Genomic DNA, 70,557 nt, shown 5'->3' with positions numbered 1-70,557 from the left:
ATCTTGCAATAAACCAAAAAAAAAAAAAAAATTCTTAGAAAAATACCGGGGAATATCTTCACATACCGGAAACATGTAAAAAATATGAATAAAATCTAGAAAACACAGAAGCTTGAAAAATCTATATTATCGTAACAAGATTGTAGTATTTCCATATTCTAAAATAGGTGATGTTTCTAAAAATGTGCATGTTTTTTTTATTCTACCGGTTTATGAAAGTATCACATAATGATTTAATTTGCGGTATTTTCAAACCGTCTTCAATATTTGTGAGTTGCAGCAACTTATAAGTTACTATGCACGGAAGCATGTGGACTTGTACTGAGCCGACGGTTTCCAACTTAGTTGGTACACCTAACAAGCTGCTACCATGATGGTCATACTTCTTCCTTCACATGAAATATTTCTGAATTTCAGCCAAAATGACCTGGAGCAACGGCGAGCGTTGGTCACAATGGACGGGACGTAAGGTGCCATTTGGTGTGCCCTGAGAATCACACACACACACAGACACGATGGCCCCACCTTAGGCACCAGCCCGTGAACGCGGATGCTCCAAGAAAGGGCAGTGAATTGCAAGAAAAAATGGAATAGAGAATCCCCAGAGAACGTACGCACTTCCCAGGCTAGGGAGTAGGAAATGGAGGGTAGTTAGTTGCACACTTGTGTTGGTCATGTGGGAGCCGTTCATGGAGGTATGAATATAATAAGACTTGCCCGCTTCACGTGAATTGGTTGGGTGTGGGCCGTCTGGTTCTTCCAGGCCTTTACAAATTAGATATTGGACGGTCCAGACCTACCCTCTTTTCATCATGTCTGGTCCCACGGCATGCCCCGTGGCTTTTCCACTGTGGGCACAGAAAATTTGTATCATGGTAGGGTCGTCTAATTAAGAGCACAGGCTTTATTCCCAAAAAGAAGTTTACTCAACGGTCAAAGTATCATCAGGATAGACCTGCTTTGAGGGCGATGGCCAGTCTAGCGACCGGTCGAGGGTTGAAAGTCCAACAGGTGGTAGGCGTTCAAGGCTTCAAGCGACGTGTAAAGATAAGACCCAACTCTCTACCATCCCTCAGAGGTAGGTGAGGTAGCATCGGTCGAATTTGAACCTTGGACCGCTGGGTCTACCCCCATAAGGTCCTATACCAACTAAAAGAATTAGATCCCACGAGGTCCGAAGGCAACCTATATCTTATATTAACGTCCCTCCAATAGCCGAAAGAGCCAGGTGCCTTCTTCTGAGGGTATTGGACTTGATGATCCCTTAATCACATGGTAAGAGTCGTAGATAGGCCTTCTCAGGAAGCCAAACGTCACACCCTACAACACTAGGGAAAAGCTGAACCATTTCTTTTCGTTTTGTTTTTTCTTGTTCTGCTGCTTATGCTGCTGCGCTTACTATTTACTTGAGATCAATACAAATAAATGGCTGCCCTAGTGCTACTAGCTACAGAGAGGCCTAGAAATCACTCCAAATTATTGTCCCAAAGGAGCTTGAATTGACAGATGGCAAAAAATGAAAATGGGAGATGCCCAAAGATCGAGTCCAAAATAGATGGTGCATTTAGCCACGGAACTAGGCCTTCAAGCTCGACAGAAACATCCCAATTAAAAACGGCATATGTTCCTTTAAAATGTTGTCAGCTGACTTAAATTAGATTAACAAAGCGATTGCTAATTTGAAGGGACAGATTTTTCTCTTGGGGATAATATCAGCCACATGATAGCCCCACTTCTTTGTAAGCATGCGGAATTGAGGGCACTAGTCAACATCCATATATTCTAACCATCAGCTACCACATTTCAGAACCCAGAAAAACAGCCCCCCCCCTTTTTTTTTTAAAGAGTGGGGGCGTCGTTCCAAGATTAGCATTGCATTTATTCTTATAAGGAGAGCTACATCAAGCCAACCAGACGCTCTAAAGTTGCTATGTCTTTACTTTCAGTAAGTTGTGATGGAAAACCAAAAATTAGGTTAAAAAACTGGCTTGTAGGGCTGGACAATTGAGACATGCCGCTTGTGTTCAGTTTGTAAAGAGCTCGTATTGCTAACAGTTTTGAAATGATGTATTTATTTTCCAAACGAGCCATTTTGAGCTTGGCTCAATAGATTCATAGTCCAATTTATATTATTTGATATATAAAAATGTAATTTTCTGTTCATTTAACTCGGGCTCGTCATGAACTTGAACTTGGCCCAACTCACTACAAGAATAAGCTGAATTTCAACACCCTCCAATATTGGGTTTGTTTGGCTTGTTTACCAGCCCTGTTTGCTTGCCATAAATATGGGCCAAGCATCATTAACGATTTAGAGGAAGGGCTCCCACTACCAAAGGAGATCTGAACTCTGGGTACGGGACAGGAGCACCCCTCAACTTGAATAAGACGACACTGTCAACCTGCTATCGCTTTATATGTATGCCCAAAATTACCAGTGCTCATAGATCATTTATGACCCTCACACCAAAACCAACGGCTCCAGCATAAAAATATAAAAAAATCAAAGGCAGCCATCTTTTTTCAGATTGATGGTATCTCTTATATATGCGGGGGCAAGAATCCAGGGACATTTATGTCAATTCACCAAATATCACACAGTTTTACATACTGGGTTGTCGTCTCAACATGCATGTCACCACAGCCACTGCAGTTAAACCACTATTTTTGCTCTATCAGGGAGTGAGTGTAGGACAAACCTTCTCCGGATAAGCCAGAGCATGAGCGGTCTCAACTCAATAGCTGGAATGACACCCTCCAGTCGAGATAGCCATTGAAAAGCTGCAATTAATGGTCTATAATGAATCGTCTATTAAAATGATTAAAAAATAATTAATGAAACATCTACTTGTATTGTGTTCACATGGGAAGCCCGAAACATTTCATCCATAAAAGAGCAATACAGCCAGAGTGGCTCACACCATTTCGGTGGCTGTGAATGTGCAAACGGACTAGCACTGTTTTTTTTAACGAACATAACAAGAACGTGTGCATCCCATTGAGATCCAGCCAAGCACGAGTGGAGAATGCCAAACTTTGAGGGAGACCACTAGTTGATACAGCCAGACTAGTATCATGACGTTGGAACAACTTCACTCCTTCAGAAGCTGTTCCTTTCTTATGTTGGCCATCGATTTGGACTTCCAGTTGATTCTATCTATGATGAAATTAGTTGCCTTCAATTTGAGCTATGTGTGATATCTAATTGCTTCAATATGAAAATGCCTTACAATCAACAATTGAATCCTGCATGTTTTATTTAGCAGTGGGATATCAAGTCTACAATGGGATTCTTGTACACATTGAAAACTGCAGTGTGGGTATTAGGTGTTCTGAAAATAGCTCAATGTATGACAACCGAGCTTGAACCAGGTATGCTCAAAGCCACGCGTTATCTTTAATGTGATAGTTGCCCCACTTAAGTCCACGTTCTTGGTGCAATAAATATTCGTGCAACCTCGCTCCTAGTATACAAGTGAACTTTAGCCTACTCGCGAATTCAGCCTACGCCCTATACCAGACCACCTTGAATAGCTTTGGCCATGTCTAAGAACATATCGACTCGAACCAAGAATCAGTACATCTAGGTTTAAGCTTATATTGAGAAAGAGCAAGAGAGCATAAACTAGAAGACTCAAATACTAAAGAGCTCGTGGGAGCTAAAAACAAAGAGAGGAGAGGAGAGATCTCAAGGTGGATGGAGAGAATGGGTGAGGGTATGGGTTTATATAGGCACAAGCCAAATGACTAAAAATAAATCTATAAAGGTTAGTAATAAATCAACAATTGCTAGCAATAAAAGTACAAAGATTAGCAATAAGTGGCCTTAAATGAGCTTAATGACTAGTCAATAAAAGTAAATGGGGTCACTGGAACAAAAGAACAATTATAAGGTCCAAAAAAGACCTTAAAAGGACTAAAAAATCCACCAAAAGAGTAGGTTAACGATCAACTTCAAGGTCAAACACTAGGACAAATTTTGCATCATTATGACCATTAAAGGGTGCATGCAAGGATGTTGAATAAGTTATGACTAGGTCAAATAACCAAAGTTCTAAAAAAGTCAATCAAGAACTTAAGTCAAAATCATTCTAAGCCAACTAAGACTATGTTCTTATAATATTGAAACAATTACCTAACAATCTTTCATTTGGAGCAAAATTATGAAAAGACTTAAGAGGCTATTTACGAAGATCCAATGCATAAATAAAAGTACCTTTCGGGTTTGAACCTCCACATTAATGTTACTTAGTCATAGTCAGTTTGAGACCATAATAGTATTAGCTTTGAAATCGGGAATCTGTTATGGTTCATAATTGACCTTAATTTACTTTTATATTATTTTGATTTTAGTTAGATTTGATGTTTCAATTTTTAGCTACAATGGAGCAGGTGAAGCGAGTCTTTGGGTTTGAATGTTAGTATTTGATCTATTTAATTTCATAAAAGTGGTAAGGTCTGTACGAATCAAGGTCTAACAGTTGTTCTTGACCCAAATCCAACTAGAGCTTCAAACCCAAGAGGAGATTCATATTCAGCCAACGATCCAGATCCAAATGGTACCAAAAATCTAGTGTTGAGGTAGACAACTAGTTAGTGTGAGACCCACACATGCTGATATGGCATCTTGGGTGGTGGGTTAGGAGTGGGCCGTACTCAAGACAAGTGTCAACGTCCTACAGAGTTTTGAGAATTAAGATACATCTCCAACACATGACATGTGTCAACAACAGAACAAAGGAGGGCAAATCAGTCTCTAGAAGGATACATAGAGTCTAATTATGCTTATCTAATTGTCTTTTATGATTTTAGAAAACTACGCTTGTGAAGAGTTCATCTAGGATAGGACTCAAAACTTCTTTTTCTAGTTTAGTTCTTGTTGCCACTTAGGACTCATTTTTTGTCAATTAAAGGGTGTTTTGGTTTTATGAGTTAGCTTAATTTTAGAAATTAAAATTAGACTCTACTCTAAGCCAAAAATCTATAATTAGAGAGTTGAGATCCCCTTATTGATAATTGAATGAATGCAATGTTTGCAATTATGTGTCTCTTCCTCGCTCTAGATGTCTCTCTCTTATCTTCTTCCTCTTTCTCTCTTCTCCCTTTCAGCTTTCTCACATTTCACTCTATTCTCTCTATGATACTTGTGAGCCCAAGCTCTCATGGGAAGGCAGATTGAATCATTGCAAGTGCCCAAGCCGTTTTTGGACCCTAGACGCCATCTAGAGGTGTCGTTTATACCAGTAATCCTACTTGGTGCTACTCCCTAGGTGTGGTTCTAATGGTCCAACCTCTTGTTGGTATTCTCATAGGTATATCCAAGGTATACTTAATTGGACATAACTTTTAGAGCCTCGTTGAACCATCCAACTACCCGAATCTATCTGAACGCCCAAAACTGCACCTACCGAGTGAGTGTTGTTTATGTACTAGGATAATTTTAACTTTTGGAACTGACCTGCACCTATCCCAACGTCCCAACCTCTCTTTAGACCTCCTTTCATGTCCGTAGAACCTCTTATAACTCAACAAATTTCTGGTTAAGTCTTTGACTTGATCTTTTAGTAGTAAAACTCAACTACCCAAAACATGCCTACCTGATTTAGCTATTTGGTCTTATTTGAACAATGTTACTGTTCCACACCCTTTTCAGCCTTATGACATATTTCAATCCATGACCAATTGTCCTAGGCCTATGCACATATCTTTAGGTAGGTCATAGAGCATTTGGTTCAGACCAAACACATCAGATCTTGGTTCATGAAGATCCAAACCACCGATTTTTGCCTACAACTTGCGGTCAGCTTGTGTATGCCAACTTTAGAATGCCATATCTCCTCAATCACTCGCTCGATTTGGGAAATTCTTGGTGAGTTGGAAGCTATTGAGGAGAAGCATTTTCTAAGCCAAATTGCATCCAGAGAAGTGGTCTGCACCAGGGTCTGAATTTCATTGAAGATAGCTATACCGCTATTTCAAGGTTAGGCGCAACCCATAACCTATAGGTCTCGACGTCTTGCGTGATTAAAATTCTTGATGGCAATGATGAACTATGTGGCCAAGGTGTTTCGCAAAAACCAACTTTACATATTTGATACAGGTAGAGTGGCCAATCAGTTGAGCCATGGTCTCTCCCACTTTGGGGGCAAAGTGACATGCAGTGTGGTGGTATGTTACAATCCAAAATCGGCCCCAATTTACTTTCGTATTTTTTTTAGTTTTAGCTAGTTTTAATGTTTCAATTTTTAGCTCTAATAGAGTAGGTGAAGTGGGTCTCTGAGTTTGAATGTCAGTATTTGATCCATTTAATTTTAACGAAGTGGGTTGGGTCTGTATTGATAAAGGTCTAATAGTTGTCCTTGACCCAAATCCAGCTAGAGCTTTAGACCCAAGAGAAGATCCATATTCAGCCAACAATCCAGATCCAAATTCAGCCAACCGAGTCAATGTGAGACCCCACATATGATGATATGACAACTTAGATGGCGGGTCAACAGTGAGCCCTAATCATGACAAGTGTCAACATCCTACAAAGTTTCGATAATTGAGATGACATCTCCAACACACGACATATGTAAACGTCATAATGAAGGAGAGAAAACCAGTGGGGCCTATAAGGAGGGCATCTCCCCCTCTCTATAAGTATCAACCTCCTTCTAGGAAGAAAAGGTTACATAGAGTCTAATTATGCTTGTCTAATTATCTTTTATGATTTTAAGAAACAAGGCATGCGAAGTGTCCATCCAGGATAGGACTTTAGACTAATCTTTTTAGTTTAGTTCTTGTTGTTATTTATGACTCGTTTTTGTCAACTAGCGAGTGTTTTGGTTTTATGATTTTACTTAATTTTAGGATTTAGAATTAGATTCTACCCCATACCCCAAATCTATAAATAGAGGCCTAGAATCCCCTTATTGATAATTGAATGAATAGAATTTATGAAATTCTGAGTCTCTTTCTCTCTACATACGTCTCACTCTTCTCTTCTTCTTCTTTCAATCTTCTCTCTCTTCTTCCTCTCACCTCTCTCACATTTCTCTCTCTTTTCTGTCATACATGTGAGCCTAAGCACTCACAGGAAGGCAGGTCAAATCATTGAAAGGACCCAAGCCTTTCTAGCCTGTAGACACTATCTAGAGGTGTCGTCCATCTCGATAATCCAACTTGGTGTTTCTCCCAGCTATGGTTCTGCTGGTCCAACCTCTTGCTGGTATTCTCATAGGTATACCTAACTATACATAACTTTTGGAGCTGCGCTGAACCATCCCACAATCCAAATCTACTCGAATGCCCAAAATCGCACCTACCGAGTGAGTGATGTCCACGTACTAGAACAGTTCTGACTTTCGAAACCAACCTGAACGTATCGGAACCTTTATTTATACCTCCTTCCATGTTCCTAGAACCTCTCCTTAATCAACTAAGTCATGGTTAAACCTTTGACCAAGCTTTTCACCTGTAGGACCCAACTACCCAAAACAGACTTACTCGATTAGCTGTTTGGTCTTATTTGGAATGTATGACCATTCTATACCTTTTTCAGGCTTTAAACGTGTTCCAGACCATAACCAATTATCCTAGGACTCTATACACATCCTTAGGTAGTCTATAGAACCATTGGTTCAGACCCAAACCTATCGAATTTTTGTTCATAAAGATCCAAACAACCGGTTTTCACCTACAACTTGCGGCCAACTTGCAAGCCAACGTTAAAAGCCCATATCTCCTTAATTACTCATTCGATTTTGGCAAATCTTAGTCTATTGGAAAGCTATTAATGAGAAGCATCATCCAGGGTTTAAATTTTGTTGAAGGTAGTTGTACCACTATCTCAAGGCTAGGCACAACCCATAACCCAAGGTCCCGTCATTGAAATTGTATACATGAAATTCTCAACTCTCAACTGTAATGATGAAATATGTGACCAAGGTGTTTGACAAAAACCAAGTTGACATATTTGATCCACGTGGAGTAGCTTATCAGTTGAGTCATAGTCTATCCCACTTTGGGGGCAAAGTGGTGCATAGTGTAGCGTTACTGTCCAGAATTGGCCCCAATTTACTTTTGTGTTCTTTTGAATTTAGTTAGATTTGATGTTTGGATATCTAACTCTAAAGAAACAGGTGAAGCAAGTCTTTCAGTTTGGATGCTAGTATTTGATCCATTTACTTTTAAAGAAGTGGGCATGTACAAATCAAGGTCCAACAATTATCCCTAGCCCAAATCAAGCTATAGCTTGAAACCCAAGAGGAGATCAAGATCCAGTTGGCACTCCAAATCCAATGCTAAGGTGGACAACTGAGTCCACGTGAGACACACACATGTTGATATGGTAGCTTAGGTGGTTAGTCAAGAGTGGACCCTATTCAAGGCAAGTGTCAATGTCCTACAAAGTTTTGGGAATTGAGATGACATCCTCAGCATATGACACGTGTTAACACCAAAATGAAAGAGAGCAAACCAGCGGGTCCCATGAGGAGACATCTCTCCCTATCTAGATGCATCTATCTTCTTATAGGAAGGAGATCATAAGTAAAGCCCAAATTATGCTTGTCTAATTGTCTTTTATGGTTTTTAGAAGACAAGGCTTGTGAAGAGTTCATCCTCAATATGACTCTGGACTCATTTTTTAAGTTTAGTTCTTATTACTACTTAGGACTCATTTTTTGTCAACTAGAGGGTGTTTTGGTTTTATGGGTTAGCGTAATTTTAGGAATTAGAATTGAACTATACCCTAGGCCCCAAATCTATAAATAAAGGCTTGGGATCCCCTTACTGATAATTAAATGATTGCAATTTATGGAATTTTGAGTCTATTTCTCTCACTTATCATCTTCTTATTTCTCTCTCTCTTTTCCCCATCACATCTCTCATGTTTCTATGTCTTTTTTTTGTGATACATGAGAGTCCAAGCTTTTACAAGAAAGCAAATCGAATCATTGAAAGGGCCCAAGCCCTTCTAGCTCCTAAACGCCACCTAGAGGTGCCATCCATCCTGACAATCCGACTTGGTGTTGTTCCCCACCCACGGTTCTATTGGTCTAGACTCTTGCTGGTATTCTCAGAGATATACCTAACTAGACAACTTTTGGAGCCTCACTTAACCATCCCACAACTTTTCACCCATAGAACTAAACTACCCAAAACAGGCCTATTCGATCTAGCTATTTGATTCTATTTGGATAGTGTGACCATTCCACACCTTTTTCGGCCTTTTCATATATTCCATACCATAACCAATTGTCCTAGGCCCATGCACACATCTCTAAGTAGATTATAGAGCCTCTGGTTTATACCCAAATTCATCATATCTTGATTCACGAAGATCCAAACTGTTGGTTCCCGCCTATAGCTTGTGGCCAGTGTAGACCAACTTTGGAAGGCCATATCGCTTCAACCACTAGCTCAATTTGGCGATTCTTGGTGCATTGGAAAGGTATTGACGAGAAGTATCCTCTAAGCCTAATTGCATTTAGAGAAGTAGTTTGCACTAGGGTCTGAATTTCGTTGAAGATAGTTGTACCACTATCTCAAGGCTAGGAGCAACCCATAACTCACAGGTCTTGGCATTGAAATTGCATGCATGAAATTTGTGATGTAATAAAAACCTAATTGACTTTTCAGACACAATAACACATAATTTTACTTCAGGTGATCATATTGTGTCTACCAATATATAGAAGTCGTAGATTAAGGGGCCTTTTGTTATATCCCAAATTCATGAGTGCTCTGGAGACAAAACCCAAGTCCTATAGAAGGCGACCCACACCTTTATACTCACATAGGTGAGTCCATCAATAGTATAAACCTATTTGAAATACCCTAACCATAAGGTCTATGGATCTCATTAAGAGTTCAATTTGAACTCAACCTTCATACACATGTTTCGAGCACTTGACATCAAGAATGAGAAAATTATAAGTGCTCAAACCAATCACTTAATAACTTGTCCATCCCATTTAACCACTAGACTTGGTTTGACCCATATCATATGGTTGGTTTTCCATCACCGGTGATTGTTTTTATAGGCTTTATCTCCATTTCCCTCTATGTCTTAAAGAATAATTTCTTGAAAAATTCCTTTTGCCAACAGATCCGCTAAGTTTGGGCAAGATTTCACATTTTTTATATTACTCCTTGCTCGAGTAATCCATTACATATAAATGTGTTTTAGACTTTACAAGTCTTCTTCTGTGTTTGCATAGAGCTTGCTTAAGTAACAATCACATGTTTATAACTTATTGGGGTCTCTTTCAAGAGATTCTTAGCCATTTGGCTTCAGGTTTAGATGAAACTAGTGCTATCAACTTGGTATCCATTTTTGAATGAGTTATCACAATTTGCTTCTTGGATATCAAAGCAGTTACTTTTGATTCAAAGATAAACATACATTCTTTTGTACATAATGATTCATTAAAATTAAATTTCTAGTTTACATCACTGTATCTATCATGAACAATAGATTTTTCTCATATTCTTGAGTTTCTTTTAAGTACTCTAAGACTTGATATGTATCGTTATAATGCTTTTGTTTTGAGTTCTCAATGTATTGGCTCAACTTATGCAACATGCTATTTTTTGCACATAAAGTGTACATAGGTTTAACCCTCCCAACCAATACTATACATAGCATACATGAGACAACCAATAATAACCATATAAAATATGCTTTTTTCAGTGTTAATAGTTATCTTAATACTAGGGTCAAACAAAGTTATAAAAAGCTTAGATTCATAATTATTTTATTTTCTCAATGTAGTGAGATTGTGTAAATGCATGACTACCCTTATGTCTAAATAATTTAATACCAGCTATCACATCAACTAAGCTCATATATTTCATGAAAGAAAACAATTGGTATTATCTATGCATTTACAATATTGATCATGATTAACATGTTATCCGCATACAAGTAAATGAAATTAACATCGCTATGCTCTACTTGAAATATATTTCTGCAATGAAATAATATCATAATCTTGCTTAATAGCAATGAGTTTATGGTTAGAGAATCAAACATTTTTTCAATTTTTTTTAATGTATTGAGACTTTCACAAAACATATCATTTCTCAAGATTTTAATTGGAATCTTAAGTCAACCTCTTCCTCAATTTTCATAAAACTTTGAGAATAACTTTGAAAATTATGCCAAAGCTATAAAAACTTCATCAAGTCAAACATTCTTTTAAAAATCTGCATATAAAAGAATCAAACTTGATTTTTCATCACTATGCAAGAATAGTGGATCTCTTAAAAAAATATTTTTCTTTAATATTAAAATTTATTGCCTTGAATTTTCACAATTCACTAACTCATTACTATCATAGGATTCACTTTTCAATATGGTAAATTTCAAAATTCATGGTTGCCCCCACAAGTTTTAGCATTTTCGAATTATTATTATGTCATGAAAGATTATTTGGAACAAATTTCTATCATCTACACTGATAAACAAATTTCAAGCTCAACAAAATATTTTAACAATGTTTTATTTCAACTTACTTTCAAAATTAATTGGGTTCTGATGATTAAATATGATAAAGTCATTATTTGGTCCAAAATAGAATTTGACAAAATAACTAAACTCATCACAAACATCTATCCATCCATTGTCTTGGTATAAGGTGTCTCAACTTATGCATTTTAGGAAAGAAGTTTTAACTTAGATTAAATATAGATCATAAACTTTTAATCGCAGTTTGTTCTATAATTAGAATACAATGTTAACAAGTCACATTTGCTATTAAAAATAATCCAAGAAAGCTGACTCACATACCAACCAAAGGCATATTCAGACCAAAATGTTGAATCAGATCCATACATTGTATAACTGCCTTGGTACCAACCCACCTCTTCCATCTTGAATGCTTCTTTGCTTTCTATGACAAAGAATTCCCTCCCTTTTCTGCCAATTAAAAAAAAACAAATAAAATGCAATCTTGGATGTTGCAAACTAGCTCTTCCTACTCTTTGTAGGGTCTAAGCCAATGAAAATGTGGCCTAACCGTCCCCTAACTCCGTCCTTGGTTCCATAGAGGTCATCGCGGTCCTCTCCTCATTTGGACTTGCTCCAGAGGTGGACGAAGCATGTCGTGATGGCTCCGACGACGATCTTTATGGAGCCGAGGGAAGCAAGCTTCCTCTGGCCGCGGTCCTAGATACAGGTCAGGTCAGGAAAGCTCGAGCCTCTGGAGATCTTGGAGCCGAGGGACGTTTTGGAGTGCCTATCAAATATGCCTAAAAAATAGTCATATTTACGAAGCATACAAGCTTATATTGGTGTTTCATTCGTTAACCATCTTTCGGTTTTAGAGTGCCTACCAAGCACACCTAAAGACAGAAACGTCTATCAGTAAATGGTCCTATTTAGCAGTTGTTTGCATTAAGTGCCTTAACATAATGTAGATTCATTAATGCACCCAAATAACCATTTAAAAAATGTGTTACTAGACAATAATAATATCTGATATATATATATATATATATATTACCATTTTAGGTTCATTAATTTAAAATGTTACTTTTACTTTTATTATTTCAAATGCTAATTAAATAACCATTTAATACTACACTTTTCAAAGACTAAGTAAACACTTGTTTAGCTTTAGCATAAATGTAATTGAACAATTAATTTTCGTTTATGGCAAATCTAAAACCTAAGGGCCTGTTTGGAATCACAGCGCTGGGATGGGCATTCACACATTTGGTGTTCCCAAGGCAAAATCTTGGTCAAACGCCCACGGTGGTCCCGTTTGGAATCTGGGTGCTAGGATGGGGGCATTTATACATTTGGGATGGGAAGTGAGACCCTTTCTCCTTTGTACTTATACTAAAGGATGGATTTGGCAGAGCTATAGCTGGCAAAGCAGCTGACACTTCTTCCTCAAATGCATAAAACTTCGTAAACGCCCATCCCCAAACAGGCCCTAAAAGTATTTGTAATTTCATATTAAAAATTGTTGCTCTATTTACTACTAAACACAACTATTTTATTTAGTACTAGAAATCGTTTTCATTTAGAACTGAATATTGTTGTTTTAATATAAAGTGAAGTATTAAAAAAACTGAAATAAATATCAGCTGGATATGACCAATTAAAACAACAATATTCAGTTCTAAATGAAAATGATTTTTAGTACTAAATAAAATAGTGATGTTTCTTTTTTTTTTGAAAGGCAAGCTGGGATTAGGCAGACCCCCACCAGTTATTATTCAAGGTACCACTGGGTTTTGAACCTGCAACGTCCCACCACAAGGAGACGTGCACTGACAGCTCCTACCAACCACGCAGAGCCCCCCTGTTGGTAAATAAAATAGTGATGTTTAGTAGTAAATAGAGCAACAATTTTTAATATATGAAATAGCGATTTTCAGTAGTAAATAGATCAATGATTTTCAATAGTACTGAACGTAATTTGCTGATATTTATATGGACCAAAGATTGTTACCTTAACAATAAAATATCAGTGGACAATTTTTGCTTTCACAATACAAACAATCTTTGCCATCTAAAATAAACTGTTGAGACTGATGATATCGATATTGCAAATCTCAACTTTGAACTCCACCAAGATGCCATTGGAGAGGAGCAGGGGGGAGCTAAGAATCTAAATTACGGTGGGCACAACTAAACAACCAAATGTTTTATTGGTGCAGCATGCTCTACAGACTGAACAACCAAATGACATTGAAAAGCTAATGTCTCGATCTGTCTTTTTTCTTTTCTTATTTTTCTCGATTTTCAGTGCAGGTGAAAATAGCATAGAACAAATAAAAAATATACAACCTTGTCTGTTCCAATTTGCAGAGCATACTTCTATTTCGATTTTAGATCTCAAAAACGAGAATCTTAGAAGAGTTTTCAGTTCTAACTCAACAAAAAAATTGCATGCTTGTGTCTTAGATTTTCAATGACTATAGAAACACAAGTTTTGACGTCGAATAAGAGAGATACAAATATAAGAATAAAGATTGTTTTGCATAAAATAATAAGATATTTGAGAGAAAATTTGCATACATTTTGGAACTTTGAATGTGTGAAAAGTAAAAAGTCTTTTTAAAACCAAATATTTACAATTTTGGACATGGGAAGAATAGCAAAAATTATGAGGCATTTCGAAAAATGTGTCATTTTTGCCTTGCAGTAGAGTCCTTTTCAGTTAATCAAATGGGTGTTTAGATAGGAGAAAATGAAGATTTGAAAGAAGGCACACATGACTTAAAATGTCTGAGCCTTGTTGAAAATTGGATGTCCCGATATTGTGTATGTGCCTCCCAATTAAAGTTGGGGATCAATGTCACAAATCTTGGTGCATATATTTGAACAACATAGTACTTTTGGATCAATGAGCCACCTAAATAGATATTCATTTCTTCCACTTTAGCAGTAGCTACACACTTCAGCAGTTATAGGACAGTACTCCATCAATTCATGGAATATCAGGCCTGTAATTACAAGATCTACATGCATGGATATATGACATTTAATAACTTCTGTGAGTAAAGGTAATATCCATCTGGGTAGAACCAAACTTAACAAAGAAATCCTAGTATACCACCGGGGATCATCACAATCTTATGAGGCCATGTCACTATTTTTCCATCTTCATTCTCTGATCTCAGTATATCTTTAACATAACCTTGGCTGCTTCACTTGATGCATAAAGTCTGCTCAAAGGACAGGAAGCCGAATAATTGCAAACTCGCATTCTCCTTTTGCACTGGCGTAGGCAGGATTGCATGTGGGCAACTCAGAGTTGTACCTTAAGCAGGAGATGAGGACGGATGATTAAAGCTATGGCTACAAGAACTTGAACCTTCTTGTTGCTTGTCACCTGGTTTTCTTTTGATTTTCTTTGAGACCTCCTCTTCTTTCACATCTAAGAACCCAACAAAGTCCCTGATGCTAGATGTTTTCCTCACAGTTCGTGCACTTGAGTCAGGTGAACCAAGCTCACTGTTGTTGCCACCGTACTTTTTGTACTGACCAGCAGCAGAGACAAAGAAAATTGCAAGTGCAAGAAGGGATGCTACCCCGCAAAATAAGAAGAGGCCCCAGAAACTCTGAAGGCCAAGTTGGTTAGAAGATGCATCATTGCTCTGTTTGGCACACCCGGTCAGTGGTAACCACTCATCATGTATCCTCTGAAGATCTCCATTTTCAGAAAGCGCAAGGATGGCAGTTGACATGTCAACTGCTAGGGGAGAATCTCTCTGAAAAGCCTGCAGGGAGAACAGGGAACCACACTAACTTGTAAATACTTTTTGTTGTTATTATAATGAACGGTAGACTAATGGAAAAGAACTTCAAGTAGGCCCTTGCACATTGGCAAGGAGGTGTTAAAGCATGATTGGCAAACTAACACTAAACTACCTTCTGTATCCTCAATGACTCGGGTACCCCTCATTTTATAGAAACAGTAGCAAATTCAGAGACAATTCACCAGAATGATAGATAAATCTAGACCACCCGGAGACAACTTACAAGAAGAAAATTTATCATTGTTTCACTGTTCCAAAGAATGGGGTAGCAGGTCAGGACCAATTTCAAATCATTTGGCTAAAATAATGGGAGGGTTTGTTTGTTGCTGTTTAGCTTCTTAGCTCCATGGAGGTAGTAAGAAATGGGGACAAAAAAATTCTTTCTTGGATCTGTGAATATCAAATTAGACAAGGGTATACAAGTAATAGACCAAGTAATTTTTGGTCATAAAGGCAAAACTTTTAGCAAATACAGGTGCAATAGAAGTAAAATACAAAACCAATTTGTGAAAATGATTAGTGTAAATATACTCACAAATCCCCATCCACTTTTAGTGAACTCCCGTCCCACAATCTTGAACTTGCAGTTGTCTGACAAGAAAAGTTCTACATATGGAAGCTCATCAACAATGGCAGAAACTCCACCATTGCTTGGCCCAAGCAAAAGAGCATCCATATATTCTTTAGGGCCTCCCAAAGCTTTGAGCCTTGAACTTGCAATGTTCAGTTCTTCCATCATATAGTTTCTAGCAAAAGAACCAACTTGGTATCCTATAGGTTCATTGCTTGAGATCAAGCTGTCTATTCCTTCGATCCGAGATGAAAGCTGCTGCACTGTCAGAATTGATGTCAAACTTGCTGTGTAGCTCGAGTTGATAATCAAGACCACAAACATCCATATGATCAGCACAAAACGTCCAAGTGTGCTAACCGTGTTCTCTCCTGTAATATGTCCAGGTATGTGATATCAGTTTGAACACTACACTCAATTACTTCAATAATAAAAGGTTGAAAAATCATTTGAATTAGAAAGAAGCTGGAAATCCAAAGCTAAAGTTTCAGCAATGCAGGTGATTTAAGAGTACTTACTATGTGCAAAGAACATTGTTGAAAAGCTAAACCTGCACAATGGAAGTACATGTCCCATTAGATGGGAATTCAAAAAATTGAAGCAAGCACTAAAATTTGTGCACCAAAATGCAATCAGCTAGCTAACACACAAACTTTGACATTAAATTATGCAAGAAATATGATACGAACAATATGGGGAGTTCATACAATTTTCCATTATTATGCTTACAATGGGACTTGTAAGGGCACCTTTATTCTTTTGTTAGACCAAGTCATTACCAACATGCATGTCTTGTATCATGGGCACAGGATTGGCAACCTGCCAATGAACTGTGAACTAGTTCATACAAATGATAAGGAATACACAAACACATGTATGTATCTAAAATGAAGCTACTTTTGAGTACTAGGATGATGAAGTACCCAGCAATCCATTGACTCTGGTTACTCTGTCTTGATACTATAAATATATTATTGATGTGAAAAACAATTAATTACATCCTAGTTTTGGCTTCTGAACTTTCCTCTCATAACCATTATAGAACCCATTGCAATTGACAAATCCGTATATCATAGAAGAGTAACTGAATGGAAACAATAATTTACTGCCGAATATATTTCTTAAAACTTTGAACTTGTCAGACATGAAAAAGATATTCATTAAGAGGTCGGATATCAATCACTAGATTCACTACAAATAATTTTAAATCCTTTTTTCTTTCCATATGGAGTTGGATAAATAAAAAAATGGACACCAATTGTTTTGAACTGATCATACTAGAACTTTCATCCTCATTCATTTTTCTTCTCGTATGATTGTTTCAGCTGACATTACTATTTTACTGTGCTCCCATGATAAGGGATGGCACATAAATGAGGTATGCAGTAAACCTCTTGGATGTAGAGCTGTGTGTGTGTGTGTGTGTTTGTTTTTATATGTATATCTCTCTGTGTCTGTGCATGCACATATATGCAACATCCGGTCCTGACATAACTCATAAAGACTGAATGCCTAGTACATGGGTTTTCACCAGCTCCACCCATTAATCATATTTAGGTCATTGGATGATGCACAATGCGGAGTAACCCAGCAGCACTTGTAAACATAATAGTAGTGCAAAATGATTTTATGTCCTGAAAAGGGGTATGTAATCTTTAAGCCAAAAATCAATGTGTAACCTGCAATAAGAGTTGAGATTTTCATGCATTTCTATATTGTCTTTGGTTCTATGTCAGCATCTAACCTACTTATTGTAACACTTCCATCCTCAGTTACACATAAACCTTGAGATGTAATTGAAAAAGGGAAATAAGATCACCACTTCTTTACATATCTACCAAACACAAAAGGATTTCACGAGTTATCTAACTGGTGACAGTTACCTATTCATAACTTCATAAGCCTTATCTGCTCTCCCTTAGAAACACATTTTTCATATACCTATTCATAACTTCATAAGTCTTAGCTGATTTAAGCATATGCTATGTAATGTTTCATATAATTTTTCAATGAATAGCATGTCATGTGATTTTCCTGTACTGTTCTTTAGTTTGTTAGACTCAGTGGAATTATTATTACATAAGGTATGTGTTTTTTGTCTTCGACAGATTCCTGTTTCGTTGAGGTATAAACATTTTCTATTTCATTTCTCGAAGCTTCTGTATGACAAAAGTACAATCTCATCATGTCACACAATGTTAAGGGATAGGAGGAAATTATTCAACATTTATTGCTCACAAAGAAATAAAGTAGTCTTTAGCACTGAAGCACATTATTTATTCAATGATCACTAAAGACAACAAGACAAGAGAACATAACAGAACTGTTTGAAATTAGTCCAAACATAAAAGAGAAAAAGCAGAACATATGAACTAACAGTAGCTCATAGTATGCCAAAACGTTTATACTTATTTAACAGAAAGGAACAAAATTAGATGCCTACTCCAAATCGGATATCTGGAGAAAAAAAGGGACTTGAGATAATGACATTACCAAAATACTGTAACAATCTGCTGCCTTGGTGGTCCACGGAATTCCTGATTTGTTCGATGCTCAAGTACCCAAACAACAGCCCCTACTGTTAGAAAAAAGGCTCCTGTCACTAACCACATTTGCCATGTAAATGGCTTTAGGAAAGACCAAGGACTTGAGTTAATCTCCTTCACTGGAGCAACTATTACAAGACCAGATTCGATAAAAGGCTGAGTAAAATCAACAATCCTTGTCCTGTTTGTTACAATAGCTATGTCCCCAACAACAGCATCAAAGTTCTGAAGATGAAAACACACGCAAAGAGGCTTAAGAGATAGAAAATTCATAAAGCTACAGAAAAATGATGGACAATTCATAGAGAACTGGGAAAAAGCTCATAATGAATACTAACATTTAATGCAACCATACTGACAAGATCATTGTAGATTGGGTTTGATTTTCCATCACCATACAATATATATTGGTGAGGTACGGCATAAGGTAGCTGCTTGATTGCAGCCTCAAAAACATCTATACAAAAGCCTCTGGCTGTGTCAGGGCCACTTCCCTTGGTTACCATCTGTGTGTAACTTGCTCTGTAAGGAACACCAATTCTCAATGGCTTGCCATTGTTTGGGAACACCCAACCACGTGGTTTTATTGCTGTGTCACCAGGCCATATAACACTATGAAGTTGTTGGCTACTGCTGGAAGTATTTGGTGGCTTGTCATATAATGTTTCAGGGGGGTCAACTGACAAACCAGAATAATTAGACCAGTATCCAATCCTCCTAAACCCGGTTCCCCCGATATTAATGATATCATACGCTGGATGAATCAAGTCTTTATTTGAATTAAGCTGGATCTGACCGGTGAGACCTGCAAAGTTTGTCTGCAGCAATCTCTGAAGTAACTGCTGGCCTCCATCGAATACCTTGAGTATTGACAAGTTAAGTATGCTTCCATTCAAATTATGTAATCTTGGATCATAAGAGAAAGAAACATTCCCTCCTCCAATCAAAAAATCATTAATAGCATGAGCAATCATCCAAACAGTATCATATGCATAAAGCCCATATCTGTTCAAACCGGAATCAGCTTTCCCCTGTTTAACAAGAGAGTTCCATCTAGAAGTAAAAGCTCTCGTAAGGTTTGAATCTGGTATATGATGGCGAAATGCCATAACTCCTTGAAGAAGGTCTATCGTGCTACCATTGAGAGGCACAGATGAATCTAAAACAGAAGTTAGCCAATCTGTTGCTACCCATACATAGCCATTGCTCATCATCCCAAGGCTTTTTGCTATAGAAAAGATTTGAAGGCCTGAGTCTGGATTCACATGTACAACATACACCCTGGATTCCATCATATTTATTGAGGCTAACACATCCTTAACTGAATTTGCATCAGCACCAGGAAGTAATGAAGCTTTGTAGGAAATTTTAGAACGTTTCTTTGCAAGTGCATCCCCCAATGTGGATATCCCATTTCTCCCATAGTCATCATCCACAAATATGGCTACAACCTCTCTCCATCCATAGTATTCGATCAGATCAGCGACTCCCTTCATCTGGAAATAGTCACTCTGTGTTGTGCGGAGGAAAAAAGGATATTGCAGTGCAGAAAGTGTTGGGTCAGTGGCTGCAAATGACAGCAGAGGCACATGAAGCTCATTAACAACATGGGAGATCACATGGCCAATTACTGAGGATTGAGGACCAATTATTGCCACCAAATCTTTCTCCATGAGCTGCAAAGCTGCAAACACAAGGCAGTCAATTTCAAGAACTACAAGTTACATGATACTCCATCATTGTTAACATGGCCATTATGAAAAGCCATTAAAGTTTCCATAATAATTTTATAAGAAATCTCATTTTTTCTTGCAAAAGCATCAGTTTTCGTCATTTGCCGTGAGGCTTCATGAGGATTCCTCCTTGATGCTTTGTGTGCTAATCTAATTTTCATGAGAAGTGGGCGTTGTGGGGGATTATTTCCTTTCAAAGACGCATGCTAAAACACTCCTTCACACAACCGTGAGACACATAAATAAGTTGGAAAAAAATATAATAAATTCACTATGAACAATAGTTCCACCTTGGCGGCTAGGTCTCTGTTCATGGGGACGGTTTCTCCGTGTAAATATCAAAAACAACAACAGTTGCACCTTTAAACGCAGGAAAAGTTCAAGAAAAATTACCAAAACTTGGAATCCAAAGGAAGACGGTGACAGAAGAAAATAAGTACATGCTTACCTTCTACAGTTCCAAGAAAACCGTTGCACTTAGTATCCTGCAGAATTATGTTGAGCCGCGTGCCTGGTAGAATGTTAGGATTTGCATTCACATCATCGACTGCTGCCTGTATAGTTCCCTTTGCTGCTCTCCCGATGATGGAGTCGAAGGTGAACAGGGCACCAACGTTCACAACGCTCGGCCTCGAAGCAACAACGGTTCTGTTTTGCCCCATGACTTTCGTTGTAAACCAAGACAAAAGGACAATCATGGAAGCAAGCACAACACACTTCATGGTGAAAGACCAGGTGAACTCAAAGAATTCTCCCAAAACCAAATTCAAACGAGGAATTTGTTTGGATACCCAAAGAACAACCACAGGCACCAAAAATTGAGACTACCCACATAGAAAGACCACCATAATACTAAGAAACAACCTACGGTAAGCACTAACCAGACCAACTAAGAGACCGCTCTGAGATCCCTCTTCGGCTAATCCATTGACGTAGTTTTCAATATGTCAAAAAGAAAAATCACGACCATCAATCCCGGCCGACAAATCAACGAAGGGCCCAACTTCAAACGGCTTCAAAAATGAAGAGAGAAGAAGAAAAGAAAGCTCAATTCATATGGTGTGGAAGGGAAGCAAACCATAAAAACTTGGGAAAAAAATCGATCTAAAAATGAGAATTGGGAAACCAGTATAGAGTTGACCACTAGCCGGCTCAAGCAACCATGAAACTGAGACCCTATCAACTAAAATACAAGGCAGAATCTCGTCTCGTTAACAAGTCAAGATTGGAAAATACCCAACAACAAAAAATTCATTAATCACTCGGAATTTAATGCAGCAGTTTCATTAGAGGACGAGGTTCAGAATCTGTAATAGTTATACAACATGATTTATTTATTTTTTCTTTTTTTGAAGCTTTAGTTTTACTTACCCACGGTAAAAAAAGGGAGCATAACAAACAAGTCTCGACCACCCTCATCCTTTCCAGCAGTGGGATGCTTTTTTTTTTCTGACACAAGTACCCTGGTAAAACTCCGCCTGTGTAGTTATACACTGCCGGTCCCAAGCCCGGATAAAGGAGGAGGGTTGCGGTAGGCTTGTGACAGCCAGCATAAAAACTTTGTCATATCCTATGAAAATGAACCAATATGAGAATTTCGTTGGGGCGTTCCCTACTGAGCGACGCGCTGTACTCTCTAGGCCCGAAGGCAGTGATAAATGTGCAAGGGTTGCTAGGTCGTCGCCCAGAAGCGACGCGTCACACCGGCGCCCGGGTGTGGTGTCAAATAGGCAAGGGTTCCCTCACTTTGTTGGACGGGTGGGGGTAAAGAAGTTAGTCCAAGACCGTAAAATTAGGTTAGCCACTTGGAACATAGGGTCTTTAACTGGTAAGTTGGTAGAGTTAGTAGATGTTATGTGTAGGAGAAAGATTGATATTTTATGTCTTCAAGAGACCAAATGGGTAGGTGAGAAAGCTAAAGTGATAGAACCTTGGGGATATAAGATTTGGTATACAGGAATAAATAGGAATAGGAATAGAGTAGGGATTGTTATGAGTCGTCAGTTTATAGATAATGTAGTTGAGGTCCGTAGGAAGGGTGATAGAATTTTACTTATTAAATTAGTATTAGGTACGGATATTATTAATATTATTAGTGTTTATGCACCTCAAGTAGGTTTAGATGATTCCATTAAGCATCAATTTTGGGAAGATTTAGATGGAGTAGTACAAGAGACATCTTATGGAGAAAAGCTTTTCATCGGCGGTGACCTTAATGGACATGTAGGCATTAGTAGGGATGGATTTGAGAATATCCATGGAGGCTATGGTATAGGAGAAAGAAATGAAAGTGGAGAAAGGATTTTAGATTTTTGTTTGTCCTATGATATGATCTTAGCAAACATTTGGTTTAGGAAGAGGGAGTCTCACCTAGTAACATTTAAAAGTGGGGTTAATACGAGTCAGATAGATTTTTTCCTACTTAGAAAGAGAGATAGGGGTTGTTGCATCGATTGTAAGGTTATACCAGGAGAAAGTGTAGCTACACAACATAGAGTCTTAATTTTAGATCTTAGAATTAGACAATGCCGCAAAAGGGATAGACATAGGATAGATCCTAGAATTAAGTGGTGGGCACTGAAAGGAGCTAAACAAGGAATGTTTGTAGAGCAGGTAGTTAAGGAAGTTGATTGGTGTCTCGAGGAGGATTCAGAATCAATGTGGAATAAGATAGCGGGTGGTATGAGAAAAGTAGCTAAGGAGGTATTGGGTGAGTCTAAAGGCGGTGCACCACTAGGTAAGGATACATCATGGTGGAACGAGGATGTCAAATTAGCTATTAAGGTTAAAAGAGAGTGTTATAGAAATCTAAGTAAGAGTCGTGATAATGAGAATTTGGAGAAGTATATGATAGCAAAGAAGGAAGCTAAAAAAGTTGTTCGAAACGCGAGGGCTAAGGTATATAAGGAGGTTTATGACAAGTTGGATACCAAAGAAGGCGAGAAGGATATTTATAGGCTTGCAAAGATGAGAGATAGGAAATCGAAGGATTTGGGTATGGTTAGATGTATCAAAGATGAAACACAAAGGGTTTTAGTCAAAGATGAGGAGATTAAGGAGAGATGAAAAGATTATTTTGATAAGCTATTTAATGATAGTCATGCTCTAGATCTTGGAGACTTCTCCATTCCTTTTCATGAGATAAATCGTGACTTCATGCGCAAGATTCAAAAGAAAGAAATTGCAGAGGCTTTGAAGAAAATGAAATCAAGAAGGGCAGTTGGCCCAGATGGTATACCTATCGAGGCTTGGAAATGCTTGGGAGAGAAAGGTTTAGAATGGTTGACAAATCTTTTTAACTTGATTTGGCGAACAAATAAGATGCCTAATGAGTGGAGGAAGAGTACTTTGGTGCCTTTATATAAGAATAAGGGTGATATACAAGATTGCACAAACTATCGTGGTATAAAACTCATGAGTCATACTATGAAACTTTGGGAGAGGGTGATTGAGTCTAGGTTGAGGAAGGTTGTCATGATATCGGAGAATCAATTTGGTTTTATGCCTGGAAGATCAACTATGGAAGCTATACATCTTCTTAGACAACTTATTGAAAGATATAGAGAGAGGAACAAAGATTTGCATATGGTTTTTATTGATTTAGAGAAGGCATACGATAGAGTACCTAGGGACGTTCTCTGGTGGACAATGATGAAGAAAGGTGTTTCTCTCAAGTACATTAGTATAATTAAAGATATGTATGAAGGAGTAGTAACCAATGTCCGCACTTGTGGAGGGGTGACAACCAATTTTCCGATAACGGTTGGGTTACATCAAGGATCTGCTTTAAGCCCTTTCCTATTTGCGATAGTGATGGATGAGCTTACGAGATCAATTCAAGAAAATGTACCGTGGTGTATGTTGTTTGCTGATGATATTGTTTTGATTGATGAGTCTAGAGCTGGGGTTAATGCTAAGTTAGAATTATGGAGACAGACATTGGAAGCTAGAGGTTTTAAGTTGAGTAAGAGTAAGACTGAATATATGGAATGTCGGTTTAGTAAGCAACGAAGTAGTGATGGGAGTGTAGTGAAGCTTGGTGAGCAAGATATACCGGTGAATGATTATTTCAAATATTTGGGATCCATCATTCAAAAGTATGGAGAAATTGATGGAGATGTAAATCATAGGATAAAGGTTGGGTGGATGAAATGGAAAAGTGCTACTGGAGTGTTGTGCGATCGTAGAATGCCATTGCGGTTGAAGGGAAAGTTTTATAGGACGACTATTAGACCCGCTTTACTATATGGTACGGAATGTTGGGCTGCCAAGAGACATCATATTCAAAAAATGAGTGTAGCTGAGATGCGGATGCTTAGATGGATGTGTGGAAATACAATAAAAGATAAGATTCAGAACGAAGAGATACGTAAGAAGGTAGGTGTTGCACCCATTGAAAATAAGATGCGAGAGAATCGTTTACGGTGGTTTGGACATATTCGGCGAAGGCCTAATGATGCTCCAGTTAGAAGGTTGGAGAAATGAGAAAATATATTAGTTAAAAGAGGTCGGGGTAGGCCTAGGAAGACTTTGATGGAGATGATAGGAAAGGATATGAATGCTTTGAACCTCACCGAGGACATGGCGTTGGATAGAAATGATTGGAGGAAAAGGATTCACGTGGAAGACCCAAAATGAATTTCTTTTTTGGTTCATATCGCTGACCCCAATTGTTTTGGGATGAAGGCGTAGTTGTTGTTGTTGTTTGTACAAGTACCCTCGTAAGTTTTCTTTCTCTCTGACGGTACTGTTGATCTGCCGATCAGATGTATATCTATATTAGGGGTATTACTGTCACTCTCCATGTGTCCAATTACATTAATTCAATACCCAAAAGATCTGACTTCAATTAAATTCATTCGTCACCAAGTGCGTAGTGATCTATTTAAGTGTGGTTACTTGGGAAGGCAAAAGATGCTTTATTGCGCACGTGGTCCAGTTGCGTTTATTGCGCACGTGGTATCTCAACGCCCTCTTCTTCTTCTTACCTCAACCACTCCTCTGCATGACTCACTGCTCATATGATTATTAATAAGCAATTACTCTGCATTCTATCCTTCCACGATGAGTACCTTAAATCAATGTTGTCAGTATCGGTATAGGCCTTGAATCGTTTGGCTAAGTGAATCCGGCCTATACCGATTCTCAAGTGAATCGTTTTGAATAGACTAAAAACAATGAAAAACTATTTTGTCAATCAGAACGTTACATGTGTTAAAATCATTAAAATAATATAAAAAAATAATTTTAAGTATTTTTTTTTTTTGCATTTATTAAAAAAATAACCGATTCAGGTTAGTTAGTATCCAGGTTAATATCATATCGATTTTCTGCTGATACTGATTCAGGCAGATACTGACAACATTGCCTTAATTTTTTAACAAACCACAAACCTCGACACAATAATTTATGTCACAACTGAGGATTTAAAAACTACAAGTCCGACCAGCAGGCTGCTTCCATCTCAATTAGAGATGTTATGTAAACCACAATATAAAATGAAGCAAACTACAAGAAGAAAATAAAACAAGAGAAAACACGAGATTTACGTGGTTCAACACTTAGGACTACGTTTACGAGGGAAGAGGAGCAAAAAAATCAACTAGCAAAGGTAAGAAAATAAAGAGTTTTCAAAACCCTAATCCTCAGTACACCCGAAACTTTTCTACCCAACTCGAAAAAGAATGAAGCTATATATATATATAACATAGGGCACAAAACCCTATTCAGTATAAAAATAATTACAAAACTAGACAGCCTACCCTCATAGAAAATCCACACTGTATGGTCAAAAAATATTTTTGAATCGAGTCATGGATCGAAGTGGGTCCAAAATTCAAAACACCCACAACAAATGTCAACGGGTTGGATTCGGATGTAAAAAAGTAAAATCGAATCAGATCCGACCTAACCGATTTTGGATTCAGATTTCGAGTTAGCTAAATGGGAAAAGTTAAAGCTGAATTTGGATCCAACTAGCATAAAAACCAGATATTTACACTTAATCGGGTTCAGGTTTTAGTAAGATTCGGGTTGGGTTTGATTGCAAAATTCAATACTGAACCCAAATCCAATTTATAATCAGATTAAGATTTGGATACTGAATCCGATAACTGGGATTCAGATTGGGTTAGATGTCGGGTTACATCCGACCCGTTGATATCCTTAATGCCAATCTAGTGAATGCTCTTCTCTAAAATTACCACCACCATTATTGTAAAATGATGACGAGTTTGTTGTTTTGTTTTTTTTCTTTTGGGTGTGTTGAGTACTCTTCAGTACGTAAAACATGCCAATTCTCTCTTTAGAATGAAATGCCCCATAGACCAGCTAAGAAGCTACCTCATGCATATATGATGTAATCTACAAAAAAGACACGCAAAACATTATTTTTGTTAGAGATCGGTTGTGGGTCAGTTAGGGATGTCAATGGATTGGATTTTCTCCAATACACGATGGAATTCGATTCCATTTAGTTGCATTTGGTAAGCCAAAAGTATATTTGATTATATTCAGATGCAGATATGGTTTTGATTTTTTGCAATTGAATCTGAAAAATATCTGAATTTAATGGATATCTGAATTCATTTACATGTAAAATTAAAGCAGATCTGGTATGAGTTTTTCACCATTTGAATCCGAGAATCTGAATCTTAATTTGAATCCGTTTTGCCAGCATCTCTGATTAATCGAATATGATATTGGCCACATCCAATCCAAATTTGAACAGTTTACATCCTCCCTAGTGGTAGCACAAAATTAGCAGATCATGGAGTCATAATATTTCTCTGGCAGGGCCCATACCTGTGGAATTTTGATGATGTTGACCAGAGCTATAGTTGGTAAAAGAAAAGTCTGCACCTTTGGAAGCAAAATAAACAGCCCAACATCCAAATTAAAGATCCAACTCTAGGATTCGATTTAGCATCTGGGATCCCACTAGGGTGGTTGTGAAGGTGCTAAGATGAAGGCGCTGGATCTAGTTCCACTGGTGTAGGGTGTGTCCGTACCAACGGGGCTCTGGTTGATTGTTAGGACCTGTCAGTGCACGTCACCTTGTGGTGGAACGTTGCAGGTTCAAAACCCAATGATACGTAGGGTCAGCCTAACCTAGCCTTCCTATCTAAAAAAAACTTTCGAAGGTGGGCAAGGAGGTCGTGGGCCCCTCCCAAGAAGTGTGACATTAAGCCATTGTTCTAATGTTAACAGTAAGAGGTCAGGGAATATTTTTTCCCTCCCAACATTTGTTTGGACCGTACTCAGATGCTATGTTTCAAATGTCCGTTGTTTGATGATGATGTGTGGACAACTTGAACAGTCATGGATAATGGGTCAAATTACTTCATTTTGGATTGTATGACCCGATCCGTCCACCATTTTACATGTTTTAACAAGTTTATTATGGTTTTTTGCCAAGATATGGATGCAATTATGAAATTATATCTAAATTCATGAATTTTTGCCTTGAATATAGATTTGAAATTGCAGTTTTGCCCCGAATATAGATTTAAATGAAGTTTTGATCTCAACTTATAACCAAACCAACCTATCTAAATCCACCACGTGCTGGACAGACCTTGGATGATGTGTTCTAAACCCAAAACAGGTTTCCATCCGACCCATTTTTGGCCCTACCTTATTTCACGGAGTCCTAGGATCAGCTAAAATTAAATTAGGAACCGGTTAGTTTAAAATTTGACATTTAGATGTATTTGGGTTCAACTTTTACTTGGATTTTGACTCAATCAGATGCAAAACTTTATAGAGAGTTTGGATTAGATTAATAATAGCTGAATTCCATAGTTACTAAGAAGCAAAATGGATACGAGAGCGATGCATGAAGTAGAAGTGGGAAAGTGAGTGTTAAAAAGTAGTATGAAGTGTAAAATAAGATTTGTTTTAGAAGCGATTATGGAAGGGTATGAGAAGTAAAAAATAAAACGTGAAGGAAAAGAAGGGAAAAGGATGAAGAGAATATATATATATATATATATATATATATATATATATATATATATATATATATATATATATATATAAAAACTCAAAAACAAAGGAGAAACACGGAGAAAATAAATATGAAAGGAGTGGAAAACAACAATTTGAAAAGTAAGTTAAACACTCCCCCAAGTTGAGATGAAAGGAGCGGTTAAGTGACATGGCTAAGTGTCATAGCTAATCACATAACAGCCTTGCATTAGGCCCACAGTTACAAGTGGAGGTTAACCCCCCCTCTCTCTAGGAAGAGCTTCTTGTGACTATGCTGAATTCTACTAAATGGGTTTAGATATTGGATTCAGTTGGATATCTGACCTGAATCTCAACCGTTCTGAAATTTGACACTTTGAACTCCCCGAGTTTCCTTGGTCTGCTATAGGGGTGGCAAAATCTAACACGACCCGCCAACCCGCTTCTTAGGCAGGTTTAGGTTTGGCTTAAACAAGTTCATGTCATAAACGGGTCAACCCGCCTAACCCGTTTATTAAATGGGTCGGGTTCGTGTTAGGGGTATGCCAATCCGCCAACTCGGCTGACCCATTTAATAAACAGGTTAGGCAGGCGGGTCAACCCGTCAACCCACAACCCATTTATATATACATTTCAAGGAAGATAACCCAGATGCAGTTTCCGAAAAGAAGTTTTTTCGGCAATTTGCTATGCGGCGACATTATTTTTGGTCTTGTCTATTTAATGGATAAGTTCTTGGCTCTCAACTTTTAATGACATAATACCTTATGATATTTTGTGCATTGAATGGGTTTTCACATTTTCTTTCTTTTTCTCTGCATTAAGGGTACTTATGTAATTTAGTGAGTCTTGAAGGTTCAGATTTCTGAGTTTGGTGCCTAGGATCAACATCTTTTGACTGAAAGAACATTTGACAGGGGATGGATGATGAATAGTTTGAGATTTAAATTTTGTTGGTGACAGTAATACCGTTGTTTGATGCATGGAAGACATAGGCTTTTTAGATTGGAAAGTTGGAGGCAAAAGACTGAAACATGAGGTTGTTCTTGTCATTGAGGTTGAGTGCAATGTCATCATTGCCTGAATCTTTAATTCTTTCTTGTCCTTCAGTCTCTGACATAAATAATAAACTCAGGCAACTCTAAGCATTTATGATCTTTTGCATCATCAACCTATCTTGGTCACTATTTATTTTATTTTTTTATCTGAATGCTACTAACTTTTGCAGTAACGAAAATGACCTACAATGTTTCATCATTACCAAAGCATTTTATCATGCACCATTTCTTGAAAAAAGATAGAACAGAATACAGATGGAGGTGTAATCGGGTCGGGTCGACCTGACCCGTTTATTAAACAGGTTAACCGTGTCGTGTCGGGTTACCCGTTTAATAAATGGGTCGTGTTCGTGTTTGCCATATCCGACCCGTTTAATAAACGGGTCATGTTGGTGTTGAGGTATGCTGACCCACCAACCCGACCCGATTGCCACCCCTAGTCTGCTAGATCAAGAATTGAGGGCTATTTTGGTCATATTATCCACTAAAATGGGTTGGATTCGTTGTCCGTGTGTGGATAAGGCTTGGAAGGGAATGGAGAGAGGCGCCTGCTTTGTGCCGCTTATAGTTTGGCTTTCATGTTCATGTGCATAGTCAAGGCATCGCTTCATCCATGACTTCCATGACCTTCTCTTTCCATTCCTGGTGAGCTCTCTCTCTCTCTCTAAATGGATAGATAGATTGAGCTTCACAAATACTGACTTCGGTAACACCGACAATGGGTCGTTTGTTTATAATGTTATAGGCATGCTCCATCTTTAGATATGGAATCGTTGGACATGGAAAGTGAGGAATCCTCTCTTCGATTTCTTATCTATTGATGGAATTGCAGGACGTGAAGTTGGTTTATCTCCGCTGATGACATTATTTTTGCAACATTCTCTTGTGGATTCTTTTCGTCCAAGCATGAGAATAGAGAACCGCGGTTTTGGTTTACACCCAAATTGAGACTTCTTTTGCTTTTGGATTGGGAAATCTTTGGAATTCAATTGAATGCGTGTTCTGTTTTATTTGATTGCGAAATGAGTTTTTGTTTATTTTTGTTGTTTCTTGACTTGACTCTGTTAGTCAAACGTCTTGGGGAGTTTTCCACCTATTTGAGTTGGTTGATAGTGGTGAACCATGAAATTGTTTGTTGAGATTTTACTCGTAGTAACAGATCGAATGCTCGGTGATTAGGATGCTTAACAGTTGCAAATCTGAGTTAAGTCTTTCTTTCTGGTGCTTCAGCTCTCTGAAATCGTCATTTTTGGGTGAAAGAAGTGATGTCAGTATTCGGATTCCTCCTATCACCAGGATAGGGTTTTTGAGGAAGAATGTAGAGTGTAAGGAATCGAGAATTGGGAAACAGCCCATTGAAGTTCCGTCCATTGTGACTATCTCTTTGGAAGGACAGGATTTGAAGATAAAGGGTCCACTGGGTGAGCTCTCTAGGACTTATCCACGGGAAGTGAGGGTCGAAAGACTGGACTCTGGAGTACTGAAGGTCTCAAAGGCCCTGGAGACCAGAAGAGCCAATCAAATGCATGGGTTATTCAGGTAATTTCTTTCTTAATTATAGTCAATTTACATTTTATGTTGGCTAAGTAGTGGTTTTTCTTTTTTTCTCTTCCTTCGTATGTGGAGCTTTTCTTTTCTTTTTTCTCATGTTTTACATTCTGTATACCTTCCTTTTATTGAGTTTGCTGAGTTCTTGTGCAAAGACTTTTTATCGGTATAATATGTGACAATAAGTAGGGTGAATTTATTGGAATGCTGGTGAAACCAACTACTCGGGGTCGGTTAGCATTCACACCTAAACAATTAAACTAATATGCAGAAGCGAATTTGATTTCAAAACAAATTGTAATTTTGAAAATGTATTCAGATTTTGAAAATATATGCAAATCAGATTAGGTATGGCAGTTTGCTCAAAAAATATATATATATATATATATATATATATATATATATATATATATATATATATATATATATATATATATATATATATATATATATATATATATATAAACAATGACTGATATACACCCTGCAGCAAACACTCCGTATATTCTTTCACCAACTTCCAACAAACTCCAATAACACAATCAAGGTGCACTTGGATAATATTTATCAACTTTTAATGAACACACAATGATCAAACACTTTCAGCAAACCAAACAACACAACAATTAATAGAGGCAATTCAGCTGGGATTTCACAAGATTGAAATAGTGGTCAGCAGACCCACTATTGACGTTGCTTGGTGGGACGTCAAACACAACCAGCAACTAGATGGGGTTCAGCTGGCATATGCGCGCAGCAATCCAAGAGTAGGACGTCAGCTGGGTCACTACTCGGCTGGGCATCCTGTAGGTCTGAACCGGTTGGGTTCGGTAGATGGCGAATGCAGCAAAACAAGAAAGGCCCACGCGTATGGCCGCTCCCTGCTGGGGTCTTGCTTAGACCCAACAGAATGTATCTGTGGCTCTGTGCACACAACTCATTAAACGGACAAGAGCAAAATGCAGCTCAGCTGAGTGTGCTGTGAACGACACCACAGTTCAAGGAAAGCGCTACCAGCGTTTTTCCTTTTGGCGTATTGATTTCAGAAAGATGCCAAAGCGATGCAACAACAATGTAGCTCAACAATATTTATCAAGATAAAATTTCTATCGAGTCTTGGACAGTGAACCACAATTAGGAAATGTAAACGGACAACTAGCAAACGATTGAACTATTTTTCAGACCTCAATTTTAGCAACGCACATTCAGCATGCTCAAGTTCGATTCCAAGGCAACACTTCAGCAGAGAGTTTTGTTGTTCACGTCCAACATGAACGGTTTATCAAATCTGATGGTTCATTCACATCCGACAAATCCAATATCGTTCCTACGGTATTCGATTCAGCAGAAACACGTTGCCAACATTTTTAGCATGTCCAGATTTACGAATGTAACACATCCAACCACATTCACTAGTTGATAACAGGAAATATGGTGACAGAAAAAATATTTACGAACATCACATTCAAGAGAACACTCGTAAACAAAAGAAAATCTGTTAGCAATGCAACAGAGTTATGAACATATTAAAAACCTGATTCAACACAGGGCAAAAATAGGAACAAGATTAATCATTCAAACCTCAAATAAATTATTCACAGCAACAAACAACTCCTTGGTTCGTTCGACAATCACCACCATTCAGCAGGGACTCTCGAACAGCAGTCCGAAAAGGGAACAAACGGACGACAGCTACGCTGGACCTCGTCCTCGAAGCTTGAAGGGTTCAGCATTAGCAAGCTGACTTTTGTACGACAATGGTCGAAGGGATTGGGGGTCACACCCAACATGTCACTTCAGCTGCAGCTCCTCGAACTCAAGTCTCAAGCTTGTTTTCGCAAGCTTTACAAGCCCTCAAGTTCACGAGTTCACATTGTGGTCTGGTTCAATGTCCAGCCACAAGGTTCATGCACAAGCAACTTCACAAGCTCTACAAGCTTTCACACCCAAATAGAACTCACAAGTTCCAGCCACATCCTCAAATCACGTTTTTTTCACTCACAAGGTTCGGATTCCAACCTCACATGGACCAGATGTCCTCCCCTTAGGGTCTTCCATTGTTTTCATTTCAGATTTTTTTTCCAAATGCCAAGAGTGCTCCCAACGTTTTTCTGGTTTGCTTTTTATATGGGAATGAGAAGTATCATGGCCTCTTATTGGCCATGTGGGAGGCCACCTCCTTGGTGGCCAATGAGAATCCCCTTTTTGAATTATTTTGTCCTATTCTTCTCTTGGCTATGAGGAACCAAGACCAAGAGAAGGATGGGCCAAGGTGGGCGGCAAGTCCTCCCTCTCTAGCCCAATGGGTTTTGATGAGAGGTGGCTAGCCATGGTTGGCCACTTAAGTGGCAACCTCCCTTAAGGCACATTCAAATAGAGTCATTCTTCATATTGGGGCTCATGCTTTCAAATGGATCTACATTTAGATCTTAAAAATAAAAACTGCCCATGGACCCACAATACCCTCTAGTGCCACAAACGGATCTTAATGGGCACTATAACTATCCGGATCTATAGAATTTGACTCTTATCAAAATAAAAATAAAAATTATAACTTAAAATTCAAATACAACATAATTTGGAAAGTTGGAAACTAAATAACAAAAATATTGTTTTGATGTGAGTGATCAAAATTCTCGGAAAACTCAAAATATGAAATGATGGTTTTGCCCCTAGACCCCATTTGGACCCAAATTGGGTGTTTTTGGCTTGGGGGGTCGCTTGCATGGCAATCCAGATCAGGTCCCGCTCCTCGCGTACATTCGGATTGGTCCAGATGCACTGCATCAAATGTTGTGGCTTCGGTTCCTGTGCTTGGCACAATCAAAAGATGGGAAACATCCATCATTCTATTTCTTACGAGAAAAACCAACAAATTTATGGAATTCTTTGATGTATTTCTCCATGAAGAAGTGCACATAAATATAAGGATAATTGGATGAGGGCTCTGTTTCCGCAACAACGAGCATACTGTTGAGCTCTATTTGTGTGCATTCTCTTTCCAAACCACATGGCAGGCTTCTATGACATGTGACAAGTCTGATTTCATCCGTAGTTCATGGTAGTTCACGGCCTCTATTAAGCCTCTTTCTTCTCTTTTTCTTTTCCAGTCTTATGATCATATGATGGTGTTGTCTAATAATGGATGATTAAGGAAGTCTCTGCCTAGAAAGCTTTCTGGAATCAGTTTTATGTTCATGGTGTATAATCCAGTCATTTTCTTATTTGTAGATTTTGGAACATAAGGTGGATCTCCACAAGATTAATCCTATTTTGAGTGCCTCGTGCTCTCCACTTCATTTACCTCATGGAACTGATTTTTGTAGCAAGACAATACCATCACTAAATTTAAACTTCTCTGAGTCTCTTGATTGATTGTATTCATTAAAGTTTTTTAAATGTATACACATCCTAGACCAGTCAAGATATTTTTTTGCAGACAATAGAAAGTATTGCACATGGTTTCCAGATTGAAATACTTGTTCACATGTGCTGCTGTGCACCTCCAATTTTTAGCCACTATCACTATAATATTTCTGATAAGAGTTATGGTAATATGCTGCTTCAATTGTTGATTGAGTTATAGTTAGATAGAGTAGGCAAGACTAGGATTGAGCCAGCATTTATGCATTCCATGCATGTGCAACATACAAAAACAAATGCATATCATTTGGAAAATTTTCAATTTTGAACTCTAGGTTGCACCTTGACTTATATAGGCCTCGGATTGTTTTAGCAATCAATGTTGCAACAAGATGCATATGGTCAGTGGGGAACCACAAGAATGTGACATTCCTCATGAAAATACAAGAACAGAAAAAAGGAAGCAAGAGGATTGCTGCAAATATCTAGATAAAGAAACCAACATAAAAAGCTCTTGAAGTTTTGTTTCACAAGCGCACACATTCAGAAAGTATGACCACTGCACAACTCTCTACCCACAGTTGCAGACACAGCGCACGCAAGAAAAAAAGGCACCAAACTGGTGATTCTGCTAATAGCTGTTGTCATTTGAGCCTGACAAATATCCTTTCATACCCACAGTTAGAAATGTGCCACTACCAATAACCTTTTCTCACTTTTTTTTAGTTCTAGGCTATTATTTGAGGCAACTATGCAAGAATTTGGAGTTGTGCACAAAACAAAAAGACACATCCTCTAGGGGTGCCTCCAAAACGAGATCAAAGAAAAATGTTACAATTTTATGGTTGAGAATTATGCCAGCAAATATTTTCATCTGTCAAAAGTGATAGAGCTTTCATGTTTTCTGTTCCTCCTTTTTCTTAGGATTATGGAAATGAAATAGGCAGAATCCTTCTCAGACTCTTTAGAATTTAGGCCATGTTATGGAAAAGCTTATATGTTTTGTCAATACAACTTTATGGCTTTTGAACTACTACTTGCACATGGAATCAGCTGCATGGATGAAGGTAAGGGAGATGATAAATGAAGACACTGGATGTGTTGTGGAATGACAATGTAAGTCATGTTATTCAATGTGTTTTTCAAAATCAATTGGTCATGCTACTATGAGTTGGCTCAGGTGTTGACATGACTGAGAGCTGTGTTTACTGGCTTTTTATTATGAAGTGTTTTCCTGACGTTTTGTGGGTGGAATCAGATCAGTTTACTCATAGAAGTTACTGCACAAGGCTTTTGGATGGGATTCGTCTGTTACCTTTCATTATATTTCAAATTAAGCTGGTGGGAGATTAATTAACCCACATTGATCTGGAACATTGATGCATAGGATTCCTAATGAAGTTCTCTAGTGAAAGAGTGAAGACTTGCTGACGTTTTTTGTGCCACACGTCAAATATTTTATAGATGGGCTGTAGTATATAGAAATGCAATCTTCTTTATAACTTTTGACGTATGTAGGTAATTATTCATACCTATTCCTTATCAGGTATTTAGTTGGGTCCGCTATTTTTCATTTTTTAGCTATTGCAGCTTGGCAGAGCTTCAAAAGAACGTGGTGGCACAACATGCTGTGTGGTTCGTGGTCTCTATCCTTGTCTCTCATGGCATATATCTGACCATGTATCACTGATTTCATGCAGCATGACTCCCTTCTGACTTTTACCTATTTATCCATCCGAAAGAATCTAGTAGGAAAACATAGAACATGTTAGAAAATGCATGCTAATGGCTGGTTTAGCCTTTGGACTCTCTCTCTCTCTCTCTCACACACACACACACACACACACAAATTATATAAGCCTGGTCTCTATCTACTATTACATATAAAAGATCTATTTCCTATCTCTAGTTTCATTGGACTAAGTTTTCTTCTAAGCCAGTTATATTTCTAGAAAAACAGTTAGTGGAACAGAACTTTCTGGATATCATGGTTTGTGTTATTCATTGTTTGTGCTGTTGCAGAACCCTTACAGATAACATGATTATTGGTGTATCAAAGGGTTTTGAGAAGCGTCTCCAGTTGATTGGCGTGGGTTATCGCGCAATGTTGGAAGGCAAAACTTTGGTACTGAATCTTGGCTTTTCACATCCAGTAAAAATGGCAATACCTGATGGCATCCAAGTTAAAGTGGAGGACAATACAAGGATCTTAGTTACTGGGTATGACAAATGTGCAGTAGGTGATTTCTGTGCTTCAGTTCGGAAGTGGAGACCTCCCGAGCCATACAAGGGAAAGGGTGTCAAGTATGCAGATGAGATTGTTAGAAGAAAAGAAGGCAAAGCTGGGAAGAAGAAGTAGAATCTATTTGTTTTCTTCTTCCTTCCTTTTTGATATTTTCCCCCTGTTCAGACCCTTCTGTCGTCAAGGAACAGCCTGGGCTGCAGAATGATGAAGTTTTTACTTTTTTTCGTGTTTGTAAGAGCACTATGGTGCAAACAAGTAGACTACATCTCTTGAAGTAGTGCGTCTTTGAATTTAGAGATTAAAGCCCGCTTGATAAAATTTTGAAAGCAATCATCTTTAACATATCAAAACTAACATGACCTAGCTTAGCATGTATAGGCTAGAATTATCATTTTTGTTTGTCTTGTTCATATAAGCATCACTTGACAAAAGAACATAAAAAGATTTTACCTTCTTGCCTTAAAATATAACATTTACATCAAAGGATTCAACATTCTCTAAGACTTTCACAACATTTGGGCCAAAGAGAATGTACCTTCCTGATTCCAAAATTTGATAAACTAAGACCAAATTTTTTGTCATTCCAATAACATGATAGACATTATTGAGAAGCACACCTTTTTTTTCACTGGTTTGGACTTTAACCATACATTCATTCTCCACCTAATGCATTGTATTGTCTATCATAATGCTGTTATCATTTCCTTCATGATTGTGGAGTTCTGAGAAGTTAGATTTGTCTTCACTTAAATGATGAGAGCAACTGAATACATCATCCAATCATTCTTATAGTTAATTGAAACAAAAACATGCTCATTAGGACTTATTAATTATGATACAAAGTACACATCTCAATCCTTTGTTTCATTGTCACTTGTGCTTACAATACTTTCTTTCAATTTAACTTTACAATCACGCTTTATATGACCAATTTCACCACAACATAAGCATTTTACTTTTGGTGACCCATGATTATAATTTTTATTATTTTTCTTCTCCTCCTTATTTTGAGATGACTTTTTTTCTCTTTTTGGTGGCCATTTTTCTTATTCTTAGAGAACAATGCATCTTCCTTATTGTCATTTATAGATGCTTCCACCATTTGTTTTACCAAAGCCTCTTGATTTACTAAAAAAAAATTCAATTCAATAAGCAATAAAAATTTAGTACACCCTTGTAGAGAGGTAACAAATGACAAATATTCACTCTAGAGGTCATGAGAAATTTGCCTATGCACTCGAGTCTCACTAATAGTCTCATTAGGATCAAGACTATTAATTTCATGTCCCATGTTCTTTACCTTAGAAAAGGAAGAAGAAACATTCATGTTACCTTTCTTTAAGTTTGCCAATTCATTTTTTAAGAATGCGAACCTTGAGAAATCATCCACAAGAACAAGCATGTACTTGCACCCTGAATAACTAGGAACTTGACATGGTCCTGACACATCAAAATGAATCAACTCCAATGGTCTATCATTTATAGTAGAAAACTCTTCTTCCCATTTTAACATCTTTTAGATAGACCATTAACATCATAATTCATCCATGTAATAAGCCCGCTTAATAAAATTTTGAAAGCAATCATCTTTTAACATATCAAAACTAACATGACCTAGCTTAGCATGTATAGGCTAGAATTATCATTTTTGTTTGTCTTGTTCATATAAGCATCACTTGACAAAAGAACATAAAAAGATTTTACCTTCTTGCCTTAAAATATAACATTTACATCAAAGGATTCAACATTCTCTAAGACTTTCACAACATTTGGGCCAAAGAGAATGTACCTTCCTGATTCCAAAATTTGATAAACTAAGACCAAATTTTTTGTCATTCCAATAACATGATAGACATTATTGAGAAGCACACCTTTTTTTTCACTGGTTTGGACTTTAACCATACATTCATTCTCCACCTAATGCATTGTATTGTCTATCATAATGCTGTTATCATTTCCTTCATGATTGTGGAGTTCTGAGAAGTTAGATTTGTCTTCACTTAAATGATGAGAGCAACTGAATACATCATCCAATCATTCTTATAGTTAATTGAAACAAAAACATGCTCATTAGGACTTATTAATTATGATACAAAGTACACATCTCAATCCTTTGTTTCATTGTCACTTGTGCTTACAATACTTTCTTTCAATTTAACTTTACAATCACGCTTTATATGACCAATTTCACCACAACATAAGCATTTTACTTTTGGTGACCCATGATTATAATTTTTATTATTTTTCTTCTCCTCCTTATTTTGAGATGACTTTTTTTCTCTTTTTGGTGGCCATTTTTCTTATTCTTAGAGAACAATGCATCTTCCTTATTGTCATTTATAGATGCGTCCACCATTTGTTTTACCAAAGCCTCTTGATTTACTAAAAAAAATTTCAATTCAATAAGCAATAAAAATTTAGTACACCCTTGTAGAGAGGTAACAAATGACAAATATTCACTCTAGAGGTCATGAGGAATTTGCCTATGCACTCGAGTCTCACTAATAGTCTCATTAGGATCAAGACTATTAATTTCATGTCCCATGTTCTTTACCTTAGAAAAGGAAGAAGAAACATTCATGTTACCTTTCTTTAAGTTTGCCAATTCATTTTTTAAGAATTGGAGGCGGGATTCATTTATTTTTTTGAAAAAAGACTTTCAAGAGTATCTCATACCTCTTTCAGACTTTTAAGGTTTTGAATATAATTTATGAGCTTTGAAATAGAAGCTCTCAAGGCTAATAAGGCTTTTTAACATTGAATCCTCCATTCATCCTTGCTTCGGTGTTTTCCTTATTGTCTTTTGGTATGGTAGTTTTGACTTTACTGATGACCTCTCACGCATCTATCGCTTAATGGTACGCCTTCATATGCCCCCAATATTGATAACTGGAGTTGGTCCCTTGAAATTGTTGTCACTCGACTTCTAAAGAGTCTTCTCAGGGTTGGCCAAATAAGAGCACTACCTAGCATGTCCACACGCATAGAAAATTACTGGCTACAATACATAGCAATGCACTATCTAGCAGATCTTGTTTCGACTTCTTTTATCAATATATATATAGAGTAATTCGCTCCTTCTGCACGTTTTCTTGTTATGCCCCGTCAGGACCCTTCAAAAATCATCATTTTTGATATTTTTTCTCATATCTAACACCATAGATGTGATCTAGAGGTTTTGTTTAGTGGGAATTGGCTTTTGGATCACCGGAATCTGACCTGTATACACATTTTTTCAGTGATTTAAAATCATGCATCAATTTTCCTGCTCATAAAAATACAATTTTTTGTTGAAAAAATATGATCCGAGTCGATTCTCACTAAATCAAGCATGCTAAACGGTTGTGATCTATCATAAAACACTTCTAACTATGGAGCCTAATATGTTCACTTCTCATATATATATATATATATATATATATATATATATATATATATCGGCCATGAGGGCTTTGGGCAATTTTTCAAGAGGCTTGTTTTTTTTTTTTTGAGCAACTTGTAAATGTCACCCAGTTGACAGGACATCACGAGTTTGAGACCCACTGGAAGCATCTCGTCTCAAGAATGAAGCCGGATGTACTTCCCACAGATGAGACCTCAAAGGTTTTACCAACCAAGGTCTATCAATTTGAGGTGAGTTATGGTAGGCTGTTTCCCTTGGCATCGCCCAAAAAAACAGCAAACATATGGTTTACATTGAAACAGCTCGATGCAATATGTGTTTTCAAATAATAAAGTTTGCTGAATGCATCCCAAACCTAACAAAATTTTTTGGGTTTAACTTTTGTTGAGCATACAGTTCTTATGCATCCTTTTCTGGTGAAGCATTCTTGTTGTTGGTATTCTGGCATCTTATCTTCTTCCTAGAGTTGATATTAGATTATCATGATACATTTTAGTGCAAATTCTCTTAAACACACGACTTGGAAAGATAGTTGAGTGAAAGACAGGCTCAAAGTGATTGCACACTTTTAGTGTGCTGCTACACAATCACCTGCCATCTTTGGGATACAGCCTAGCTATCAATTGTGGGGCACAAGCAAGATGGAGGGTGCAATTCATTGCACCTGATCCATGTGCATATGCTTGTACAGACACTGTTAGGTAAAACCGTCAATATGCTCTCTCTCTCTCTGGGGAGAGCGACTCGCATTATCTAGAGAGTCCACTGGTGGAGTTAGGGTGTCATCTGGCCACCGGAAAATGGTGGTCGGCGCTGGAATTTCGGCGTGAACCATTGTTCTCCTTTTCCTTATCCTCCTCCTCGGGAAGATGTGAACGAAGAGGTGAGTCTCTCTCTCGTTGGGTTTTTGTTTTTTCTTTCTCTGTTTCCGATGCCACACCACTCCCCCTCTTTCGATTTGTTCGCCGGTCAACCCATCCGGCCACCGCCTGACACCACCACATTTTCGGTGACCTCTTCAACTGCCCCTACTGGCCTGCCGAAGCTCACCCAGCTCTGCCCTCTGTCCCCTCTCTACTGAACGCAGAAGGAACCCACCTCTGCCACCATCTGTGACCCTTCCTTCTCCGATTGGAAGCATCTGCGCCACCATCGCAAATCACCGCCGCCAGAACTAATTTGTCTCCCCGTTCGACTGCTGATCGAAGGCCATCCATCGCCACGGTTCTCCTTTCCAAGCGTCAATATTTCCCTTGGCCCTTTTCCTTCACATGTTCGGGTGGGGCCAACGTCGAGCGACTGCCTCATTCTAACCCAGCTGAACCCCCATCGCCGCTGTGTTCTGTAACCCAGCCAGACCCCCATTGTCGTTGTGTTCTGTTGCTGCCGCGAACCTCCAACCTTCTGATCGAACGCCAACCACTGCCGAGGTTTCTGTCGGCAGTCTGTTCCACAACTACTCTCTGCGTTACAATCCACATCTCATCTCCGATAGGATCAGAGGAGCGCGTCCGCGACGGTGAAGGCGCACACGACCAGATCAGAGAAACACGTCTGTGATGGTGGAGGAGCGCACAATCAGGTTACTCCCAACTTTCAACCCCCATCTTTAATGCGTCTCTCTCTCTCTATATCTCTCTCCTCATGGTGAGGGGGTGTGGAAGGAGAAGAAGAAGTGGGATGTCTCTCCCATTACTGACCCCCTTGCCGACAAGAAACTCTGCAAGCGCCTCCTCAAGATTGTCAGGAGAGATCCAAATGAACCGTTGTTGGTGGCAGAGGCGCGAAGAAACAAGTCGAAGAAGAAAATTGCAAAGGGCTCGAAGGGTGCTTCCTCAAGATGATGAGTTGGAGGGGCTGGTTGGCTTTGCACAAATAAAGCTAGGCATAAAGGGTCCCTCGCCTGCCTTTCGGCATGTCTCCTCCTTCATGCTTTTTCTAGGGTCTATGCCCAACCCACTCTGTGCATGTTAAACAGCAGGCCCTTCTCTCCATTCAGGATGCCTTGAATGATTGGGGATTGGCTTTCTCCCTGCGTCCGCAGGGCATTGTCGATGCCCTTCCTTTCCGTCTATCCTTCAAGATGTTCTTTTCCCTCTCAAAGATTTTTGCCTCGTGTCTGGCCTCCGGTTCACTCCTCCACTGGAACATTCGGCATTTCATCTGTGCCGTCCGGCTGGAATCCCTAAAAGTTTGCTATGTGGGTGCTTTGCTGCACGCTCCTTTTTTCTTCCGTATTTTCCCTTGCACGGACAACTCAAAGGTGTGGCAAAACGTTAGGCCATCCTGGCAACATTCTTTCTCTGGAAGTTTCTCGCGTTCCGAACTTCCTCGTGCTAAGTCTGGTGACTAATAGTGTTTCGTGTGTCTTTCCCTGAATTTTTGGAAGTGCATGACTTGTCACCGTTGTGCCACCTCTATTCTTTCCAGGCGTCACCCTGTCTGTAAGCGCCATCGTGCTCTTCTGCTCTCCCCCTCTAGTTTCTTGGTGCAACGGTCGTCGCCCTTCACCAACCGAGTGTCTCTGCGTCTAAAGCCTCCTAAGCGTAGGTCTTCTTTCTCACCTTAGGTGCAGGTTGGCAAGCTGTAGGATCTGTCGTCCTCGTTCTCAAGATCGGTGCATATTGGGTGCCGACCTCTCCGACGCTTGCTGCACCCATGTCTTTCTCGGGAAAATCTTTCTTGCCACCTCTGGCCGGCCTCCCTTCGGCAAGTGGCTCCCACACGACCGACTGCCCCATTTGCGCCTCTATGCCGAATCCTCATTCCCAGGTCCTTGCATCGGGCCTATGCTCACCTTTAAAGGCCCCTGTCAGCTTTTTGTCTTCTTTCCAAGAAGGTGGATCATCATTTGCGCCTAGGTGGCTTCTCGATTCTTGCCACTCTTTGCCACTGAATTCTTTTAAGTGGTGCTTGCTCGAGGCAGTTGGCTCTCCATGCCATGTTGCGATTTCCCAGATCTCTAAGTCGGCTCTCTGCGCACCTTTCAAGGCCCCAATCAGCTTTTTGCCATCTCTCCCAGAAGGTGGGTCATCATTTTTGCCAGATTCTTGTCCCAAGTCTGACCTTTCGACTGCCCTTTCGTTTGCATGGGGTATTCAGTTTTTGCGTTGTGGGGAATCACTCATGTTTCTTTTCCCTTGCATGTGTCATGATGGATATTCGGTCATTGTGATGGCTACCAATGCTCTCCGCGACTCATCTCCTATCTGCATGGTTTCACCATTACACGTCTAGCCTCTACCATGTTTTGCAATTTCAAGGATCCCTTCCCCCACATTTGATTCCTCTATCATCCAGGAACCATCCCTCGAGCCCGAGTATGATTCTCCAAGCTCACCCTCCTTTGTCGATGTTGTTCTGTCGCTCCTGCTAAGTCCTCTCTCCTCGGCTATAGGTATCAACGTGGTTGATGTCGCCCAACTACTAGATGTCTCTCTTTTGCAGCAGTAGATCCTCAGCATCTCTGACGTCATGCAAAATTCTATCAATACTATTGCTGACTTCGTGCCTTCGTTTGTGGCTTTTGGGCAACATAGGTTGTCTGACCAATCGTCTCCTTTATCTGTGGGGTATGTTTCATCCCATGCGCCTTGCGATTCCAACCGTCGGGGTCATCGTCAACTACCTCAATACTCGGCCTTCACGCTTGGGCTCTCCCTTAGGCATTCAGTGCAATCGCGCACCCCGTGGTGTTTTCATGGATTTCAGCTATGAAGGCACTTTGCTGGAATATCAGGAGCCTTAATTGTCCCTCTAAGCGCCTTTTTCTTGTGAGCTGGATCCGTCAAGAAAAGCTAGACCTTGTCGCTATTTGCAAAACCAAGATGGTTGAGGTATTGCGATCTGTCCTGTCTAAAATTTGGAGAGGTGCTGATTTCTTATTCAAGCCCGCCATTCTCTACGCGGGGGGTATCCTTATTCTTGGTAAGCCCTCCATTGACATTTCTCAACTAGACATCGGCATTTTCTTCCTCTTGGTCGCTCTTCCATTACCTGCTAGGCCTTCATCGGCCGCAGCCGTGGTAACTATCATTTACGGCCCCAACCGGCACCATCTCCATGTTGCTCTTTGGTCCGATTTGACTAGAGTTATTCACTCATTTGGAAAGCAACACCTTATCATGGGGGACTTTAACTGCTTACTGTCCTCTAATGATTCCAGCCTGCCAGTCTCCAATTTTGTCTCTATGCACGACTTTCAAGAGTTCATCCAACTGCACCAACTTTATCTTGTTTCTCCTATCGGTGAAGCCTTTTCTTAGTCTAACCACAAATCTTGTTCGTGCTACTGGTTGCTTGACCGCATGCTCATTTTTCCTGATCTTCTGGGTATTCTTTCGGACATCAACTGTCGTCTGCTTCCTTCTTCCGTCTTTGATCATAGCCAAGTCGTTATTTGTTGGGGGACTGGTTTCTCTGTTTCTCGAACCTTCTGTTTTGAGCAATGGTGGCTCAAAGAGCCAGATTTTGAGTCGGTCGTGCTCTGCGGTTAGGGATGCTTCTCGTTGCCTGGTCAAGCTTTTCCACCTCTCCCGTGACATTCGCTCTTGGCTTTCTTCCAGCAAATCAACAAATTTCGGCAACTGGGTGACTGTGAATCTCAGCTGTCTATAATTCATCACTCACTGTCATTTTCCAAGGATCTCTCTGTCTTCTGTCTTGAAGGCTTAAAAGCCAGATCAGTTGAGTTGTCTCTTCTCTTGTATTCCTAGTGGCTTAAAGATGAGATTCGTTAAAAGCAAAGGTCAAGGGTGCTCTGGCTTAAAGCGGGTGACAGGAATACCCATTTTTTTTATTCTTTCGCCTCACATCATCATATGAGGCATGCCATCCCATCCATTTCCATTGATGGGGTCACCTACTCGGATGACCATGTCATCCCTGTTGTTACTTGCTATTTTAAGGACCTTTATGCTTCCAACTCGTTCGCTGGTGGCTCTATCAGTCGGTCCTTGGTTCACTCAATGAGTACCGCTCTTTCCAAGTCCATGTAGGCCACGTTCGCAGATGTTGAAATCTTTTCTGCCGTTCGGGATCTGTCTGGGTGGAAAGCTTCTGGCTTTGACGATTTTCTGGTCAACTTCTTTCGTATCTTTTGGTCCTGCGTTAAGAATGACATTCTTTAGGTCTTCGCTGAATTTTATCGCAACTGTCGGTTGTCGGTCCACACTCATCTGACAATTGTCTCTCTCATCTCTAAGGATGCAACATCTTTGGACATCTTGAGATTCTACCCTATCTCGGTGTTGGGGGGATCTACCATATTACCGCTAAGGTTTTGGCTAATCGACTCTCTACCATCACCCCTTAAGTTTTCTCAGACTCCCAGTTTGCCTTCATCCCTCAAAGGCGGATTAATATTTTTTCTCATAATTCATAAAGGTTTTACTTATATAATAGATGACATATTTCATCTTTTCATCGTCCTTATATTGAGCAAGTAGACATCCTAGAGCTACCTCATTGACAAATATGTATAGAAGTAATGACTTTAGGAGGTATTGTTTGAGTTAGTCAAAAGATTTATGACATTCTTTATCCCAAACAAATTTGGCACCCTTTCTCTGGAGCCTATTAAAGGGTTTGCACCTAGTGTCTAGGTTAAAGATGAATCTCCTAATAGCCTTGATTTTTTCTTGGAGGCCTCTTAACTGCTTGAGATTAGTGCATTGAGGTATATCCATGATGGCCTTGATCTTGGCAGGATCAATTTTAATGCTACATTTTCTAATAATGAAGCCAAGAAGATTACCCGACTCAACACCAAAAACACACTTTTGGTGGTTCATCCTAAGTTTATATTTTCTAAAGCATTCAAAAACTCTTCTTAATGACTTTAGGTGATCTTCTCTAGTCATAAATTTTATCAAAATATCATTCACATAAACCTTTATCATGAAAGATAACAACATTGGCCTTCTGGTAGATTGCCCCAACATTCTTGAAAGCAAAGGGTATGATAGTGTAGCAAAAGGTGCCTTAAGGCATGGTCGATGCAGTCTTTGACTGGTCAGTCACGATCAACTTGATCTAGTTGTATCTTAAAAACCCATTCATGAATGAAAACATTTTATGTTCAACGATGCTATCTACTATGAGATCAATGTTAGGCAATAAAATCATCCTTAGGTGTAGCCTTATTGAAGTCCCTGAAATCTATGCATACTCTTACTTTGCCATTTGGTTTAAAGACTGATAATGTTAGCTAACCATTTAAGATAATCTGTTAGTCTAATGAATCCTACTTTTAGCATATTCTTTAGGTTGGCTTCCACCTGCAATTCTACCTTCTAGTCAATCTTTCTAAGCTTTTGTTTGATAGACTTAGAGTTAGGTTGTAGGATAAGGCGATGTTCTACAAATTCTGGATCCAGACCTAGCATGTCTTAGTATAACCATGAGAACATGTCCTTATACTGAGTTAGAAACTCGACTAAGGTTTACTCTCTTCTAAACTAGTTGAAAATTCTGAAGATGTTGATTTTGATGCCTAAACAAGCAGTCCCACTATGGTCTCCATTTTGTGGAACCCTAAATTTTGAAAACCAAAAAGAGGGTTTATTCAAAAAATATTTGAAAAAAAACTAGATCTGAATTTGAGACTAAAGAGAGATATGAGGTCTGCTCTTCAAGTTGTGTATCTTTCGTCTTTCATTGAGCAGGGATCAACTGTATTAGAGGCTTGATATCTTCAACATCGGGCTTCAGCTTGTGAGTAATTGTACCTCGTACGCGGGTCAAAAAGTGATCTTGATGGTGTGAGCCACCACCAAGGGTCGGAAAAAGTACAAAACACAAATGATATATGAATATTAGAAAAATTCTCACTTATAAATAAATAAAATAAACACAAAAAAAAGTTGAATATAACATCGGGCTTAGGTAGCCCTTTCCTAAAATGGTGATGAGCGCAACAGAACTCGAGCAACTCTTTGGCTATGTGCGGGTTCTAAAAATTAGGTGAGATATGAGATTTGGATCCTAGGCTATGGTGCTAGGTATAGATGAGCAAAGATTTCTGCAGGGTAAGGATGCTCCTAGATATCAGGTGTTAGATGCTGAAATTGAGAAGACTGAACCCTTATTTGTAGATTTTTTGAAGAATTTTGGTACAACTTCTACATATCTAGGATTCAAGGATCCAAATTCGTCTATAAATGAGATGGCGAGATCTGAATGCCCGAAGTCTAAAAGGTCTTTTTCTGATTGGTCAAGGAATTTTTAGCTTAGGATTTAGGAAAGGGATATCTAGAAAGCTGGCTTGGAATTCTATGAAAGATTGTAGGTTTATTGAATATTGTCTCACGAGTTTGTGGGATAGAGATAAAGATCTCAAAGGTTTATCTTCAAATGGTGCACATTTTTTGACCAAATGAACAGCTAAAGACATATTTGCTAATGACACATGGTACTAACAATAATCAAGATCTTCTGATGACAATTCATGTGTCGTCGAGAAATGTTGACAACACATTATGGATTTGGCTGGCTACTGACGATAATTCATGTATAGTTAGTAAGGTGTTGACGACACTTCAAGGCTCAAGTCAATTGCTAATAAATAAATTAGGGCTATCTGCTAACTACACTTATTATGAGCCTGCCAATTTGTTTTGACCATAACTTTGGATTTCGGTATCGAGCTGATTTTTGACTTGTTTGAAAGTTGAAATTCTTTAGTTTAATTCATCTTTTGGATAAAAACTTGAGCTAAGTTGTTTTGAAGGCCAAAAAATGATATTGAAGTTAACCTTATTTTAAAATAAGCTAAAAACATGGGATCTTGATCTTACTAAACGACTCAATCAAGATTAGGGTGTCTACAACCTCACCAAGAATGAATCGGACCCATAAGAGACTTTACTCTTTGTTTCTTGTGAAGTAAAGCAAACTAGGATCTATCGATTGTTACGTGCAGATTGTAGTTGGCCAGGCGTCGCATGTTTTGGGTTTACCATGAAGTACGTCGATTAACTTCTCTATAACCTTTACAATATCATCCTAAGTATCATCCATCTACCAAAGGCCTTCGTGCCTTTCATATTACCCTAAAAAATTAATGATGTGTGACGACCGCGATAGACCTGCAAATCCCACATTGAGAGCAACGAAAAAGCTAAACCCGTCAACCCAAATCACTTGTTCACAACACATGAGAGAAATAGGGGCAACAAAGAAGCCCCAACGCAATCCTGCGAAGGATTAGAGTTGCACCGGTGTTTGTGAATTGGTCATGTGGTTGATCCTGGTGGCAGACCCAGTGCATCGGACCACCTTTGTAGGAGTGGGACAGGGGGGTGGGAAGAATACTACTGATGTTGGTCGAGGTGGCCGGAGAGGTTACCGCCGGTGCTGGACGTTTCGGTTCTTTGGTTCGGAAGGCAGAGCAGCGGGTTCAAAACGGTGAATAGGGTTTAGAACATATAATGATTGAATTCCAAGTTCAGATGCACTTGAATGTTCAGGTCAAAGGGCAAAAAGTGTCAAGTAGTATATACTGCCCCCCTTGACTTATAAGGCTGATCTATCATAAAACACTTCAAAACGGTGGGCAGAACTAGAAATGAGACTTAATATATATATATATATATATATATATATATATATATATATATATATATATGCATTGATGCTCACTTTCTCGTTCTGCCATTTAAAAATTATATTTTTTTGATATTTTTCTTACATCTAATACCACAGATGTGATTTATAGGTTTTGTTTAGTGAGAACCGGTTTTTGGATTACAGGAATCTGACTTGTATACAGTTTTTTCCGGTGATTCAAAATCAATGGCTATGAAGGTACCAGTTTTTCCGGGTCATAAAAACATGTTCTTTTGTCAAAAAAAAAAAATATGATCCCAGAGTCAATTCCCACTAAATCAAGCATGCTGCCCATGATGAGAGGTGCTTGAGAGCTGTTCATTTTAAACCATTCAGATATCTACGAATGTCATGAAATAAAGAGTGAGACCCATCCAAGTGATCAGCATCACATTCGCACAGGTTTTGGATAACATTCATCTTGAAATCAACGGCATCTGGAGGCACTCTGACTGAGCACAGTGCACACTCTGACCTGACCCCATCTCCTTTAAAAACCGTCCATAAGTTTGGTATGGTAGGTTGGTAACTTTAAACATTGTCCATGGTTTTGGCATAATAAGTTAGGTTGGTAACTTTAAACATTGTCGTGATCTCTCTCTCTCTCTCTCTTCTGTTGTGCTTTCTTTATTTCTTTTGGCTTTTGCTCTTGTTCAGTTCATGGGTTCAACATTTTGTTGATCTTCATGAGTGGTAATGTTGAATTACTTTCGGCTCTCTCTCTCTCTCTCTAGGATTTCGTAATCTTTCTCTCACGTGGATGATAAGGACATTATAAAAATTTATACACAATTTTGGAAAAATCATCTACACCCACTGTTATAACCTTTGTCTCATTTTTTAAAAAGCTTCTAAAACAAACCATTATCTCGCGCTTTACCTAACTCTGGTATGGACTTTTATCAGGGTATTAAGCCACTAGCTAATAAAATAAGTTAGCAAAAATAATGATCATTTATTGAAACTTGACTAGAATATGAGAACTGAAAAATGAGAATTAGAAATATGGAAATTTTCAACGTTTTTTCTGCAAATTCAATCATGTAAATGTGTCTGCATGTTAAATTCGCTAGAAATCAATTCTTATATAGAGTATTTTTTTTAATGTTTGAATATTTATGAAGATTATGAGCTGTGTATTCTATCATCATCCGATGATTCAAGAGCTAGTTCTTATAAAACTATGCAGGTAGATCGCATCCATAAGGTTTGATTAAAAATAAAAAAATTCATAAAAATTACTCATATTCTAGTGACTAGGGTTGTCTACGGTTTGGGTTTACCCAGACCCAAACCAAACCCTATGGGGTCTGGGTATGGTGATAAGAAGACTCGAGTTCAGACCCAAAGGTCCTATTAATATATGGACTCAGATATAGTTTATAAAATTTTATACCAGACATGGGCCCTACCAGAGTTCCTATTAAGACCCACAATTTTCATTGTAAAAATGATAAAAACATGGTTTTACCTGGTATGGATCGGGTCTGGTTCATGTTGTTCTTATCGGGTCTGAGTATGATTTTTTTTTTTATGGTGAATCCGATCGATTAGACCCGATACCATATCCGAAAATCGAGGCCAAGTCCAGTTTTACCTGAATCCGAACCAAACCCGACCCGTTGACACCCTTACTTGTGAGTCTGTGACTCCATTTATTGATATATAAATACGACGCTTCGATTATCAGAGGGAGAGAGATATGGGGGAGGACAACCGGCATGTTGATATGGAATGGTGCGTTGCACAACCGAAGGTCGAGCTCCATGCTCACCTTAACGGATCCATTCGGGATTCTACCTTACTGTAAGTCTCTCTCTCTCTCTCTCTGTGCATTAGTAGTCTTATCTTTTTTTTATGAAGATTTCTTTTCAAAATTTTCGGTTCAACAGTTATCATGGAGTTCTTTGTAAGACACCAATACCACCACCATCAACCCTTGTCCCACCTTCATTACGCGTGCTTTCGAGCAGTATTTCTCACCACTCTCTTTCTATTTGAGAAGACACTAAGTCCCTCCGCATTCCACCTTCCCTCATGTCGATTATCTCGCTGCCTCCTCCTAGTCTTAAATCGGACTTGTTTCTTCTTCTTTTAGCTCTAACCACTATCAAAATCGCCCCTTTAATGCAGTCTGCTGTTTCAGGCAAAACAGACAATACCTGCGATTTGCTGCATGTCTTTTGTTACATTAACGATGTTTGGTTACTACCCATTTTCAATCTACTTGCCTAAACTTCACCCTCGATGAAATTACCGGACAAGCTGAGTGGTAAACATATGTAGGTATGCTCTTTATGAAGTTAAAAGCATGGTGAATGGGATAGTGGCGTTACTTTATGCTGACTCTAGTTTGATGTGGACTTTCTTATGGAAAAACTTTATAGGAACTCCGAGTGGCTGTTCCATGGCGTGAATAGCTTCTTGGTTGATGTGAATTCAAGAAAAAATGCTCTACTCAGTCCCGAACAAGCTCCAAAATCATGGTCAAGTGTTAAACTATTGTCCAACCTTGTGAATCGGCCTTTCATGAACAAACTAAGCATAAATAGAACATTTAGCGCTTTGGTTGAGAGGAGATGAAAATTGGGAGCAGTGTTGTGAAAATAGTTGAGGCGTAGCGAGGCGCTCCACCAAAAATCGAGGCGAGGCGTAAAGCTTAAGCCTCAAATATTTTGTTTGAAAATTTTAAAAAAATTACAAAAAATATCTAAAAATATAAATAAATAAAGAAATGCTTTATTTATGAAATAACAACCAATAAAAAATAGAAAAATCTCAAATAAGTACTAAAAAATATGAGTTTAACATATAAAAGTAACTAAAAACTGATTACATAACTGGAAAATATATGAGATTAACAAAAAAAAAGTTAAAATATACTAAGAAACTGATTACATAACTGAAATCACTGGAAAATATATGAGATTAACCTACAAAAGTTAAAATATATGAGATTATTTTAAAAAATATGATATTAACATATAAAAGTAACTAAAAAATGATTACATAACTGGAAAATATATGAGATTAACCAACAAAAGATAAAATATACTAAGAAATCGATTACATAACTGAAAAATATATGAGATTAATCAACAAAAGTTAAAATATATGAGATTATTCTAAAAAATATGAGATTAACATATAAAAGTAACTAAAAAACTGATTACATAACTGGAAAATATATGAGATTAACCAACAAAAGTTAAAATATACTAAGAAACTGATTACATAACTGAAATAACTGGAAAATATATGAGATTAACCTTCAAAAGTTAAAATATATGAGATTATTCTAAAAAATATAAGATTAACATATAAAAGTAACTAAAAAATGCTTACATAACTGAAAATTGAAAAATATATGAGATTAACCAACAAAAGATAAAATATATGAGATTATTCTAAAAAATATGAGATTAACATATAAAAGTAACTAAAAAATTGATTACATAACTGAAAAATACATGAGATTAACCAACAAAAGTTAAAATATACCAAGAAACTGATTACATAACTGAAATAACTGAAAAACATATGAGATTAACCTACAAAAGTTAAAATATATGAAATTATTCTAAAAAATATGAGATTAACATATAAAAGTAACTAAAAAAATGATTACATAACTGGAAAATATATGAGATTAACCAACAAAAGTTAAAATATATGAAATTAACATATAAAAGTAACTAAAAAATTGATTACATAACTGGAAAATATATGAGATTAACCAACAAAAGTTAAAATATACTAAGAAACTGATTACATAACTGAAATAACTGGAAAATATATGAGATTAACCTACAAAAGTGAAAATATATGAGATTATTCTAAAAAATATGAGATTAACATATAAAAGTAACTAAAAACTGATTACATAACTGGAAAATATATGAGATTAACCAACAAAAGTTAAAATATACCAAGAAACTGATTACATAACTGAAATAACTGGAAAATATATGAGATTAACCTACAAAAATTAAAATATATGAGATTATTCTAAAAAATATGAGATTAACATATAAAAGTAACTAAAAACTGATTACATAACTGGAAAACATATGAGATTAACCAACAAAAGTTAAAATATAATAAGAAACTAATTACATAACTTAAATAACTGAAAAATATACGAGATTAACCAACAAAAGTTAAAATATAGTAATATACTAAGAAATTGATTACATAACTGAAATAACTGAAAAATATATGAGATTAACCTACAAAAATCTTGTTGATCATGTCTCAGACATCTTATTGTAAATTTTTTTTTTCACCTCAGGCTTGCGCCTTGAGGCACAGAGGGCCGTGCCTCAAGGCGAGGCATGCCTTTTGTGCCTCAAGGCGCGTTTTTGATAACACTGATTGGGAAGATACATATATGGTCCCTGCTAAGTACTTCTCCACAATTTCTCGTTACAGGAAATTATGTCAGGAAAAGCATGATTTTACAAACAAAAAATTTGGAATTAGTTTGTTTACTTTCACTATTTTGAGATTGAATATTAGCATGTATTTTCATGTTTGTATTTCTTATGCAAGCATACTGGTGGCATTTACATTTGGTGATTGCCATTTTGTGCTCTTATGCTATAAGATATTACCATATAAAGTATTATATGCTTCCATATCATATGCTTACTGCCACCACTGAGAACAATGTATAAGAGCTTCTTCAATTGTGACTCTTTCCTGCAATTAGTTATCCCTTGAATGTTGATCATGTGATCTTGACAAAGGTATTGGAAAAGTATGAAACACGTACCATATTAAGGTTCTTGTTTTCAACTTTGTTATGTTTTCAGCAGATCCTTTTGAAGTTGTTCCTTTTTTTTCAGATCCTATTGGAAATGGACGTTGTTCTTGAGCACTAATTTTGTGGAATTGTTGGTACACATGCGAATTGTTGATTATCTTAATATATTTCACTAGGTTTTTCTTTTTCCTTTTAGAATCTATCAGTCAACACTAGTTTTTTATGTTCATCATGACTGACTGAAGTTTTCCCTTTCAGGGAGCTTGCAAAAGACTCTGGGGAGAAAGGTGTCTTAGCTTTTCGTGATGTACAGCATGTCATCAAGAAATGTATGCTTCTTATGTTCTTAATAATTATGTAATCTTTATTTCAAATACTTTAGTTGTGTGGGTCATTTAAAAAAACTTATTAAAAGATTGTTCCTTAGTTCTTACACGACTCAGGAACAAAGGAAAACCTTTGGAAGACGAAATCCACCAGTTGATAAATCAACTAATTAGTAATCAATGATTGCAAAACAAAATAATCTCATCAAGAAGAGAAGACAATACAAAAATATTAGCTTGTACTTTTTCACAAACATTAGATTGACCAAAACTAGTGTCATTATGGTTTTTGTTAATGAGTTTTATGTGATAATTAATTCAGAAAGTATCTTTTAAATTATGTTGCTATTTGTTAATGAGGTACAAATGTCAAAAAATTTATACAGTAGGAAAATAAAATTACCCATCATCCTCGTCCTACATTCCCATGTTTAAGTGTTGGCTCCGTTTCGTTCAATCTTGAACCATATTAATTTTTTCTTGGTAATTCTCTTTTAGCTAGCATATAGAAACTAATGAGAATATTTGTTCTTGAAATAAATTAAAAAACATGAAAACCTTAAGAACTTGGACAAAATAGTGAAAAAAATAGAAATTTGGAATGCTTGCTAAAATATGATGCATAAGTTCAGTTGCAAGTCTTCAATATTTCAAATCTATTTTCTTGCTCATTGGGCCTTCTCCAACAAATGGATTGAAATGTAATAAAAAAGTAAAATAAAACACACAGTCAAGAAAGTGAGGTTTCTTTCAAAACCTTAACAAATGCAAGCACATATTCACATGCATGCAGACGTGCATGATATTACTGGTAGAATTATTGGGAAGTACTTTGATGGCAGATCTAGATGAAAATCCTCTAGGTAAAATAGATCTCTTTCTTCTGTTCCTGTTATGAGAAAGATTGATGATAATTTTATGTTGGCACTCTCTTCTTGTAGGCAATCGCTCTGTTGATGAGTGCTTCAAATTATTTGATTTGATCCGCATAATTACAACTGATCATGCTACTGTCTCGAGAATCACCAAAGAGGTCCAGCCTCGCACACTTGTGGAAATTATTATTTACTACATTTGAGTTGTCATGTTTCAACTGAATTCCTCTTTTAAAGCAGGTTATTGAAGATTTTGCTGCGGATAATGTTGTTTACTTGGAATTGCGAACAACTCCTAAGGTACTTACTTGATATATGACAAAGCAAATAAAATTCTCATTCCTTAGTGTAATTGTCTAATTGTGATTAGAAGCTTATGCGTGAGTAATGAACATCTGTTTCCAATGTTTTCAGAAGAATGAATTAATAGGAATGAGTAAGTTCACTTACATGGAAGCAGTGTTAGATGGCCTGAGGGCCGTTGAGACAGTAGAAGTTTTATTTCTTCCTTCATATGGAAGTGTAGAGAACCCTGAACTGTTAACCACTGCAAATGATGCATCTAAAGAGGAAAAGAGGAGGAAATTATTTGTTCGCCTTCTTCTTAGTATTGACCGTTGTGAAAGCACTGCTTCAGCTATGGAGACGGTATGTTTGAGAGCTTTAGTGTGTAGTTTTTGTTTTTTCTTTCAAGCTTTCGGGTGGCTAGCAAGTTTAACTGATTTGTTGTGCTAGCATAGTTAGTCTGAATCATGTAAGCTTCAATCCATTATTACAAATTAATTTTCAGCAGTATAATTTTGTCATTTTTCATGAAAAAATTGTATATTTCTGTTATACGCATTTCATAATGATGATTACATTTCTCACTGCTTTCAGTTTTCTTGTGAACTGAGGAAGATGGGTCCTCTCTAATGGTAGCAAAAATAATTTCTTTGACTGGTGATGTTACATCTGCCTTGTATTTTCACTGTCAATAGATCCAGCTAGCATTGGAAATGAGAAATCTGGGTGTAGTTGGTGTTGATCTTTCTGGCAATCCTTTGGTTGGAGACTGGTATCTAGCTCTTGTTTTATCTGATAATTGGGAGCATATACTTCATACTTTTGTCTGGTGATTGTGTTTACTTCTCATTACAGGTTAACCTTCTTGCCAGCATTAAAGTGGGCTAAGGAACAAGGCCTTCCTATAACTCTCCATTGTGGAGAGGTGCATCCTGTCATTGGCTATGTCTTGTTTAAGTATAACACATGTTCCTACTAACACATTTGTTTTTGTAACCTAGTACGTATAGGTACCAAGTCCAAAGGAAATTAAAGCAATGCTGGATTTTTGCCCTCAAAGGATAGGCCATGCCTGTTGTTTGGAAGGTGAAGATTGGATGAAGTTGAAGTCACTACGCATTCCAGTGATGTCTTTAACACCATTGCTTATTCAAGAAACATGCAATATTTTTGTGCTTCATTGAGTGCTTTTCCAAGTTTTATCAATTTGGCTTCTATGTTTACCTGCTGCAGGTGGAAATCTGTTTGACATCTAATGTCCAGACCAATCGTGTTTCTTCCATACATGATCACCATTTTGGTTTGTCTTCTGTTCTCACCCAAAGGAGATGTTGTAATTGAGGACAACCCTTTAAGATATGTTGGCTTGATGACATTTCATGCCAGATTTTAGCATTTCTTATTTTAGACAGTATTAAGAGATGCCTGCAACTGCCTTGTAACTTGAGAAGTTAAATTTCATTAGTTGAATTATCTGATTAGTGCTTTGCACTATATATTATTGAATGAAGAATTTAGTTGTTTATGTTATTATATGTTATGCAGAACATTTATATTACACCAACCACCCATTGGTCCTTTGCACTGATGATGTTGGGATTTTCTCAACCAGTCTTTCTCGGGAGTACTACCTTGCAGCTTCAACATTTGGTATGTAGCCATAGATGACATTGCTGAAATATCATAGTAGTGCCATTCTGTCTATCAGTTTTCATTTCTGCAGATACTGTCGAGAAGCAATAAAGTTTCTTTGAATATCAAACACCGGTGTTTTCTCTTTTCTATTATAAGTTCCTAACATTTTTTTATTAAAGATCTTTGCTCTAGTTCCTTTTTAACACAATTATTTGTTAGATAAAACTAAGAATGATAGGCTTTCTAGCTGACATGGGTTGTCAGTGATGCAAATGATTCAGCCTGAATTATGAGAGACTGTATAAGTCAACATGGTTAGCATGAGTCCATCAAGTTTGGAGACTATGGTGTACATCTCAGACACGCTCAAGCTCTAGTTGAATCCGAATTCTCTAATTTTGGTTATTCTCTAACATTGACCAGTTCTGGATAAGTAAACAGATTTTCTTTAAGGAAAAATCCAATAGATCGGGAAAACTAGTAGGCAGAAAAAGCTGAAGAGCAAGTAGTGGGAGTCTCAATATGGTACTGCACTACTATATGCTTGCCTGGTGGTATGTGTGTACTTGTTCTATTCACCTGGAATTTGGGTAGCACAGGATCTTGACACCCGAGCATCTAGTGGAGGAGCTGCAGTGAAGGCAACAATAAATACGGGAGTAGCAGTCAACAGGTTAGGGATCATATACCAGACATCCAATGTAAGGATGATTTTCTCACAGACCATAGAATCTTATGATTATGGTTTGAGTCCGTCATGATGCAGACCATTTAAGTTGCCGAGACTTGGCATGTCTTGAAACTTCTGTTTAATATCTGGTTAAGTTGCTAAACAAAACTTGATGATGATCAGTTTCTTTTAGCAAACTGATTAGTAGCAACTAGCATGTTTTGTTGAATTTTCTGGTTGTATTAGCCTCTTTGGCTTCACTAAAAGGAGTGCTTTTTTAGGTTTTGCTATTGTGCTTGTCAGGCTTGGTTTGGACAGAAACCACTAGGATCCATCCAGTCTAATATATTCACGGAGACAATGCCTAGTCTGTAGGGCACAACCTCTCTCAAATTTCCCATATGTGGCTGATGCACGATTTTCTTTAGGGTTAGCATGTGATATCAGGTGGAGCGTTTCTGTCTTGCAGCCATTCTGAAACTGAAATAATTGATTGAATGGTTTTGTCTGAGCCTCTTCCTTACCAATGCTTGCAGTCTTTAAAACCCATGATCCTGGGTGGAATTTTCACAAGTCGCTTATGTTATTCTCTTATGTTTCTTAATTTTAGAAAATATTGCTTTGAACAATCTGATTAATTCAGTTAAAGACTCAGCTGCGAACTTTCTGTGTGCAGGTCTCAGTAAAGCTCAGATGTTTGAGCTATCCAGAAATGCAATCAAACATGTGTTTGCAGATGATAGTGTGAAGGAGGTCTTAAGTGAGATCTTTGATTCTGCTCAAAGAAAACTCTCAATTGCGATTGAGGACTGAAATGCTTGAAGAACATAAATTACCAAGCCAACCTACCATCTGCTCTTGGTTAAAGATGGAGAACAGCACACGTGGTTCAAGCAGTGGCTTTTCTGGACCGCATGTCTTAACTGACCAAGTGGTCGAATTTAACTGAATTGTCAAAGCTGTGCAGTTGCACTATCTGTTTTTACACAATTAGCATTATTGGGATTTTCCTGTTGGCAAAAACTTATGAGATTTAAAAACTTATTTTATACATATATATACTTGAAAAGTCGTGGAAAATTTAGAAATAATATTAAGTATTTATCCTTAAAATCTCTGGTAAAATTTTTCATAAAATCTTTGAGGTGCTGAAAATAGATGATAAATTGAAATTTTAATATTTTGGGAATGTGTTATAGAAGATATTTGTGACTACGATAGTGACTTGTTATTTTGAGGCACATGATGGTTGCCCCCTATGTCACAATGGCTCGAGAGTGTGGGATTTGGATTTGACTTGAAAGTTCCATTTTTTTTTCAAAATGGGACACGAGGACACTGGATTTTTTTAAAAATTTTAATCAATAAAAAATAATTTTGAATATTTTAACATTAAAATGGCTTTTTATTAAAATAAAATTAAAATGCCATAAAATATTATTTAAAAATATTAAAATAATGTCGGACGTGTCAGTGCGTCTGCTAGTGTCGCTAGGAACACACAGCCAAAATGGTGTGTCCCTGTGACGTTGGCTGCCCCCCTGATCATTTGAACTATTCGCACACTGATGAAAGCATCACATTAAAAAAAGTGAGCTACTGAATGTTCATAATTTGTGCATTATCATGGAGCTCAAGCGTGGTCTTGTTTGGGCTCAGGTATAGGGCTGAGGTGAGCTTGCCTTGTTCAAAGTTGGCTTGTTTTGGTATAATACGAGCTTTGAGTCGAGCCTGAGTAGCTCGACATGAGTTTGAATAGAGCTCTAGCCAGCTCATTTGATTTTTTTTTTCCGGAGGAACAAAGAATTGAACTTTGTTTACATAAGAAAAATTTCAGAGAACGGAAAGAAAAATTAAACTTTCAGCTTACAGGGCCTAAGTACCAACAGTCCTTGTCAAGCTCACAGGGCCTCACAGCCCTTGTCAAGCTTGGTTCATTTTGCCTATCAAGCTTGTGATTAGGGATGGCAATGGACCGGGGTGGGGGATGGGGTCTCCACCCCCACCCCGTCTCAAAACCCGAACCTCTATCCCCCCCACGGGGATGGATTTTAACCTCCACCCCGCCTCCATCCCCAGTCCAAATGGAGGCAAGGTGGGGTGGGGCAAGGCGGAGATCAGGACAGGGTGGCGCGGGGGAAAGCATAAGTCCTTCCCCGCACAGGGATGGATTTTAACCTTCATCCCCGTGTCCAAACGGAGTGAGGCAGGATGGGGCCCCATTTTCCCCGGGTCCACTGCCATCCCTACTTGTGATGACCTAAAACCAGGCTTATTTGTTGAGCTTGAGTGAACTCATTACCAAGTCAAACTGAGTCAAGTTATGAACTTGGTTCATTTATCAGCCCTACTCAAGTAAGACTTTGGCCTACCAAAACATCAAGAGCAAAGACTAGGCCTTCGATAACCTTTTTTGGCAGCCGTCCAGCTAATCGTTTTCCTCATTTTTTCATTTCGTTTGCAACGGAAAGGAAAACAAAGCCAGCGAAGTTTGTTTATATCCCAATGGGAATCATTTTCTCATGGAAACGAGAGAACGATTCTCATGTGCTCCGTTCTCTTACGTCAAAACAAACATGAGAAAATGGAGCGTGAGAGACCGGTGGCAAATGAGAGTCATTTTATCATTTGCATGCGAAACAGAATTACAAGGTGCACCATGTGATTTGGAATCTTTTCTGGCGGAACAAAGTTTTATAAATAGTAGACCTCCTGCAGTATAAGCAGAAACTTTCCCATTCCGTGCAATTCCTGTGTAGAACAAGCAGATTTACGTTCAATTCAGAAGGCACAGCGAAAAAAAACAGTCATGCTAGTGTCTTCTGAAGATGGCATTTTCTTGTGTAGCACTTTCGAGTGGGCCCTTCAATGTAGATGTCATGTCACAATCATTGCTGTAGACATGGAATTCTTCTCAAAGGTAAATAAAGATGATCACCTGTCTCTAGTCCAATCCAAGGCACACCTTCATTGCTGAACACACTGACCAAGCCTTGCCTTAGTCCACTACTCATGCTTGATGATCAACCCATCCAATTTGATGGCCCTGTTAGCGTTGACCAATGGTAAACTTGACTTAACAAGCGGCTATCTAAACCCCTAAAGGTTTGGAGGTGCAGCCGGGAATCAGGCTGGGCCCAAGTTATGATCAGACGATTGGATGGGTGATCTAACAGCAAAGAGGCACGGCAAAAGTTATAAGCTACTCAGCCACGTACACAAATGAGAGAGAGAGAGAGAGAGAGAGAGAGAGAGAGAGAGAGAGAGAGAGAGAGAGATGCTTCTCCAAATATCGTCGGCTCTACCATTATCTCCATCTCTACCCAGGTATTAAACCCCCAATCAAAGCTCTCTCTCTCTCTCTCTCTCTCTCTCTCTCATGTGCAGAATGCAGATTGTGATTCTAAGTTTTCTTGAGCTTCTGATTCTTGGGTTTATACTGATTGATCCTCTAAGATTCACATTGTTCATTTTTGTGAAAAATTCTTCGTAGAAATCTAGTCTTAGTGGCTTCGGAAATCTGATTGGTGAAACCAGGCGTTAATGAATGCTTCAAACCATGTTATAATTGAGAAGAGATTTAAGGTTGGATTTCTTTTTCTTCCCCCGCACCCTCACCCCCCTAATCCAACGTTGGATTCTTGATTACCATCTTAGTTGCTCCTGCGCAAATAGCAATCTGAAAAATTATGTAGTTGAATGGTCGTTGCCAACCTTCTCGTGGTTTAAAATTGGGAAAGGCTTTTGGGGTATGGTTGGTTGAAGAGAATTCTGTAATAAGATTGGGAAATGGAGCTCAATTTTGTCAAATTGGAAGCGTTGATCAAAATGTAAGTACGAACTGGACCAGTTTGAATGCAGTATGTCTAGACAAGTATTACATCAATATCATCTTAGAGGAATGTAAGGAAACCCTAGGTTTAGCATGAACGGGGCGTTGTCTTCCATATGGTTAGCTTACAATTGGTGGGAAAAACCGATGTGTATTGGATGGGGAATTTTGTGACATACATGCAATGTCTTTGTGCAGTGCAAAATTTCAGAAATATTGGCACAGTTACAACCTTCAATTTCACATCTTGGTCTAGTACCTCAAGATTGAATCGCATGATAACTGAATCTTTGACAGACGACCTCCGCATTGTGAAGTTGAACGCAGATGTTTTAGTAATGAGTGATGTCACTGCATGAACAAAAAATGTGTATTGCAAGTCCAGGGGGGTGCAACTACAATCAGGTGGCTTGGAAAAGTAAATAAAACCAGCCGTTCCCTTAAAATTTGATGCATATTAATTCTTCAAGGCTAATTAGTAGGATTTGGACCATTTCTTGTCCCCAGTTTTGAATTTAATTAATGCTGCTGTTGACATGTAAAAAACGATACCCTAAACAGCATCCGTGTCAATGAGTTATAGGATTCATGTTTATGGTCACAAATTTTGTTCTTAGAAAATCCTCTTCAAAGGATTGTTTTTAGTATCTTTCAAAAGCTTTGGCCTTCAAGGGTCATGATATGGTCATTGTGGAATCATGATAATATCATGACAACTTGAAATGTGGTGACATTTCAATGGAATTTGTTTTGAAATGCTTCTAAAATGTTGGATGTCACAATGATCTTGCTAATATTCATGTCATGGGTAATTAATACTTGCACTTTCCTGTACCGACAGGAGGAGGTACTTTTCAGCCGGAAGACAAAGAGTGGTTTGCTCATTTGGTCGCACTGCTGTAAGCAGTGAAGTTATTGCTGAGAAACTTGTTGGCACTTTTGCGGCCTCATGTCTATTACTGTTGCCACCTGAGAAGGTAAGTTGATCGAGTTAATAAGCTTTGTTAACTGAATGATCAATATACTAGGCATAGTAAATGGAATAAATTCTTCACCATTTGAAAGACAATGTTACCAAACTTGTTAGTTTGAAAGAGTTTAGACAGATAGTGATGCAGTGGGGGTGTCGGCGTCCTCGTTCCTTGACGATGAATGTTCTTGCTGATGGCAGTGAAGGCACGGCCTCCTTGACACAACCTTCAGCCTCACGTACCCCTGATGGTGGCTATGCAAAGGCACGACCCACACGGTCGCGTGCTGAATAGAAAAGAATAATAATGCCTACCACTATGGTGAGGTTTGATTTTTATTTCAATATCAATGTCAAGAACAATGTGCTGAATGTAAATGGAGAAAAGACAAACAATGAACCGTAATAGAAAAAGGGAAAACGACTGGGAAAAAAAAGAAAAAAGGAAAAACGCTGAGCAAAAAGAAAGGCTGTGGCTATTCTTCAAAAGTCTGTCCTCCTGCACGCAACCCTAGATGAGGCCTTTTAAAAGCCCCATCTAGATCCGGGTCACGGGTTATGCGGTATGGGTCTAGGTCCATCCTGCCCTGCATCATTCTCCCCTGGTGGGAAAGAAGTCGGCTCTGATGACTTGTTGTCTCCACAGTAAGCATATAGATCAGACACATTAAATGTAGGAGAAAGGTGCCAAGTTTCAGGCAGCCTAAGGAGGGAAGATCGGTCAGATAGGCCCGCTAGCTGGGGCAACCCGGTCTCCTTGGTGGGAAGGAGAACTATCCTATGGACCTTAAAGACAAATGTGTACGTATTCCTACGACCATCATGGATGGTCTTATGGTCAAAATGCCAGAGACGTCCCAATAGGATGTGACATGCACTCATAGGTGCCACATCACACCACACTTCATCGTGGTAATGCTCCTTCATGGAGAACCGAACTAGACAACGCAGGGTGATGGGCACCTCGTTGCCTTTCTTGAACCATGCCATTTTATAAGGTTGGGACATTTTTTTTGTTTTTAGGTTCAAGGTGGACACGACACTCTCGGACACCATATTCTCGCACGCCCCGGTATCAATAATAACATCACACGCACGCCCCTCACAGTTGCACCGGGTTCTAAAAATATTATTTCGCAACCATTTTGTCGGGGCAGACTCTCGGTATGTGGTCAACACATGACAGATGGTTAACAAATTTTCGATGCTGCCATCGAAATCTACGACTTTCACCTCGTCATTCCCTTCAACAAACGATTCACCCTCGCTTTCACTATCGGACGCAGACTCAACAATGCCCTCTGCTAGATGAGTGTTCTTATTCATGGTGGGACACTTGGATGCAATATGTCCTAACTCTTGACACCTAAAACAATGAACGGTGGACTCACCAGGCTTACCTTTGGATCGGGTGTGGTATGCGGGTCTAGATTGATCGGGTTTGTTAGGGTTGACTCCAGGGGTGGGCTTTGAGTCTTCTTTCCTACGGGAGCTCGCTCCCCTGGTTGGGAAACTCGACTTGGGTTGATTGGACTGATCACTACGGGATGTCCTATGTCCCTGCCTCCTTTTCAATTTCTTCTCCACATTCATGGCATAACTACTTGCCTGATCTATTGATGCGACTGTAATACAACTGAAGTCGTCAGCAATAGCAGGACGAAGACCAGAAATATACCTCGTGACCTGTTGGCGGGCGGTCTCCTCAATCTACACTTGTAGGGAAAGACGATGAAACTCAGCAGTGTACTCTGCCACGGTATTGGTGCCTTGACGCAGGGTCAGGTACTCCTTGTAGGCCCTCTCAGCGTGATCAGACAACACGAACTTAGACTGCATCAACCTCTGCATCTCCTCCCATGATTGCACGCGCTCTAGTCTCTGCCATTCTCGCGACTTCTGCAACTCAACCCACCACGTCTGTGCTAGGCCTCTCAACCGAGTGGAGGTTGTGGAGACACGACGGTGCTCAACTACATCATGGTAGTCAAACAAGAACTAGACGACAAAAGACCAGTCGAAGAACTGCTCCGCGTCGAACCGACCTGCGAGCTCTAGAAGCTCCAACTTCACCCCGTACATGGAGGGGCGCTCTGGTGCTCTTTGCTGAGGGGCCTCCACCATGCCTGCGGGGTACTTGTTCCAAAAAGTATCATCATCGCGGTTTTGCTCGCCTGGCTGCTTGTGTTGTTGTACTCTCACGACGTGTGGTCGGCGCTCAGGTCGCGCCGATCCTTGCTGAATCTGTCTCGGTTTGGCTGGCCCGTGGGTGGGATTCTGCTGCGACCGGCGTTGGGGCACCGGGATGACAGGAGGTCCAAGGTAAGGTGGATGGGTCTCGGATTCTAGGTGGGTAGGAATGGCATAATATGGGTTTGGGTTAGGATACTTGAGTTGGGTCGGATACGGTATTGGATTCTGGATCAGAGTTGGGTTGCTGGGTTAGTTCAGGCTTGGGTATAGGGTTTGGTTGGTATATTGTTGGGTTGATTTGCCCGATGGGATGTGGATCGGGTCTATTCCTAAACTACTCGTCGGACCCAGATGTGGATAGGTTGGATCGGGGATCGAGTTGTAGGGATAAGAGGCTTGGTTTGAAATAGATCCGCGATCCATATGACTGTGGGTCTGGTTTCGACCCGGCTCAAATCCAAACAGGAGCTCTGTCCGGGTCTGATACGGGTCTGAGTCGGCATTGGATCTATTTTGGGGCTCAAAAATAATGGGTTGGACCTGGTTTGGGGCAGTCCGCGAACCAGACCCAATTGGGTAGGTCGGGTGAAGGGGTTCGAGACCCAAACCCGCTCTCTGAGACCCAACGGATGGTCCCAGCGAACCAGGTCTGTGTCCTGTTGAGGTGAATAGTGGACCGGACCCTCTTGGGTTCGACCCAATCCAAAGAGGCCCACCTGCTCCCGCTCGCAGATGTGCTGCCACGGGGCCTCCCCGTGCGGGATCAGGAGGCCAGAGAGGATCCTTACCGGGTCGGATTGACAAACCCAGGACTGGAATAAGACCCAACGTGATGCTGGGGTCATGCAGACCCGACCCGATCTACGGCGCAGTCCCCGCGTATCGCTGCCACAAGCCCAGGCCTGCAGCTGGACCTAGCGTGACGCTGGGGCCCTGCAGGTCTTGCCCAACCTGCGACACAGCCCCTTGGCCTGCGGCAGGACCCGGCGTGACGCTGGGGTCCTGCAGGCGCAGCCTTGCCTGCGGCGCAACCCATGTGACTCTAGGCCAGGGCAGTATTGCACCCGCGACGTGGGGTTGCCTTGCCCTATTTTCTTGGTTCAGATGGAGGGTACCAACCGCGTGTGACGTCGCTGTTGTCGAACCTGGGAGGAGGGGGGAGGGGGGAATGTTGGTTGCGGGAGAGCGATACAGTTGGCCTGAAAGGGCGTCAGTTGGACTGCTTCCGCACCTGCTACGACCTCCAACTCAGCCCCCATCCTTTGCCTTGAGGTTGCGCATGGCTCCATCGGTGATTCAAGGGTGGCGACTCGTCCTTCGACCCCATCAAGTCGCCATGATATGCTTGCCACGTCCCGGCTGATACGCAACACGTTTTCCTGCATCTTTGTCATCATTTCCATCTTCCACAGCATTGGGTCTGTGTGGCTGGCATCCTCCTGCTCAATTTCCGTCGCCGGATCGCCCCTCACCTCTGAAACCATCTCGCTGACGAAGGAAGAGGCGCTGGCTCTGATACCACTTTGATGCAGTGGGGGTGTCGGCTTCCTCATTCCTTGATGATGAGTGTTCTTGCTGATGGCAGTGAAGGCACGACCTCCTTGACACAACCTTCAGCCTCACGTATCCCTGATGGTGGCTATGCAAAGGCACGACCCACATGGTCACATGCTGAATAGAAAAGAATAATAATGCCTACCACTATGGTGAGGCTTGATTTTTATTTCAACATCAATGTCAAGAACAATGTGTTGAATGTAAATGGAGAAAAGATAAACAATGAACCGTAATAGAAAAAGGGAAAACGACTGGAAAAAAAAAAAGGAACAACGCTGAGCAAAAAGAAAGGCTGCGGCTATTCTTCAAAAGTCTGTCCTCCTGCACGCAACCCTAGATGAGGCTTTTTAAAAGCCCCATCTGGATCTGGGTCACGGGTCATGCGGTATGGGTATGGGTCCATCCTGCCCTGCATCAGATAGTGGGTAGGATTTAAGTAGAACTTAAGCTCGCATGCAAGTCAAGCATCAGACAAGGTAAGGAAAGTGTCATTTCTAAAATCAGCCCTTCTTGCAGGAAACTGAATTCAGAAGATAGGAGAGATCATCACAAAAGTTGTTCGAGGTTAAAACTTTTGCCCGATTTTTAAGACCTTTTCATTTCTCATGGCCAGGTCATTGCTGAAGAGTTATTTCATATGAATAACATGTGCCAGCTTGCATCTACCACAGATACCAGCATAGTTCTTCCCCTGGATCAAATGGCAGATGAAAGAGGTGGACAACTTATGATGAGAGGTATGACAGCTAAGGATTTCGATCCCATAAGATATTCTGGGAGATGGTTTGAGGTGGCTTCACTTAAGCGTGGGTTTGCTGGCCAAGGACAAGAAGACTGCCACTGTACCCAGGTACTCTCAGTATTTGATGCTCTTGTAAGTTCTTTTGTTCAATATGTTCCTATACAGATATCACTGTGGAGTTTAATGTTTGGTAATTGGTAAACCATTTCACTTGTTGTGCAGGGTGTTTATTCATTTGATGCGAAAACTCCATCTATTCAAGTTGATACATTTTGTGTTCATGGTGGCCCTGATGGATATATTACTGGCATAAGAGGAAAAGTTCAGTGCTTGTCTGAGAAAGATATTCAGAAAAATGAAACTGCCTTAGAGATGCAAGAAATGATAAAGGAAAAGTGCTACCTCCGTTTCCCTACATTGCCTTTCATTCCTAAAGAGCCATATGATGTGATTGCAACAGACTATGACACTTTTTCTCTTGTTTCTGGAGCAAAAGACAGAAGTTTTATCCAGGTAATTGAGGAAAGTGGTCTTCCGTTCTTTAACTTGAATAAGATTCTCATCAGTTGTGCACAAAGTTATGTGTGTTCAATTCATGTATCTTCTTTTACTGACTGTCAACTTTCATCTGGTTTTCTCGTGAGATTTATCTCAATAACACTTTTCTGATTAAAATAAAAAGCAAACAAAACTTAGGTTGAGTGAGATGGCTGGACTGGCAGTCACACTATCACAACCACGATGTCTTGGTTTCAAATCCAATGGGGCTATCCCCAAGCTTGGCTGTTCGAAAAAAAGAAATAAGTCCGACTTTGTAGCAATTACTTGTTCATGATCTCAATGGGTTTATTCACCAAATGATCTGACTCAGGGCTTGGGTAATTTGTTCCAAGTTATCCCATGTCCCAACAGTTTTTCCATTCCACTCAGTTTATCTTACATCTTGCATGAGCAGACAAAGTTAGCCATGCTGCCTTGGTACAAGAACTAATTGGCCTTGTGAGGCTGATGATCTTGAAGTTGGCTTTTCAGGTAAGCTGAAGTCTTGACCAATTTTTGATGTTTCAGATATACTCGCGTACCCCGAATCCTGGGCCAGAATTCATTGAGAAATACAAATCTTACCTGGAAAATTTTGGATATGATCCCACCACGATTAAAGATACTCCGCAGGACTGTGAGGTAATGTCTTCAAGTGAGCTTGCTCTTATGATGTCCATGTCAGGGATGAAAGCGGCCTTAACAAACCAGTTTCCTGATCTGCAATTGAAGGCCTCAGTTGAGTTTAATCCATTTACTAGCATACTTGATACACTGAAAAAACTCATCGAGCTCTACTTTAAATAGCTTGAAGAGTTGCCTTTACTATTCTCCTTTTTATTTGTTCTCTTAGTTTTCAGAGGGCGATTAATGGATGTGATATCCAATGTGTCTGTCTTTGACTCTTATTCAGCTGGAAATAGCACTGCTCTTGTATTTCTGTAATGTTTAACAGTGGAAATGCCTAAGTGTATAGCTTCATATGGATGTTTTTGTCTGCTCATACATTGGTAGCATGTAACACACTTGGAATTGCAAATATAAGCTATTCATATGGGATTTATGCCTTGATTTGATAAGAACACAAAGTATCTAGGTACTTAAGTTTCCGCATAGCCAGTTGCAACAGCCTCATATGTTTGTTGCACCTCCATGAGAATTTCAGATAGATTAGAGGCACACCTCTATGTTCTGTCATGCCAGGAATTTGCTCATATTACTGTTAGAGGATCCATTCCAGGTTCACTGGATCCAGATCTACAGGACAACAGATCCACTCTGGGTGGCGTATCCAATGAGGAGAAAACCAAAGGAGCCTACACGTTGGAAGCATCTAGAGAAGCCCACATGATTGGAAAGTTCAAGAATAGCAAGGAAGCTCACACGGTTGGAGAGTACAAGAACAGAAAGGAATCCAATAGGAAGGAAATCCAAGAATTCCTCACATTGGCAGAGTCTCAATTTGTTAAGAAACAAAACATTCCTCTTGTAGTATGTTACTAAAAGTAACAAGAGACCGATCAGAAGAGTGGTTGAATAGGTCTCTAATTCCCAATGTAAAATATAAATAAGCATTAAGGGAAACACCCATACATGATTTTCAGCATGGGTGATCAAATCGTGGATGTAGGTCTATTGACTGAACCATGTTAAATCAAGGGTCTTAATCTCTTTCATGGTATTTGAGCCTCATGAGATTCATCATGGAATCTCCCTCTTCAGAGTCCTCCCCATCAATGGAGCAAGTCTTCGTTCGGGTAACATTCTCTCACCTTTGTTTCATCCTTTAGCCTCGTCCAATCTTAAATATTTTATGTCTATGAAGCTTACCTCATAGAACTATTTTCTCTAGGAATCTAAGTTCTTGCATATCCTAAACTTGTATGAGTTAGTGGGATTCGTGGATGACTCCAAGCCGTGTCCACCAAAATTTATAAATTCAAGCAATAATAGGAGACAAGATCTTAATCCTGAATATGCCATATGGCAAAGACACGACCAACTCTTATTGAGTTGGCCAAATTCATCATTGTCAGAACCCATACGTAGCCAAATAGTGGGTCTTTGGACCTCATTTGAAGTTTGAAATTCCCTGAAGCAGTCTTATGTTGCTCACTTTGATCTCACATTCTTCAATTAAAGAGCCAATTTCAAGATTTGAAAAAGGGGTCAAAATGTATAGATAAGTTCTTCCTTGAAGCAAGGAAAATCATCCATCAGCTCGAAGTGGCTGGTAAACCTGTGGACGATAATGATTTAGTGATGGAAATCCTCAAAGGGTTTTTGTCATAATATAATTCCTTCAAAATTTCAATTATGACCCGTGTGGCAAATCTATCTGTTCAATCAAAATATCATGGACCTGATTTAATAAAAGTTGGTAATGGCTCAGGTTTGAATATAAAACATGTTGGTTCTTCTTGCATATCTGGTTATGATTCTCCTCTTATGCTATTTAAATTTTGCATGTGCCTGATATAAAGAGAAATCTCCTTTCAATACAGAAGTTTACACATGATAATAACATGTTTTTTGAATTTTATCTTGATTGTTGCTATGTTAAGGATCAAACATCATAGAAGGTCATCATTAAAGGTATGAGTAAGAATGGAATCTATCAGATTCCTGTGGAAAGAAGCAATCATGCAATGGTGAGAGAGAGAACCTCATTGGAGAGATGACACCAGCGATTGGGGCATTCGTCCCTTAGAATAGTTCAACAAGTAGTTAATAAATTTAAGTTGCCTATTTACAAAAGTAGTTTGAGTGAAGTGTGTGCAGCCTGTCAACTTGGAAAGAGTCATAATCTTTCATTTTCTTCTGCTTCCATCACTATCTCTAGACTATTAGATATAGTTTATTTTGATATGTGGGGGTCCTGCACACATTATTTCTGATGATGGTTTTTTATATGATAATCATTTTGTTGTTTATTCAAAATACACTTGGATTTACATGTTGAATAAATTTGATGCTCTAGTTAGCTTCCAAAAATTTAAAGTGTATGCTAAGAATATGACAGACAGACAAGCAAATCGAGTTCCTTTATACTGACGGGTGGAAAATACAGAGCTATAGCTCAGTACCTTGATTCATGTAGCATAAGCCACCAGATTTCATGTTCCCATACACATGAGCATAACGAGAGTGATGAACATAAACATCATCATATTATGGACACGACCCTTACCTTGATGGCCTAACCTGGTTAGTCAAAATTATTGGCTATATGCTATGAAGACTGGTTTATTTGATCAATCAACTCCCATCACCAACCACAGGTAAAAGTGTTCTTTTGAAGTGTTATTAAAGAAGTCTCCTTATTATAATTTTCTAAAACTTTTTGGATGTGGTTGTTATCCATGTTTGTGCCCATACAGAAATCATAAACTGGATTTCAAATCCACTATGTGTGTGTTCCTGGGATATAGTAATTGACATAAGGGATATTATTGCCTTGACCCTAAAACTAAAAAAAAATCATTTCTTGGCATGTCTTGTTTAATGACTCCTACTTCCCATGCAAACAACCCACTTACTCAGGTAAACCTCCTAGTATTGCTAGTGACTGGGTCAGTAGCCTTCCCTCCTAGTTCAAGCCTATCTACTAACCAACCACTGGACTCACCTACCGACAAGCTTCCCACAGCTCTACCCGAACCCTCCTCTCCTATCGTGTTCCCTGCGGGCGAGCCTAGTGGACCCAGTCTGGACCTTGCACTTGTTCCCCTTATCTCTGCCACACCCACCAATACTCACCATATGATAACCCGATTTCAGGATAGTACATTGAAACCCAAATTTGTTTCTTCCATTAAGTACCCACTTTCACAGGCCCTTCTGACCGAACTCTACACTGATCCT

General features: G+C 38.9%; 4 protein-coding genes across 6 annotated transcripts; 3 read left to right on the top strand and 1 right to left on the bottom strand.

Annotated features, from left to right (window-relative positions):
• Positions 1-14,355: 14,355 nt before the first annotated feature.
• LOC149830764 (glutamate receptor 3.5-like) lies at positions 14,356-21,243 on the bottom strand. The gene is made up of 6 exons (XM_090011869.1): positions 20,560-21,243; positions 18,717-20,062; positions 18,326-18,603; positions 16,351-16,382; positions 15,797-16,203; positions 14,356-15,222 (listed from the first exon to the last, which is right to left on the bottom strand). Exons 1-6 carry the CDS (start codon positions 20,831-20,833, stop codon positions 14,764-14,766), a joined length of 2,796 nt encoding a protein of 931 aa, XP_089867995.1. The 5' UTR covers positions 20,834-21,243; the 3' UTR covers positions 14,356-14,763.
• An 8,415-nt stretch (positions 21,244-29,658) lies between these two features.
• LOC149830763 (large ribosomal subunit protein uL6c-like) lies at positions 29,659-36,596 on the top strand. Its single transcript, XM_090013479.1, has 3 exons — positions 29,659-29,782; positions 30,368-30,676; positions 36,071-36,596. Exons 1-3 carry the CDS (start codon positions 29,751-29,753, stop codon positions 36,405-36,407), a joined length of 678 nt encoding a protein of 225 aa, XP_089869605.1. The 5' UTR covers positions 29,659-29,750; the 3' UTR covers positions 36,408-36,596.
• Positions 36,597-40,497: 3,901 nt separating this feature from the next.
• Positions 40,498-57,910, top strand: LOC149830762 (N6-mAMP deaminase-like). 3 transcript variants are annotated; one of them, XM_090011866.1, is made up of 12 exons: positions 40,498-40,579; positions 49,994-50,109; positions 53,327-53,397; positions 54,336-54,427; positions 54,510-54,569; positions 54,684-54,917; positions 55,250-55,326; positions 55,410-55,479; positions 55,565-55,678; positions 55,788-55,854; positions 56,100-56,204; positions 57,536-57,910. In XM_090011866.1, the coding sequence occupies exons 2-12, from the start codon at positions 50,006-50,008 to the stop codon at positions 57,670-57,672; spliced, it is 1,131 nt and encodes a 376-aa protein (XP_089867992.1). In that variant the 5' UTR covers positions 40,498-40,579; positions 49,994-50,005; the 3' UTR covers positions 57,673-57,910. The 3 variants fall into 3 exon arrangements, with proteins under 3 accessions (XP_089867992.1, XP_089867993.1, XP_089867994.1); XM_090011867.1 differs by lacking the exon at positions 55,788-55,854 and having other exon boundaries at positions 55,565-55,640; XM_090011868.1 differs by lacking the exon at positions 57,536-57,910 and having other exon boundaries at positions 55,565-55,640; positions 56,100-56,190.
• A 2,147-nt stretch (positions 57,911-60,057) lies between these two features.
• On the top strand, positions 60,058-67,753 carry CHL (chloroplastic lipocalin). Its single transcript, XM_090013475.1, has 5 exons — positions 60,058-60,186; positions 61,533-61,668; positions 66,025-66,261; positions 66,376-66,666; positions 67,222-67,753. Exons 1-5 carry the CDS (start codon positions 60,137-60,139, stop codon positions 67,498-67,500), a joined length of 993 nt encoding a protein of 330 aa, XP_089869601.1. The 5' UTR covers positions 60,058-60,136; the 3' UTR covers positions 67,501-67,753.
• Positions 67,754-70,557: the final 2,804 nt, after the last annotated feature.

The sequence above is a fragment of the Nuphar pumila genome, chromosome 7, assembly GCF_984573655.1.
Source record: "Nuphar pumila chromosome 7, dmNupPumi1.hap1.1, whole genome shotgun sequence".
In the NCBI taxonomy this organism is placed as follows: domain Eukaryota; kingdom Viridiplantae; phylum Streptophyta; class Magnoliopsida; order Nymphaeales; family Nymphaeaceae; genus Nuphar; species Nuphar pumila.
Note: the sequence above shows the minus strand (reverse complement) of the source record. Positions and strands in the feature narration are given on the sequence as shown.

Excerpts from the sequence above, each read along its gene's own strand:
- LOC149830764 (XM_090011869.1), bottom strand. The coding sequence starts at position 20,833 with ATGAAGTGTGTTGTGCTTGCTTCCATGATTGTCCTTTTGTCTTGGTTT. Across the intron at positions 18,604-18,716 it reads TCAGTATGGTTGCATTAAAT|AACTTTGATGCTGTTGTTGG; the intron begins GTTAGTATTCAT and ends TTTCATCTTCAG. Across the intron at positions 15,223-15,796 it reads CTAAAAGTGGATGGGGATTT|GCTTTTCAGAGAGATTCTCC; the intron begins GTGAGTATATTT and ends TTCTCCCTGCAG.
- LOC149830763 (XM_090013479.1), top strand. The coding sequence starts at position 29,751 with ATGACTTCCATGACCTTCTCTTTCCATTCCTG. Across the intron at positions 29,783-30,367 it reads ACCTTCTCTTTCCATTCCTG|CTCTCTGAAATCGTCATTTT; the intron begins GTGAGCTCTCTC and ends CTGGTGCTTCAG. Across the intron at positions 30,677-36,070 it reads CAAATGCATGGGTTATTCAG|AACCCTTACAGATAACATGA; the intron begins GTAATTTCTTTC and ends GTGCTGTTGCAG.
- LOC149830762 (XM_090011866.1), top strand. The coding sequence starts at position 50,006 with ATGGGGGAGGACAACCGGCATGTTGATATGGAATGGTGCGTTGCACAA. Across the intron at positions 53,398-54,335 it reads ACAGCATGTCATCAAGAAAT|GCAATCGCTCTGTTGATGAG; the intron begins GTATGCTTCTTA and ends CTCTTCTTGTAG. Across the intron at positions 55,855-56,099 it reads CATACATGATCACCATTTTG|AACATTTATATTACACCAAC; the intron begins GTTTGTCTTCTG and ends TATGTTATGCAG.
- CHL (XM_090013475.1), top strand. The coding sequence starts at position 60,137 with ATGCTTCTCCAAATATCGTCGGCTCTACCATTATCTCCATCTCTACCC. Across the intron at positions 60,187-61,532 it reads TTATCTCCATCTCTACCCAG|GAGGAGGTACTTTTCAGCCG; the intron begins GTATTAAACCCC and ends CTGTACCGACAG. Across the intron at positions 66,262-66,375 it reads AAGACTGCCACTGTACCCAG|GGTGTTTATTCATTTGATGC; the intron begins GTACTCTCAGTA and ends CTTGTTGTGCAG.